Here is a 69,303-nt window from a genome sequence, read left to right as displayed (position 1 = left end):
TTCCTGAAGTCCCAGCCCTTTATCCCCCCTAGTCTAGGACAGCAAAGCCCTCAGGGCAGTTGAGGATGGGCGGTGGGGGCGGGACCCCCGGGTGAGGCCTTAGCTTCTCCCCTCGGCCCCTCAGCGCCCCCTCTGGTTTGGAGGGAAGATGACAACTGGGGCAGTTTTATTCCAGGGGAGGCTGACTTGATAGGAAACGCAGCAAATGTTTGTTGAAAGAGTGAATGATGGCTGGGGTTTGGACGAGAACGAGAAGCAGATCTGGGAGGGACAGGGGTTGAGGTATTTCTGGGAGAGACGGGGGAGGGGGGGGGGAGAAGGAGGAAGCGGGGAGTCGGTGGACTTGGGGCGGGATGGGGCTAGGAGCCATAAGACCCCTCAAAGACCCCTCAGTCAGGGATGGGGAGAGACCCAGGGGACAGGATAGGGGAAGAGCGAGTGGCTGAGCCCTCCCCACTACACGCACCCCCATCCCGACGTGCCCATTAACGCTGTTAATTGCAGCCGTTCAGTCTGACCTGGGCTGATCCTGTGAGAGGGAAAATGAAGGAATTAGCAAAAATGACAGGGGAAAATTGCGACAATTAGCAGCCAGCATTGTTCCCGCCTGTCACCCGGCTGGTTCCTGCTGCATCTCGGGGGAGGGGTCCCCATCATCACCACCACCCCTCAGTTATTGTCCCTGGAACTCCAGGCGGGGGGCGGGGAGGTGGGAAAAGGGTGTGAACAGCCGTGAGGGTGTCGGGGGTCGCTCCTTGAGGGAGGAGGCGTGGCCAAGCTGGGGTGGAGCTTGGGGGCTGCGTCCTGACTGGGGGGGGGGGTGGCGTTCCGCCGCCTGGTGTTTTGATGGTCTGGAAATCACAATAGTAATCAGGCTATTAATACTGATCCCAGGTTGTTTCGGGAGCACCTGCTGCGTGCCCGCCCCTGGTAGGCCCTCTCTGTTCCCTAGGCGAAATGAATGCTCAACATCCCCTAACGGATCAGCCAGTCCTCTTAGCAAACCCATTTGACAGAGGAAGAAACTGAGGCCCAGAGAAGTGAAGGCACTGGTCCCTGGGCACACAGACAGGGGGCAACAGTGACTGACCCCAGACCTGGATCCTCAGGCCAGCAGGAGCCGGGTGCTTGGGGACCCTTGAGGCCACTGACTCCCTGATCTGGGCACAGGCCCCTTGGGGAGTCGTTCTCTGCAAGGTCCAGCCTGGATGTCTGGAGCCCTCTGCTCTTCACTCTTGGGGGGATGGACGGCCTGTGTCTCTGCCTCCGTCTCCTTCACCACCTGTATCTTCCTGCCACTTTCCCCGTATGTCTCTCTGTGCATTTCTTTCCCTCCGTCTCTCCGTCTCTTTATTTTTATTTTTAAAATGTTCTGTACTGATGGTGGCCTGCGGGATCCTAGCTCCCCAACCAAGGATCGAACCCATGCTGCCTGCATTGGACATGGGAAGTCTTATCCGCCAGACCTCGGGGGAAGTCCCTGTCCTTCCATCTCATCACATCTCTCTGTCTTTGTCTATCTTTATCTCAATTTCTGTGTCTATATATCGCTCTCTCTCTCTCTTTTAAAAATTTTATTGGGGTAAAATGTATGTAACATGACATTCACCGTTGTACAGCATGCAGCCAGCGCGTCTATCTGGTTCATGCTCATCACTCTCCTAAAGCCCTGTGCGGTTCACAGTCTCTCCCAGCTTCTCCCGCCCCTCCCTCCAGCCCCTGGTGGCCACTAATCAGCTTCTTGTCCCTGGATATGCCTGTGCTGGGTGTTTCATATAAATGGAATCCTACACTATGTAGCCTCATGTGTTCGGTTGCTTTCACTCAGCATAATGGTTCTCAAAGTTGCTTTCTGTTACAGCGTGGATCGGGACTCCATTTGTTTTTATGGCGGAATGACATTCCACTGTATGAATTTAGCACGTTTTACTTATTCATTCAGCAGTTAGTAGACATTTGCACTGTTTCCACCTTTTGGCTATTAGGAATAATGCTGCTATGAACATTCATGTCCAAGTATTTGTTTGAGCACCTGTTTTCCGTTCTTTGGGATATGTACCTAGGAGTGCAATCTCTGGGTTATACGGTCATTCTTTGGGGAAGAAAAGGGCAACCCACTCCAATATTCTTGCCTGGGGAATCCCATGGACAGAGGAGCCTGGAGGGCTACAGTCCGGGGTCGCAAAAGACTGAAACGACTGAGCAACTAAACAACAAATAGTAATTCTATATTTAACTTATTGAGGAATCGCCAAACTATTTTTCCAGACTGGCAGTATCATTTCCCATCCCCACCAGCAACACACAGGGCTTCCGATTTCCCCACATCCTCGCCAACACTTCTTTTCTTTTTCTTTTTTTAAATTCTAGCCATCCTAGTGGGTGTGAAATGGTCTCTCATTGTGGTTTTCATTTGCATTTTGCTAATGACTAATGTGTTGAACATCTTTTCATGTGCTTATCGGCCGTTTGTGTATCATCTTTGGATTACCGTCTATTCAAATCCTTTGCCCGATTTTGATTTTGGCTGTGCTGTGCAGCTTGCGAGATCTTAGTTCCCTGACCAGGCATCAAACCCACACCCTCAGCAGTGAAAGCGCTGAGTCCAAACCACTGGACTACCAGGGAATTCCTCTTTGGCCCATTTTTTAAATTTTATTTTTATTATTAAAGGATAATTGCTTTACAGAATTTTGTTGTTTTCTGTCAAACCTCAACATGAATCAGCCATAGGTGTAGATATATCCCCTCCCTTTTGAACCTCCCTCCCATCTCCCTTCCCATCCCACCCCTCTAGGTTGATACAGAGCCCCTGTTTGCGTTTCCTGACTTGGCCCATTTTTTAACTGGACTCCTCATCCTTTTGTTGTTGAGTTGTAACGTCCTTATCTCTTTCTCTATTCCTTTGTATCTCTGTCCGTCTATTTGTATCTTTGTCTCTCAGTGTCTCTCTATGTCCCTATCTCTCTGTCTCTTTTTCTCTGGTTCCTTTCTGCTGCATTCTCATCCTTCAGGTCTGAGCTCAAAGGCCCCTCCTTCAACAGGCCCTACCCCATTTTTCTTTATTTCATGCCACCTATTCAATTCTCCCTAGCACTGGTCACAAATGATAGTTCTGTATTTGTTAGTTTCCTGCTCATTGATATCTGCCCTGACTGGGTACCCTGTGAGGGCAGGGATGGGTGTCCTGGTCACCACCCACTCTGTCTCTAGCACTGCCCAGTGAAGGGCAGATGCTCAGGGCATTTGCTGGAGGACTGAATGGATGAATGAATGAATCCCTTTCTGTATCTCCTGGTGTCTCTCTGTCTCTGTGTGTCTCAGTCTGTCCCTTCTCACACCCTGGGTCTCTCCCTGACAAGGCCCCCCAGTGCCTCATGACTGGGGACGAGAGAGGGAGATATGCAGCCTGCTTCCCTGGGGGTCTTCCCAGAGGTCAGGGGTCAAACCAGTAGGCTCTAGCCTTACCCCTCACTCTCCCCCCAGCCCCAGGCCGCAGGGGTCCCGTGGCGCTGGTCTCCGAAGTCTTTGAGCAGCACCTGGGCGGACACATCCTGCAGGTGAGGCCCCTCCCCCGCCTGCTGCTCCTTGCTGCCACCGGGTGGCAGACTTGGGAGAAAGGCACTCTTCTCTCCAGCCTCAGCCTGGGGGGAGCCCCAGAACTGGGAGGCAGGCTGCTGGGGCTCCCCTTTCTTCCTCCTCCTCCCTAGGGCCACTGAAACTCTTTACCCCGGATTAACCCATCGCAAGCAGAGATCCAGATTTCAGAACCTCTTATAGATGCCGTGTCCTCCTCTACCCACAAAACCCCCCCTCTCTCTCCCCACTCTAGTCCCTGGATGGCTTCGTATTTGCCTTGAACCAGGAAGGGAAGTTCCTCTACATCTCAGAGACAGTCTCCATTTATCTGGGTCTCTCACAGGTAAGGGGCCCGCAGCAGGCTGCCTGGCCCAGCTCAGCTGCCGTCTCCCTTGCCCGCCCTCCTCTCTCTTGGCCTCACCAAACCAGCATGAAAAAAAAGGATGGGCTCCTAGGGTCCCAAAGTGTGTTCCTTGGGACAAAACATGACACCAAATGCAGAGGAGGATTTTTAAAGTAATAGGTTGATTTGAAGAAAGCCAATCAGCAGAAAGGTAAGTTTGCCTGTGAGTGGTCACCAAATGTACTGATATTTACCAAAACGTGTTTCTTCTTAACACTTTTAACAAATAACTTTATTTACTTATTGTTTTTGGCCGTGCTGGCTCTTCATGTCTGGGCTCTCCCCTGGTTGTGGAGAGCGGGGCTTACTTACTCTAGCAGCGCTGCATGGGCTTCTCATGGCGATTGCTTCCCTTGTTGTGGAGCAGAGGGTCTAGGGTGTGTGGAGCTCAGTTGTTGTGATCCTCAGGCTGTAGAGCCTGGGCTCAATAGTTGTGGTGAACCTGTGGTTATTAGCACAGGTTGTGGTGCACAGGCTTACCTGTTTTGCAGCATGTGGGATCTTCTTGGACCAGGGATCGAACCTGAGTCTCCTGCATTGGCAGGCAGATTCTTTACCACTGAGCCACGAGGGAAGCCCTATTCTTGACACTTGTAAAGGATTTCAGCCATTCGTATTGGGAGGACTCAGGTTTTGCCAGCTTGGAGGATTTTGGGGGGCATCTGAGTTGACTGGTTTGCATTTTGCCTTGATTTCAACCCACTGTTTCTGCTCCAGCTCCTGAAGCTGGTGTCTGAGAGGGAAAGGAGGGCAAAGAGAAGCCCAAAGCCCCATCCCCGGAGTCCTGGCTCCTTGTGGCATCTTAGGTCTTGCCAATCCAATCAATGCAAATTGCTGCCAACTTTTAGCATTTTTACAGAGATTTTGACAAATGGCAAATTTAGAAAATTCAGTGCATTGGTTTTTGGCTTTTGTGAGCAGCTCTTCAGTGAGTTGTTGGAGGGAGGTTCCTGGAAGAGGAAGACCTTGAATGGGGAATATGGACAAGAGGAAGGGAAGGATAAGAGTAGAGGGAAGGCTGGAAGCTTGTGTGTGTGTGGCATGGGGGGTGCTTAATGAGAATAGAGGGAAGCATGCGACCCCCAAACCTAGGGGCAGTGGGAGCATGGGAGGTTTCTGAGCAGAGGAGGGCCATGGTCCGAGGAGTACCTTATGGAGGGGTATGTGTGTGAGGACTGAAGGGAAGAAAGCCAGGGAGGACTCTGGGGAGGAGCACACAGGGAGAAGATGGCTGCCGGCTCGGGGACCGCGTGGAGATGAGGGGACCGCTGCGAGAAATCTGCGGGTTGAACTGAATGTAAAAATCTAATTAAAAGGTTCTAACACTTTAAAGAGTTTGACAGCCATTCCACTGCTTGTGTCGATTTCCATTTCTGCTGGGACATCCTGTGAGTCATTTCAGGGCGCAGTTGTTTGCCGTATGGGGGTGAGAGTGAGTAAGCAGGAACTGGGTAAACAGAGGCTATGACACCCCCGTTCCAACCCCCTCCCCTCAGCTTCTTTTATTTTATTTGGTTGCACTGGGTCTTAGTCGTGGCACCTGGGCTCTAGTTCCCTGACCAGGGAACGAATCTGGGCCCCCGCATTGGGAGCGCAGTCTTAGCTACCGGACAACAGGGGAAGTCCCCTCCCCCCAGCTTCTTCATACTGGAGGTAGGGGCAGAAAATCCTTAGTAATCTCTGGGTTTGAAGTGAGAGGGTACGGGAAGAGCCTAAGTTTATATTCTCCTTTTACAAAGTTTAAGTAATTTTTATTTTTCTAATGAAAACACAAGACTGGCATGAGACACACCTGCTTATAAGGCGGGCTAGCGACGGCGCTCCCCTCACCGGTCCCCTGCACGCCCCCTCCTTCGCCGGCAGGTGGAGCTGACGGGCAGCAGCGTCTTCGACTACATCCATCCTGGGGACCACTCCGAGGTGCTGGAGCAACTGGGGCTGCGGGCCCCGACCCCCGGACCCCCAACCCCACCTTCCGTCCCCTCCTCTTCCTCCTCCTCCTCATCTTCCTCTTCGCTTGCGGATACGCCTGAGATCGGTAATTCCCAGGGCCCCCCAAAAAAGAGGCCTGAGGGACACTGGGTACAATGTCTCCAAATATGTCTTCTTTAAACAAAAACACTCTTGTTAAGAGTTGTGGCAAAGCAAGTTTTTGTAGAATGAGTCAGAATCTAAATTGAAGGAGTAAGACGTGGCTCCCTAAAATTACCTAAGCTCCCTAAAGATGCCTGAATCCCCAAGACTGGAGCTTTAGAAAGACCCCCTCTGACTGCAGAGTGGAGGCGGGTGCTTGTGGATTATTATTTACAACGCGTGCTTATTGGACATTTACACGTGCCCTGCTCTTAAGGACATAATTTTATTAAATCCCAACCACAAACTCACTAAGCAGAAACTGATGATCTCCATGTTACAAAGGAGGAACCTGGGGCACAGAGAGGTTAAGTGTCCCAGGTCACACAGATGTAAGTGGTCGAGCTGGACTCTGGCCCAGGTTTGTCTGACTTCAGGGTCTGCGCTTCTAACCCTTCTCTCCAGTGGAAAATTCCACTCCGTGTTGGGGAGGGAGGTTGTTGGAGACTACACTGCAAGTTCCTTTTAGCTCTAGGATATTGGGGGACTGAGGTTGTCTTTCTCATAAACAGGCTTTTCTTGTATGGGGTTTGCTTTAAAGGAAAATCCCAACTATCAGCAGTGTTTGCAAGCTTGGGAGATGTTTGTGACACGTGTGGGACTTGTTGGCAAGCGTGATTATATTTACACCTGAGTTTGAGGCCCAGACAGGGTTATTTGGGTGTAAGCCTATTTATAAGACTGCTTCACAGGGTTTATAGAATAATTTGTATTTGTGAGGCTTATTTGTTCCGATAGCCGGAGCCCCCAGTCTGTGCTCAGCCCTTTGTTGGGTAGGGTTGGAGACACAGCGGTGGCTAGAGCCCCAGCCCCACCCTCCCGAGGCTCACAGTCCAGTGGAGGAGACTGAACTGTCCCCAGGCAGTGATGGCCCAGAGTGGGCAGGGCTGGGGTAGGAGAGACCCCAGAGGGGCAGCTGACCCAGCCTGGGGGTCAGGGAGGACTTCCTGGAGGCGGAGATGTCTGAACTGAGACCTGGAGGTTGTGGCTAGAAATGATGTCATTAGAAGGTAGTGCTTGCCAGACTTAGGCCATGGTGAATAGCTGGGCTTTCTCCCAAGGGTACTAGGGAGCTATGGCAGGTTCAGAGCAGAGGTATAGGGTCAGATCTGAGCTTTAGAAAGAGGTGCCGGTGAGAAGGAGGGGAGCTTACTCTAAGGTGTCAGCAGGCTTGTAGAACCATCAGGTGTGTCAGGGTGATTGTGGTCATGACCCTCTGTCTGCAGAGGGCTGGGGAAGCCTGTGTGTGTCCGCTTCCGGACCCCATAACCTTCCTTCCGCCCCAGAGGCCAGTCCCACCGAGGTATCCCGGTCCTCCCGGGTCCAGGAGCGCTCCTTCTTCATCCGCATGAAATCCACCCTCACCAAGAGAGGGCTGCATGTCAAGGCCTCGGGGTACAAGGTGGGTGTGAGCTCTCCGCGCCCAGCGTCTGTCTCCCGTGTCCCCTCCCCAACCCTGTGTTCCTGCCAGCTATTTCCCGGGGGCCCCAGGGGCTGGGGACGACGGTCAGAGCCAGGCTCTGTGGCCAGGTTGTGGTCCCCGCGCCCAAGGGCCCCGCCTTGCCCCCGCCCCCGACACAGGTCATCCACGTGACCGGCCGCCTTCGGGCCCGTGCCCTGGGCCTCGTGGCCCTCGGCCACACGTTGCCGCCAGCTCCACTGGCTGAGCTGCCGCTGCACGGACACATGATCGTCTTCCGACTCAGCCTGGGTCTCACCATCCTTGCTTGTGAGAGCAGGTACCGGGGTTGGGGTCAGAGGTGGGCCGATGGGGGCGCACGGGAGAGGGGGCGGGGCGGGGAGTCAAAGAGGCCAGGGGTCAGGAGGCTGCGGCCCTGGGGAGACGCGGGAGGCGAGAAAGCGGCGGAGGACCGCCTATAAGAGGAGTGAAGGCGGGACCTGCGGGGATGGGGCGGGGCCTACAGGGATGGAGGTGGGGCCTATGAGGACGACACGGGGCCTTGGGGCGGGGCTTCTGGGATGGAGGCGGGGCCGTGTCCTGTTCCCAGGCCAGGTCCTCGGTTCGCGGAACTCTCCTGCAGAGCTCAGCTGTTCTTGATCCTCTTTCTTTCTGCGTCACTGGTCTCTCATCTCTTATCCACTTTGTTTCCCGCACAAGGCAGTGGGGGGGGAAATTATCAATAAATAGCGAAATCGTTTCCACAATTCAGGGGTCTCCGGAGTGCCCGGGGCCACCCCACACCCACGAATGCCATCTGCTCAAATGCCCATAGCCGCCCTAGAAGGGTACACTATTATTTTAAATATTTTCCCGCCCATTTTAAGGGGGAAAAACTGAAGCCCAGAGTACTCCAGAGCCAGGGTTTGGGCACTGAGTGACTCCAGAACCAACCCTGCCCCCTGCTCCCCATCCCATGGTCGCGGACCCCTTCTCCCCACCTCTCTGTTGGTCCCTGCCCTCAGGGTCAGTGACCACATGGACCTGGGGCCCTCGGAGCTAGTGGGCCGCAGCTGCTACCAGTTTGTCCATGGACAGGATGCAACCAGGATCCGCCAAAGCCACCTGGACCGTGAGAACCCCTCACCCTAGACCTGAGCACCCCACCACCCTGCTCCCTGGAAGTCCTTCTTTGAGGCTGACCATGGTCTCTCCTGCTGCCAGCTCATCACAGGACGAGCAGCAAGGGAGTCGTCCCTGAGCAAAGTCTCAGGAATTGGGCGGGGGGTGGGATTTATGGGGACTGGGGTCTCTCTGACCCAGCCTTCAAACTCCAGGGGCCTCGATGCCAGATTCCCTCTCAGTCTTTCTGACTTGGGTTCTCTCTGTCTCCCTCTCCATGCTCTGCCTTTCTCTTTTCCCCACCATCTCACCCTTCCTGTTTCCCTATCACCCGCCCCCTCTCTGCCCCTGTCTCCCTGTCCACCTGTCTCTCTCTGTCCATCCCACCCCACCCCATCCCTTCCGGTCTCTCCTGGTCCCTGGGCTGGGCCCAGTGCTGGACAAGGGCCAAGTGATGACCGGTTACTACCGTTGGCTGCAGCGTGCCGGGGGCTTCGTGTGGCTGCAGTCCGTGGCCACCGTGGCTGTGAGTGGGAAGAGCCCTGGAGAGCGCCATGTGCTCTGGGTCAGCTATGTGCTCAGGTGAGGGTTGCCCACCCCCTCTCCCCATGAGGAGCTCAGAACTCCTTCCAGAAGATTCTGCCAGCTCTTCCCACCTTTGGGTGGGAGCTCTCAGGGAGGGTTGCTAGACAAGTCTAGGGGGGTGAGGTGGTAAAAACATGAAGGGGAATGGAGTCCAGTGAGAGTGAAGGCCTGGAGGAGAAGAGACCTTCCTTGCAGGAGGCAGAGAGGAAGTGATGGTCTCTTCTAGGGAGAAACACAGATGCCAAGTGGCCTCAGGCCTAGGTGGATTCTGGGGCACTGGGGGGCCATGGCAGGCAATATCCAGGAGAGGGACAGAACAACTGATGGAAAGAAACTAGAGGTGGGGAGGACATTCTGGGCCGAGCACAGACAAAGCTCAGAGTCCCGGCTGACCCAGCTGAGGAACCAAAGGGAGCGAGCGCTCTGGGCTGGAGTAGAGTCCCCAGAAACGAAGCTGAGGATGGTGGTGGGGCACTGGGGAACTGTGAGAGGGTTTAGAGCTGGAGGCAGTCACAGTTAAATCGGCTTTGTGAAAGGACCCTCTGGCTGCCATGAAGATGGAGGTCTGTCTGTGGGACAAGACGGGCTGGAAGCCTAGGGACAGGGAGATGCCAGGCAGCACGGGTGGAGGGGGTGGCAGCCACCAGGCCATCTCTGGCTTTGCGGGGCCTGGGACTGGGTCTCTGGGAGGAGCAGCAGGTTTGGAAGGAGGATGCTGAGGTCAGATGAGCATGCGGTGCCCAAGGGGATACTTAGGGTGACATCCTGCAGAGGTTTGGCCTCAGGAGACAGAGCCAAGCTGGTCTAGACACCAACTTGGAGTCTGGGATCCAATGATGAGGCCTAAGTGCCTCCGGTGGCGGGGGCGGGGGGGTCCCCAGTCACTGCAGTGGGGGGAGGTGCCTGCTCTCAGAGGGGGAGGGGAAGTCTACTAAAAAGACTGGTGGGCAGGAGGAAGGCTCCCTTCCCCAGAGGCTGGGTGGCCTGGGCCCCTAGCTCCCAATTTCATGTTTTTTCCCAGCCAAGCTGAGGGGGAGCAGACACCTCTGGATGCCTTCCAGCTTCCAGCCAGTGTGGCCCGTGAGGATGCATCCAGCCCGGAGCCAGAGCCCACAGGTGAGCCCCACCTCCCAGCCCAGCCCCTGGGAGGCCCTGAGCAGCCTCTGGGACCTGTGCTGTCCAGTGTGGAGGCTATTTACAGTAAAAGTACAGTTCAAACTCAGGAGTTCCCTGGAGATCTAGGAGTTAGGACTCTCGGCTCTCACTGCCACGAGCCTGGGTTTAATACTCGCTTGGTGAACCCCACAGGCCGTACGGTGTGGCACAGAATAATCATAAGTAGTTTCAGTTCCATTTCCTTAGTCGTACTCCCTACATTTGAAGAGCTCAGTAGCCATAGGTGGCCAGTGCAGATATGGAACACGTTCATCCTCACAGGAAGTCCCGTTGGATGGCCTGGGTCCAGACCGGAGCCTCTGACCTCTGGGGCCTGGTCACACTTTGTGGTGGGGGCCAGCCTGCCACACTGTATGGTATTTAGCTGCATCCCTGACATCCACCCCCTCGGATCCAGGCGCATCCTTCTCCCCAGCTGTGACGACCAAAAATGCCTCCAGACTTGGCCAACTGTCCCTGAAGGGACAAAACCACCCCAGCGGAGGACCATGGAACGTGGCCCCATTCTACAGATGGGAAGGCTGAGGGCTGGGGATGAGTAGGACAGCACCCTTCCAAATCTTCCTCTTGCAGAGCCAGAGCCTCCAGTGGAAGGAAAGCAGGCCGCCCCCCCGGAGGAGGACGAGGCCCCCCAGCCCCGAGGCAAACCTATCAAAGTGGAGCCCGCCCCCGGGGAGAAAGAAGACCCAGAAGACAGTGAGGACGAGGAGCCGTCGGGCCATCTGGCCCCAACGAGGCCCGAGTTCACGTCCGTTATCCGGGCGGGGGCCCTGAAGCAGGATTTGGTGGGGCCGTGGGGCCTGGCGCCTCCTGGGGACCCCCCGCCTTCCCTCCTGCACACCGGCTTCCTGCCCCCAGTCCTGCGGGGCTTGTGCGCGCCAGGCACCATCCGCTACGGCCCTGCTGAGCTGGGCCTGACGTACCCACACCTGCAGAGGCTGGGCCCGGGCCCCGCCCTCCCAGAGGCCTTCTACCCCGCCCTGGGCCTGCCCTACCCGGGGGCCCTGGGCACCAGGGTGCAGCGGAAGGGGGACTGAGGACTCGGACAGCCCTCCATGTGGCCGGACAGGGAGGACGGGTGGGGACCCCAAGGGGACAGGGGGCAGGGCTCTCAGCCCCTGTGAATTAAACACCTGCTCCCGCTCTGTGGCCACGGAGCTCCTCTTCTCTCCTTCCTCCTTAATTATCTCCACGTGCCCCCCTTGCCCCTCCCCTCCCCTCTCCCTTGGCTCAGCATCCCCACCAAAGAAACCACCACTCGGAATCTGGAATGCGGGAAGGGTCAGGTTTTAATGTCCTGGTCCTCCGGGCCAGGCTGGCCAGCGCCCGGCCGATTCCCCGTGGCTCACTCAGGTGGAGGCCGGCCTGCCTCATCAGGCCCTTCGGCCGCGGTGGTTCCGTCATCCTCGGGTACCAGTTCTACATCCAGCTCCAGCTGGCCCATGTAGAGGCCAACAGCACAAGCCCAGAGCAGGCCGGCAGCCAGCACGGCCCCCACGCCCGCGGCCGCGCCCCCCACCGAGAGCTGCATGGGCCCCCGCAGTGCCGCCAGGCCCACCACGTAGGAGGTGCCGCCCCACACCACGCATAGGCCGCCCAGCAGGAAGAAGCCTGTGGGACAGAGAGGGGGACCGGGGTCAGGGAGCCTGATCCTGGGGACCCAGGGGGGTTGGGGCCCTGGTGGCATTAGAAAGGGGATGGGGCGCACTCAAGGGCAGGGTGAGGGGTAGTACAGAGCCAAGGTTGGGGACATGAGAGGGAATCAGAAGGGGTGGCTAGGGCTTGGAGCGGGGAGGCCTGTCTGAGAGCAAAGATAAGATGGGAGTCGGGGCAGCATGAGGGGCTGAGACAGGGACCCACATCTTTGCTGAGAAGTCAAATTGGAAAGGGCACGGACCCACAGCCCTGCCCTGAGCCACCCCATCTGGTGGGTCCGGTGCCAATGAGGTAGGGATGAGGTGGGGAGGAGGACACTCACAAATGAAGGAGGCACTTCTGGTGGGGGAAGCAGGAGGGGTTCATTTACTATGGGGGGATGACTGAGTGGGGCAGGACAGAGTCTAACTTTCAGGGTGCAGGGGGTCTACACTCACCATAGGCAGCCTCCCGGCCCATGTCGCTCTGCATGAAGGAGATGACCCCGATGCCCGATGCCAGGAGGCCATTGCGGAACCACGAGAGGAAGGCTGGGGGTGGCGGCAGGGCAGAAAAGTCAGCGTCAGCCCAAACCCTGCCCTCAACCCCCCAGTCCGGATAGTCCAACCGAGGGGTGCCTCTTCATCCTACCACCCTGTGCGGCCCTAAATCCCCACCTTGTCCAGGCGGCCCACCTACCAAAGTCTATCTGCCCCAAACCCTCTCACGTCTCCATCTCCGAGTCCCTCCCCACCCCAAACTTTGCAACACCAAAGATGCAAGACATGAGTTGAGGAGGATCTAGGATCAAAATTCAGAACCTGAATCTGAGGACCTGATGCTGGGAAACATTGAGGGCAGGAAGAGAAGGGGGTGACAGAGGACGAGACGGTTGGATGGTATCACCGACTCAATGGACATGAGTTTGAGCAAGCTTGGGGAGATGGTGGACAGGGAAGCCTGGCCTGCTGGCAGTCCCATGGGGTCGCAAAGAGTCAGACATGATTGAGCGACTGAACAACAAATCAAGACAGGAAGATCCCAAGAGGCCATGTGGGTCAACGTCGTTGCCACACGTGTATCCCCCATGGGCTCGCCCCGCCCCACTTCTTTCTCACATCCCAACAAATTGTTACCCACCCCCCCCCCTCTTTCCCAGGCCTCTCTCCAGCCTCCCCTTCAGCTTTCTGAAACCTCACTGCTGGTGGGTATGCTCCTCCTCGATGTCATTCACATCCATTCAAGTCCCTGGTATGCCACTAGCGGGACTGGTCGGGTTACAATCCCCCCAACCCCTGTCCCATCCTGTACCTTGACCTCCTCTCCAATCAGGACCTCCAAGGCCCACATGAAGCCCCGCCCCCTAAGCCAAGGGCACCACGCCCTCCAATCAGTCGAGAGGTTTTCTTCTATTGGTTGTTCCCTCTTCCAATCCGGAACTTCCCTCCTCTTCTGTGGGGCTCTACGCTCCCGCCTTATGCAGAGTGGTCCCCTAACCCTAACTGGCCCCTCCAACCAGGCCCCCTCTTGCATTCAACTCCCCCGCCCGTAGCCCTCTTTGGAAGCCTCTCCCATCTAGACAGCGCAGTTGGATAAGCCTCCCTGTCCTGGCCCGACCAACCTCTCCAATTTCTACTGCAACCCATAAACCAGACCCACCGTCCCATCCGCAAGCCCTTCTCCTGTGCGCACAGACTGCGCTCCTACGGCCAGCCGCTTCCCTGCGCTTACACGGAAGCCCTTCTCCCTTCTAAGCTCGAGCCCCGTTTCCAGCAGAAATCCCACCCCCATCCTCCACTCGTGCGCGCGGGCAGGTTGGCTAGGCGGAACCCCGTCTCCCATCCAGGCTGACCCCAGCTCCAGCCCCAGACCTGTCTCATGCGCCTTCCGGAGGAGCCAGGCGTCTGCGCGGTCCAGCTCGGACACGGGCGGCGGCGAAGCCCCAGCGCGGGGGCCATGGCCAGGGGCAAAGGACCCCCGAGCGCCCCCGCTCCGGGGCCGCGGAGGCGGCAGCAGCGCCCCCCGGAAGCGGAGTCGGGCAAGGCGGGCGGCTCGAGCCCACCACCAGCCGCCTCCCATGGTTCGCACTACGGCCGCCGAGCCCCGCCCCGCCCCATGGGCCGCCCGTAGGCTGAAGTACACGTCACTCAGGCTTAGCCGCCTATCTATTGGTTGTCCACGCGCCACTCAGGACCAGTACGCACTGTTCACTGGTCGAAATGGTGGTGATCCCTCCTCTGTCATCTGTGCCGGTATTGTGCGTCCCACCTTGCTTCGGGGATGGACTGCGAATCCCAGCGTTCATTGCATCGAGGGAAGGCCTGTCTTCAGAAGCTGGAGGCGCAATGTCTTTCGGGACTTGTAGTTTTTATTAATAACAATTCTAACGGCCAAAAAATCAAAACTCGTGGTACTTAATGTAGAACGTTTGCAAAATCTCGAAGACTCCAAAGGAGAAAGTAAAACTCATCACTGATCCCACCAATGAGCGGTTACTGGTAATATTTTGTTGTATTCCTATCCCGTCTTTTTTCTAGACGGGTGTAAAAGATTGCCGTTAGACAACTTAATTTTTTTCAGGTAACAGTCAATAATGAACACTGACCAGTGGCACTGAATATTTTCTCACGGCATAATTTTTTTAATTTAAAAATATTATTTATTTTGAACACAAGATGCAGGTTACAAAGTGCATCTAATGAAAAGAAACACACAGTACCCCCGTGGGGATCTAGTGGTTAAGAATCCGCGTTGCAATGCAGGGGACGCAGGTTCGATCCCTCAACGCAGGTTGAGATCCCACCTGCCACAATTAGGACCTCTTGCAGCCAAGTAAATTTAAAAGAATAGATGACCCCAATGATCTTCACATTTTGTATACAGTCACTCCCCACATCACATCAGGGCTGGTCTGTGTGACCAGTTGAATACTGTGGAAGTGACAGTGTGACTTCCAAGACTGGATCTTTTAGGTCCTTTATGACTTCCACCTTGTTCTCTCTAATCACCTTTTCTGTGGGAAACCAGCTACTGCATTTCGAGGATACTCAAGCAGCTTTGCGGAGAGGCTCACGTGGAGAGGAACTGAGGCTCCCTGCAAACATCCAGCAACAGCATGCCAGCCACACGATTGAACTTAATTGGAAGTGAACCCTCCAGCCCCCATCAAATCTTTGGGTGATCCTGGCCCCAGCCCAAGGTCATGGGAGACCCCAAGCCTGAACGACCCAGTTAACTCACTTCTGTAGGATTCCTTTTTTTCCCCTCATCACACATGTGGGATCTTAGTTCCCCAATCAGGGACTGAACTCATGCCTGCTGCATTGGAAGCAGGGAGTCTTAACCACTAGACCACCCGGGAATTCCCCAGATGTTTTAAATGAGCATCTAGTGATGTCTCTTCCAGCTTAAACCCTCCCATGAAGGGGAAGACCTTCCACAGCTTTCCATTGCCCCCCTACTAAAACCATGACTACACGACCTGCTGGGCCAGGCCCCTCTTGCCCTCTGCTCCTTCATCTCCCACTGGGAAGAGCTTGGATTTTATGGAGGGAGAGGCAGATTGGGGGTTAAACTTGGGGAGGGAGTTCAAATAGGCTGATAGTCTAAAAGATAGTCTGCCTGCTGGCAGTGAACAAGCATTAAATGGGCTTAAATGGGAACTGAAAATATTTGAAACACATTATTCACATTCTTGGCTGGTGAGATGGTTTAGGCAGATTGTGAGAGGGGGAGAAATTAAATACCAGAAAGGGTCAGAGAAGAGAAAACAAATCCTTTTTAAAGAGACAGAGCTGGCCAGTGGCCTCTGCACTTGTGATTAGATCAGTGGTTCTAATACGAATCGTCCAGGAACTTTGTTAAGACAAACATTAATGCTCCAGCCCCACTCTGGAGCCATGCCACCAGGACCTGTGGATTGGAGGGTGGGACCAGGCACTGGTGGCCTTTTACAGTGAATATATTAATATTTTTATTCACCACAAGAAAAGAAATGATAATTACATAATGCGATGGAGGTGCTCCAAGATAGTGGTAGTAATCACACTGCAATGTGTAATTGTATGTACAGATCACTGTGTGTCAAATTATCATAGTTACAATACAATCTCAGACAGTATTCTATGTCAATTATAGCTCCATTAAAAAAAAAAAATATATATATATATATTTTTTTTTTTTTTGCTGCATCACTTGGCTTATAGGAATTTAGTTCCTGGACCAGGGATTGAACCTGGACCCTCCTCGGCAGAGTCCTAACCACTGGACCACCGGGAATTCTCTTAAAATTTTTTAATAAAATAATTGTACTTATTTATTTTTGGCTGTGCCGGGTCTTTGCTGCTCCTCGGGCTTTTTCTTGAGTTGTGGTGCTCAAGCTTCTCATTGTGGTGGCTTCTCTTGTTACCGAGCACAAACTTAGGGCACGTGGGCTCAGCAGTTGCAGCTCCCAGGCTCTAGAGCACAGGCTCAGTAGTTGTGGCTCCTGGTTTTAGTTGCTCCGCAGCATGTGGGATCAAACCCATGTCCCCTGCATTGGCAGGTGGATTCTTTACCCCCAAGCTACCAGGGAAGCCCTAAGATTTGTTTTAAAAGAATATATTTGTATCAAGAACTGATTAGATGTCAGGGACTGTTCCAACATCTCTGGACACAATAGTGAATTCAATAAACCAAAGAGATAAACAAGAGGTAAAGAATAAGCTTTGGTGGCAGCCCATTTCAGAATGTGGAGGTGGATTACAACTGCATACTGTGAAGCCCATAGATCAGCCATTTATTCAGGTCGTCCTTGAACAAGATTTCAATATTTTGTCCAACGAGGTGTTCATGGCTCATTCCTCACCCTCTGTTTTGCTCTGAGCAAGCTTAAGTCTGGCTTCTCTTCTCCCCAGATCAGATCAGATCAGTCGCTCAGTCGTGTCCGACTCTGCGACCCCATGAATCGCAGCATGCCATGCCTCCCTGTCCATCACCAACTCCTGGAGTTCACTGAGACTCACGTCCATCGAGTCAGTGATGCCATCCAGCCATCTCATCCTCTGTCGTCCCCTTCTCCTCCTGCCCCCAATCCTTCCCAGCATCAGAGTCTTTTCCAATGAGTCAACTCTTTGCATGAGGTGGCCAAAGTACTGGAGTTTCAGCTTCAGCATCATTCCTTCCAAAGAAATCCCAGGGCTGATCTCCTTCAGAATGGACTGGTTGGATCTCCTTGCAGTCCAAGGGACTCTCAAGAGTCTTCTCCAACACCACAATTCAAAAGCATCAATTCTTCGGTGCTCAGCCTTCTTCACAGTCCAACTCTCACATCCATACATGACCACAGGAAAAACCATAGCCTTAACTAGACGAACCTTTGTTGGCAAAGTAATGTCTCTGCTTTTGAACATGCTATCTAGGTTGGTCATAACTTTCCTTCCAAGGAGTAAGCGTCTTTTAATTTCGTGGCTGCAGTCACCATCTGCAGTGATTTTGGAGCCCAGAAAAATAAAGTCTGACACTGTTTCCACTGTTTCCCCATTTATTTCCCATGAAGTGGTGGGACCGCATGCCATGATCTTCGTTTTCTGAATGTTGAGCTTTAAGCCAACTTTTCACTCTCCACTTTCACTTTCATCAAGAGGCTTTTTAGTTCCTCTTCACTTTCTGCCATAAGGGTGGTGTCATCTGCATATCTGAGGTTAGTGATATTTCTCCCGGCAATCTTGATTCCAGCTTGTGTTTCTTCCAGTCCAGCGTTTCTCATGATGTACTCTGCATAGAAGTTCAATAAACAGGGTGACAATATACAGCCTTGACGAACTCCTTTTCCTATTTGGAACCAGTCTGTTGTTCCATGTTGCTTCCTGACCTGCATACAAATTCTCAAGAGGCAGATCAGGTGGTCTGGTATTCCCATCTCTTTCAGAATTTTCCACAGTTTATTGTGATCCACACAGTCAAAGGCTTTGGCATAGTCAATAAAGCAGAAATAGATGCTTTTCTGGAACTCTCTTGCTTTTTCCATGATCCAGCGGATGTTGGCAATTTGATCTCTGGTTCCTCTGCCTTTTCTAAAACCAGCTTGAATATCAGGAAGTTCACAGTTCACATATTGCTGAAGCCTGGCTTGGAGAATTTTGAGCATCACTTTACTAGCGTGTGAGATGAGTGCAATTGTGCGGTAGTTTGAGCATTCTTTGGCATTGCCTTTCTTTGGGATTGGAATGAAAACTGACCTTTTTCAGTCCTGTGGCCACTGCTGAGTTTTCCAAATTTGCTGGCATATTGAGTGCAGCACTTTCACAGCATCATCTTTCAGGATTTGGAATAGCTCAACTGGAATTCCATCACCTCCACTAGCTTTGTTCGTAGTGATGCTTTCTAAGGCCCACTTGACTTCACATTCCAGAATGTCTGGCTCTGGGTCAGTGATCACACCATCGTGATTATCTGGGTCGTGAAGATCTTTTTTGTACAGTTCTTCTGTGTATTCTTGCCATCTCTTCTTAATATCTTCTGCTTCTGTTAGGTCCATACAATTTCTGTCCTTTATCGAGCTCATCTTTGCATGAAATGTTCCTTTGGTATCTCTGATTTTCTTGAAGAGATCCCTAGTCTTTCCCATTCTGTTGTTTTCCTCTATTTCTTTGCACTGATCGCTGAAGAAGGCTTTCTTATCTCTTCTTGCTATTCTTTGGAACTCTGCATTCATATGTTTATATCTTTCCTTTTCTCCTTTGCTTTTCGCTTCTCTTCTTTTCACAGCTATTTGTAAGGCCTTCCCAGACAGCCATTTTGCTTTTTTGCATTTCTTTTCTATGGGAATGGTCTTGATCCCTGTCTCCTGTACAATGTCACGAACCTCATTCCATAGTTCGTCAGGCACTCTATCTATCAGATCTAGGCCCTTAAATCTATTTCTCACTTCCACAGTATAATCATAAGGGATTTGATTTAGGTCATACCTGAATGGTCTAGTGGTTTTCCCTACTTTCTTCAATTTAAGTCTGAATTTGGCAGTAAGGAGTTCATGGTCTGAGCCACAGTCAGCTCCTGGTCTTGTTTTTGCTGACTGTATAGAGCTTCTCCATCTTTGGCTGCAAAGAATATAATCAATCTGATTTCGGTGTTGACCATCTGGTGATGTCCATGTATAGAGTCTTCTCTTGTGTTGTTGGAAGAGGGTGTTTGTTATGACCAGTGCATTTTCTTGGCAAAACTCTATTAGTCTTTGCCCTGCTTCAATCCGTATTCCAAGGCCAAATTTGCCTGTTACTCCAGGTGTTTCTTGACTTCCTACTTTTGCATTCCCACTCACCCTCAAATGTAGTTTCCCTCGCCTCCTGAGGACTGAAAAGTGGGACTGGCCCCCTTGTCAGCTTCTCCTGAGAACCGCTGACCCATAGAAGACACACTTCCTGAGTGTTTTGCTAACCACGGTGGTTACTTTTCCTCAACTCATCAACTTCCCCTTTATGGGGAACTCCTCTTACTCTAGACAAGTAAAGACTTTTTCTGTTCGATTCTGAGAAGCTTGCATATTTCTGAGCTCAGAGCATTCTCCTTACTGCAAGTGGGCTTTTTGAATAAAGTTCTCTCAGTCCAGATTTGTTTTTATTTGACATCTCCATAAAGTTCTCTGGCATTCTTCATTTGGCTACTTCCTGGTTTTTTAATTGCTCTTGGGAAGCTTATCTGATTTTTCTGTTAATTTCCTGATTGGTTACTGCTTGTATATAGTATTTTTCTTGACTGAATGCACCTCTCCACATTATATCCTCCCACACCTAGGTATTCTCTTCCTTGTAAAAATAACTTCAAGGATGTATTCCAGAAAGTGAAGAGATGAACCCAGAGAAGAGGAGGTGGTGGGTTGTGAGGGTTTTCTACATGAAGGATCAGGTCTCCCTGTGACAATCCGAATCCTTTTTTTTTTTCCCCCCTATCTTTTGGCCATGGAGGATCTTAGCTCCCTAACCAGGGATCAAACCCCATGCCCTCTGCAGTGGAAGTGCAGCGTCTTAGACACTGGACTGCCAGGAAAGCCCCTATGAGATTTTGGATAATACTTATTTCCTTCTTCCCATTTTGGGGGGATTTTTCAAAAGATTTTACCATGAAGATTGCTTTTGTAAGCTGGGGTGGCTGAGTGGAAGGGCAGAAGTGCCATTTGGTTTCTTTTCCCCAGCTTTATTGAGATATAATTAGTGTATACGTTTGTGTTTAAGATGCACAAAGTGATGATTCGATATGCAATATATATTGAGAAGTGAGTACCTCATTATAAGGTTAGCTAGAGTTGCCTCACTGGAAAAGACTCTGATGCTGGGAGGGATTGGGGGCAGGAGGAGAAGGGGACGACAGAGGATGAGATGGCTCGATGGCATCACCAACTCGATGGACGTGAGTCTGAGTGAACTCCCGGAGTTGGTGATGGAAAGGGAGGCCTGGCGTGCTGCGATTCATGGGGTCACAAAGAGTCGGACACGACTGAGCGACTCAACTGAACTGAACTGAACTGAACACCTCCTTCACTTCACATGGGTACCACTTTTTTTTTTTTTTAACGTATGGTGAGACCATTTAAGATCTACTGTCTTGGGACTCCCCTGGTGGTCCAGTGGCTAAGATTCCTCACTCCCAATGCAGAAGGGCCTGAGGTTCAATCTCTGGTCAGGGAACTAGATCCCACATGCCGAAACTAAAGATCCCGTGTGCCACAACAAAAATCAAAGATGCTGCGTGCCACAACTAAGACCTGGTGCAGCCAAATAAGTAGATATTAAAAGAAAAAATCTACCGTCCTAGCAATCTTCAGGTGTACGATACAGTGCTGTTACCCAGACTCACCACGCATTAGGTCCCCAGAATGCATTCATCTTCTAACTGGAAGTTTGTGCCTGTTGAGGACCTTCACCTGTTTCCCAAGAAACGTCATTCTGAAAGCAGAACTGTCAGGGCAGGCCAAGCCACAGGAGCAGCTGGGGCCCTTCCCAGTGTCCCCAGAGCTCTTCTGTTCCCTACAGCTTCAGTGTCCTATGCCTCTCCGAACCTGGATGCCCCTGGGTGGACACTGACCTTCCGTCCACTTCTGGAGAAGCAGCTGTTGGAGTAAGGGATGTGAGGAGACGAGATGGAGGGGTTTGAAGGCTCTGGATGGGACCTCTGTTCTCCCTGCCTCTCAGACCCCGCTGAGTTGTACATCCATCTTTCTGCTGAAAGCAACTCCCCTTTCTGACCTCATGTCTATGCCAGCAAACTGCCCCTCCCTCCACCTTGGTGTCTTCCTCTGGGATTCTTGGGGGTTCCCTCACACAGTCCCTTCCTTTCCCTCCCACTTCCTTGGCCTCCAACCTACCAAGGATCAAGACTCTCCTTTACTGTGTCCATGCTCACGCTCAGTTGATCGGTCATGTCCGACTCCTTGCAACCCCTTGGACTGTAGCCCACCAGGGTCCTCTGTCCATGGGATTCTCCAGGCGAGAATACTGGAGTGGGTTGCCATTTCCTTCTCCAGGGATATTCCCAACTCAGGGATTGAACTCAAGTCACCTGTGTCTCTTGCATTGGACGGGGGATTCTTTACCACTGAGCCACTGGGGGAATCTCCACTCACCTGATAAATTGCCTGCTACATTAATTTGGTTAGAACAAGAGACCTTTTCTGCCACTTGCTAGAAAATGGTCATTAGTTTACAAACCTATGATTTCCATGTAAGTGAGCCCCCTTTACTTGTGATGTCCTTGTTCAGTGAGAAACCTGCATGACCGTACAAGGCAATCCTATGTCCTGTACACCTGCCGGGAGATCAGAGAGCTGTGTCCTTCCGGGACACCCATGCATCCACTCACTCCCTCTCCAGGCTTTCCTTTGGGGCTCACCTCCCACAAGATACGGTCTGTGCTTTTGGCACTTAGATGCCCACTGGCATGGAGCACTGGCTATTTGTCTTAAGGCCCTTCATGAAGACACATCAGGTCTCCATGAGGTGTATGAGAAACACAGACAGAAGACTGGATAAAGTGAGCTGTGTCAGGAAGAGTGAAGTAGAGTTCCTTCCAGGGAAGACGCAGAGCCCACTCTGATAATTCCTGGGACATGCCGGGAAGAAAGGGAGGGTTAAGCAGGGCTTAGGCGTAAGGAGTCATCTCCCCGTCTCCTCTACCAGCTTGTCCCATCTCCTCTTCACTGCTGAGCCTCCTCAATAGTTGGTTGCGACTCTGAGGACACAACAAAGTGAGGGCTGGGTCCCCTGCAAGAGTGGCAGCCCACACAGCAGAAGTCTTCACAGCACCCCTCAAAGACAGCCCCAGGACATGAGGAAGACAGTCGGTGTATCTTAGACCCACGCTCGCTCCTATGCCTTCCTCTCTGCATGTGGGGCTAGAAGCCTGCAAACGATTTCTCTGTCTCTTTGCCAGCTGATTTCCTATTGGTTTCTGGCAGTTGGAAGGCAGTAAAAAATAAAAACTGGAGGAGGTAATGGGACAATCCATTCCAGTATTCTTGCCTGGAGAATTCTATGGACAGAGGAGACTGGTGGGCTATAGTCCGTGGGGTCACATGGAGACGGACGTGACTGAAGTGACTTGGCACACACACACACACACACACACACACACACACACACACACAGAAGTCTTTTCCCCCCTTGCTTTTGGCAGTGCCCTGAAAGAGAGCTGCCAAGCTGAGAGTTCAGGGGTCCAGCCTGGTTCCTACTTCGGCAACAGAGCAGTCGCAGTCTCTAGGTGACACCACAGTACAGGATCTTAGTTCCTTGATCAGGGATTGAACCCAGGCCCTCTGCAGTGAGAGCATGGAGTCCCAACCACTTGACCGCCAGGGAACTCCCTACCCCATCATTTTCTTGTCAAGCCGACTCTAGGAATTCTAGCAGCTTCCTGCAGCTACTAATCAGTGGTAACCCGATTATGCCTCTTTTACCCTCCAGCCTTTCCAGCCTCTTGGTGTCCAATTCCCTAACTATATTTCCTCTAGCTTAAATGCCTGGAGTGGTTTCAGTTTTCCTGATCAGATACTGATGAAGAGGAAAGGAAGAACATTGCTCTGGATTTCTCTGATGACCCTGGCATCTCTTCCTTGGAGCTGCTCTCTCCCCAAGATGACTCTGAAGCCAGACTGTCTGTATTTGGAGCCTGACTTTGCCACTCAGTAGCTATCGATCTCCCACTCCAGTACTCTTGCCTGGAAAATCCCATGGATGGAGGAGCCTGGTAGGCTGCAGTCCATGGGGTCGCTGAGTCGGACAAGACTGAGTGACTTCACTTTCACTTTTCACTTTCATGCATTGGAGAAGGAAATGACAACCCACTCCAGTGTTCTTGCCTGGAGAATCCCAGGGACGGGGCTGCTGTCTATGGGGTTGCACAGAGTCGGACATGACTGAAGTGACTTAGCAGTAGCAGCAGCAGCAGCTATCCATCTAGGACAAGTTGCTTAGTCTTCCTGGGTCTCAGTTTCCTTATCTGTGAAATGAGAACATAATAAGACCGACTTCATGGAGCTGTGAAAATTTTTCAATGCATGCAAAGCCACCCAGCACAGAGCCAACACTGACTCACGTGCTGTGTGTGTGTGTGTGTGTGTGTGTGTGTGTGTGTTAGCGGTTATTGTTTTAGTACAGGTGAATGTGAGGCCTTAAAATGATTTTGGCTGTCTGTTCTAAGACTGATGGTGGCCCTAGGTGAGTTAGTTTCCTGTCTGGTTTTCTTTCCATGTAAAGTGAGGGTTTAGCGTGGAATGTGTGTGTGTGTGTGTGTTAGTCACTCAGTCGTGTCTGACTTTTTGTGACCCCACAGACTGCAGCCTGCCAGGCTCCTCTGTCCATGGAATTCTCCAGGCAAGAATACTGGAGTCTCCTGCATTGCAGGTGGATTCTTTACCACTGAGCCACCAGGGAAGCCCCAAACTTAACTTATATTAACCAAAAAAGAAAATTTAGTGCCCCAGTTTCACTGGCCACAGTTCCAGTGCTCGGTGGCCACATGTGCCCAGTGGCTGCCATTTTGGACGACATGGAGAGAGAGCATTTTCATCACTGTGGAACATTCTAGGGGGCAGTGCTGGTTGACAGAATAAGACTCGGCTAATGAGATGTCATGGTATTTGAAATTCGAAGAGCAGCCTGAAAGTAAGGGGGAGGGAAGGGAGCAGGAAGTTGACAAGAAGTACCTAAAGTTGACGTATCTTGAGAGGAACAGAGTAACCACCAGAAGAAATAATGAGAAACTTTTTGCCTTTCACTGAGCTACTGGAGATATGCTAGAAGGGATACAATGGGTACTATGAACTGAATTGTCTTCCAAAAATTGATATGCTGAAGCCCTAACTTTTAAGTAATTAAGGTTCAATAAAGCCATAAAGTGGGGTCCTGATCCAATAGGATTATGGTCTTTAGAGGAGATGCCAGTTTTCTCCCTCTCTCCGCCCAACCAACCCTCATTCCCTGGGTCCCACCCTCCGCCCCTGTCAGCTCACTCATTGGCTGGAGCAGGCAGTAGAGGCGTGGCCTCCACGCAAACCGGCGGCCTATTTCCAGACGCAGCAACTCTCATTTTAAGATAACGACGCTCCCTGCAGCGAGGGATCCAGGCCACCACACCTCAGCAGTTGGCGATGTAGCCCGTGGCACGGCACCTGCAAACAATGAGGGACGCCCGGGAGCACTGGGGCTGGAGGGCTGGGGCTGACGTGGAAAACAGGAATGCTGGGTCTCCAAGGATTTCCAACTCGCCGCCTACTGGACACACAGTGGAAATGCACCTCCTGATGCCCTTGAAAAAGCGGGCTTAAAACTCAACATTCAGAAAACTAAGATTATGGCCCCATCACTTCATGGCAAATAGATGGGGAAACTGGGAACAGTGTCAGACTTTATTTTCTTGGGCTCCAAAAATCACTGCAGATGGTGACTGCAGTCATGGAATTAAAAGACGCTTGCTCCTTGGCAGAAAAGCTATGACCAACCTAGACAGCATATTAAAAAGCAGAGACATTACTTTGCTGACAAAGGTCTGTCTAGTCAAAGCTATGGTTTTTTCAGTAGTCATGTATGGATGTGAGAGTTGGACCATAAAGAAAGCTGAGCACCAAAGAATTGATGCTTTTGAACTGTGGTGTTGGAAAAGACTCCTGAGTGTCCCTTGGACAGCAAGGGGATCAAACCAGTCAATCCTAAAGGAAATCAGTCCTGAATATTCATTGGAAGGACTGATGCTGAAGCTGAAACTCCAATACTTTGGCCGCTTGATGCGAAGAACTGACTCATTGGAAAAGACCCTGATGCTGGGAAAGATTGAAAACAGGAGGAGAAGGGGAAGGCAGAGGATGAGATGGTTAGATGGCCTCACCAACAGGATGGATATGAGTTGCAGCAAGCTCCGGGAGTTGGTGATGTACAGGGAAGCCTGGTGTGCTGCAGTCCATGGGGTCGCAAAGAGTCGGACACGACAGAGCAACTGAACTGAACTGAACTGACTGATGCCCTTGAAGTGAGGCTGGCTTCCGGACTTGCTTAGCTAAGGAAACAGCAGAACTGAAGTCCTTGACTGTGGGGAAGAAGCACTTAAGAGCTGGTGGGTTCTTCTCCACTTCCCCCACCATTGCCAAGTTTTCCCAAGGGTGGTGCTTCAGCCAATGTGGGTCCCTGGGTGACTGTGACGAGCAGAGCCCCCTGCTGACCCGTGGATGAGCCACTGAGACCTGGGAGTCACCTGGGAGGCCTGGGTGGCTCAGCAGTGAAGAATCTGCCTGCAATGCAGGGGACCTGGGTTCGATCTCTGGGTTGGAAAGATCTCCTGGAGAAGGGAACAGCTACCCACTCCAGTATTCTTGCTTGGGAAGTCCCATGGGCAGAGGAGCCTGGTGGGCTGCAGTCCATGGGGTTGCAAAAAGTTGGACACGATGGAGCAACTAAACAGAAACTTGAATACAAGCTCTTCTCTGCCCGTATCTGGAACACAGCCTTCAAGGCTCTCCAGGGCCTGCCAACCTTCCAAGCCCCAGGTGCCATCTGCCTTCTCTTTGCAGACTTCACTCCAGCCAACAGGTCATCCCTGTTAGAGCCTGGTGCCGACCACAGGATCTGGTCTGGAGAAGGTCCATGCCCTAAAGACTTGAATGATGCCTGTATCACCACTGCGGCTTCCAACTCCTGCACCGTCTTCCCCCTGCATGAGCCCCATGAGCATGTTCACCTTCCAAGTAGCCATGTGCTTGGCCAAGGATGCTGGATCTTTGACGTATAAGAACCAGACGTGAGACCTCTGTTGCCCTCTTGCTGTGGACCAAGGTAGGGAGGAGCACACAATCTGAGCCTGCCAAAGTGATTGAGAGGAAGCCTGAGGGGCTTCTGGGAAGCAGTTCCTTGCCCCTTGTTGCTCACTCGGTAAGTCCTGTCCAACTCTTTGCGACCCCATGGACTGCAGCACATCACACTTCCCGCTCCTTCACTGTCTCCTGGAGTTTGCTCAAAGTCATGTCCAGTGGTTCGATGATGCCATCCAACTATCTCATCCTCTGTCGCCCCCCTCGCCTCCTGCCCTCAACCCTTCCCAGCATCAGGGTCTTTTCCAGTGAGTCAACTCTTCGAATTAGGTGGCCAAAATATTGTAACTTCAGCTTCAGCATCAGTCCTTCCATTGAATACTCCGGGTTGATTTCCTTTAGGATTGACTGGTTTGATTACCATGCAGTCCAAGGGACACTCAAGAGTCTCCTTTAGCATCACAATTTGAAAGCATCAATTCTTCAGCGCACAGCCTTCTTTATAGTCCAACTCTCACAGCCACACACGACTACTGGAAAAACCATAGGTTTGACTAGATGGACCTTTGTCAGCAAAGTGATGTCTCTGCTTTTTAATACACTGTCTAGGTTGGTCATAGCTTTCCTTCCAAGGAGTAAGTGTCTTTTAATTTCATGGCTGCAGTCACCATCTGTAGTGATTTTTGAGCCCAAGAAAATAACATCTGTCACTGTTTCCACTTTTTCCCCATCTATTAGTCATGAAGTGATGGGACTGGATGCCATCATCTTTGCTTTTAGTTGAGTTTTAAGCCAGCTTTTTCACTTCTCCTCTTTCACCCTCATCAGGAGGCTCTTTAGTTCCTTTGCTGTCTGCCATGAGAGTGGTAAAATCTGCCTTCTGAGGTTGTAGATACATCTCCTGGAAATCTTGAGTCCAGCTTGTGATTCATCCTGCCCTGCATTTCGCATGATGTGCTCTGCATGTAACTTAAATAAGCGAGGTGACAATCAGTATACAGCTTTGTCATACTCCTTTCTCAGTTGTGAACCTGGCTCATAGATACACGGGAAGGTTCTTTTCTGCTGCTTTGCTTGGCTGCATGAGGAGGTAAAGGCTGGAAGCCCCTCTAGCTGTCTTGCCATCACAAGGGGTGCTGCCGTCCCAGACCAGCAGTGTGGAAGAGGGGCTGAACCTGGGTGAATTCAGAGTTCACCTGGACTTTACCAAGCCTGGACCCGCCCTACCAACCCTCTTACCTGGGATGATGGGTTCCTGCCTGTCGAAGGTAGCTGAGGGGGAGTCCTGAGTTACAGGTGAAATCGGCCGTACTCAATGTGGATGAATTAGAAATACTCCAAATATCGGACCCCAGATTTATTTATTTTTGGCTGTGCTGGTTCTTCACTGCTGCATAGGCTCTTCTCTAGTTGCAGCAAGCAGGGCCTCCTCTCTAGCTTCGGTGCATGGCTTCTCATTGCAGTGGCCTTTCTCGTGGTGGAGCACACGTTCTGGGGCTCTAGGGCACTTGGACTTCAGTAGTTGCAACTCCTGGGCTCTAGAGCACAGTCTTCATAATTTGTGGTGCATGGGCTGAGCTGCTCTTTGGCATGTGGGATTTTCCTGGATTGGGGATGGAACCGGTATCTCCTGGGTTGACAAGCAGAGTCTTTACCACTGAGCCTCCGGGAAGCCCCGCAACAGTTTGATTTTAGCTGAGTGAGACTTATGTCACACTTCTGACTCCCAGCACTGTAAGGTATCAAGTTCCTGTTTTTTGTTTTTTTTTTATTTCACTGTTTCTGATTTAAACCACTTGGCTTGTATAATTTATATGGCAGTCATGAAAACTGAGAGAGGCCCATCAAAACACAGAAACCAAATTAAGTCCCGAGAAGACGTGGCTACCCTCCAGGCCAAGACCTGCTCCCGTCTCTCCCTCGCAGAGCATGACCCCAGGTTAGCAAGAGGGGAATCTCTGGGTCCACTAAAACCCACAGCTGTGCAGGCTGGAAGTCCAAGGTCAAGCGGCAGCAGACTCAGTGTTGGGCGAACACCCTCTTGCCGGATGGCTGTCTTCACGCCACACCTTCACACAACGGAAGGGGTGAGGATACTCTGTGGGTTTTTTTTTAAATGGCACTAATAACTTTCACAAAGGCTTCATCCTCCTGACCTCCCAAAGGCCCCACCTCCAAACCCCATTGTCTTGGGCAAACAGATTTCCACAGGGGAATTTTGAGGCGACACAAATGTTCAATCTACAGCAGTCAGGACCCCTGTTTAAGCCAGCCCCATGGTCCTGAGGTCAGCCCTGGCCTCTTCTGTGATCCGCGTGGGTCGCCAGTGTCCAGAGCTGGAGCCGGGGGAAGCGGAGGCGGTCTGGAGGTGCCATCCCCACAGCGTCACTGCGACCGCCACCCAGGGACTGACTGGCCACTGAGGACAGACCCTGGTTGCAAGGCTGCGCCCCCCACCCCCTTGTCATCTCTGGGGCAAAGGGTGCTGGGGGCAGCAGAGAGACAAGATCCGTAGATTAGTTGTTTTTTTTTAAAATAACTGCATCCTTTAATGGCAGTAATACAATTATTGGATTAAGAGACCACAGGAGAAAGGACAGGTGTGGTGTTTCTGGAAGACAGATATGGAGTACAAAAAGGGGGCGGAATAGAGTCATGCGACGATCATTGTAAAAATACAGTACGTTATATACATATTTGCACCGTCAACTTTCAACTCTGAAATAGTATTTACACTTTTGTTACAATCCTGGTTAGAGAACAATTTATTTTTTTTCTTTAAAAGCTCGGCCTGATGGCAAATGAAAATTTTGGGTGAATTCATAGTCCCATGAGGTTCTTAGGCTGAATGTTCCAAGAGGAGGGTTCCAGCTTCTATTTCATCCACAGATTTCAGTTTTAAAAAAGTATTTCATTTTGCTTCTACAAAAGAAAATTCTCAAAGGAGGGGAAAAAAAAAACAAACAACCCAACACCCAACCACAGCCACACTGCGTATTCTTTCTTATATTACGAACACCAGGGGCTGCAGCCCTCTGCTTCGAAGCCAACACTGGTGGCTGAAGAAAAATCTCATTAATGATTGTTAAAAAAAAAAAACAAAACAGAAAAAGACACAAAGACAAACCAAATCCCCCTGATCATGGTGCTCTGACCCTGTGGGGGTGCCTCCCCAGCCCTTGCTTCCGGCACCAGACTCTATGACTGTTCCTTTTCTGGGGAGGGGGTGTGGGACCTTCTTTAACCTCCCACCCCAGGGAGGTGGGAGGGGCAACCCTCTGGCTGGCTGGGACACCAGGCTTCCTCATTATTAGCAGGAAGTCAGCGCCCTTAAGCGAGGTGGCCGAGATGGCAGGATGAGGAGCGAGGCAGGAGAGAGTGGGCATGTGTGGGAACACAGGCCGTGTCCAGCTCCTGAGGTCACGGCGTGGGCCTCTTCTGGGCTCTGTGGACAGGACAGGAGCTCAGCCAGGGTCCTGGGGGTGGTGGGGAGCCCAGGGCAGCCCTTTCGGCTCCCTTCCCGGCTCAGCCGGATGGATGAGAAGAGCAGGTCGCGGGCTGTGGGGTCCTTGCCCCGCTCACAGCAGGGGACCGGTCACCCTCCTGGCCCTGGCCAGCTTCCCACCGTGTCCTCAGGCCCACTTCCTGGACGTGGCCATAAAGCCAACACTGCACATGCCTCTGAACCCATGCCCCCTTTGGCTTGAAAGAAAACCAAACACACCAAAACCACGGGCCCTGAAGGTACACTATGAGGGGGTATGGAGAGAGGGCGATGCTTTGCCGACCACCACCCCGGCTCCCTCCGTCGGGAGCATGGTGGCACGGCCACGCACGGATCCTTGAGCTGTCCCCAGAGGGGCTGGGGCCGGCACACTGGGCACGTGGCTCTGCCTTCCAGGGCCCAGGACAGAGCCTGGCATGCGGGGAGAAAGGAATGTCCACAAGACAGGGGCTAATACTGACGGAGAGCACACGGTCTGCGGGGCCACCGCCCCGCACCAGCCCTGCCGACTCCAGGTCCATCTCTCACCCCGGAGTCTTCTGCCGCAGGCTGGCGGGCTTGGGTTCACGGGTGAACTCTGGACAGAGGGGGGCGGGGGCAGGGGGGCCCTGCGGGTGAATCCAGACGAGACAGCAGTGGGAAAGGACTTTTTCTCCTGGCCCAGGCAGCTTCCAAAGGCTCTTCTTTCTTGATACTTCCTTGCTTCCACTGGCCCCTGAAGCGGGTCATCATGGCCTGCACGCTGCAGAGGAGACGCAGAAATGCCTAGACCTGCTTCCCCGCGGGGCCTGCCCGCCATCTCGGCTCCAGCTCTTCTTGCTCATGCAACACTTCGTGCCTTCTTGACGCCTGCTGCTCCCTTCGTCCTGGGGGTGGGGTGGGGGGGGTGGGGGTGGCAGCAGGAGGAGGGGCCCAGCTTTGCCCAGAAAACCCACCAGACCCCCAGCCGCCAGACTGGAGCCCCAGCCTTTAAGGGAGTCCCTGAAAATTGGGCCTGGCCAGGCCAGGCGGAGTGCCAGCTGGGCTGAGGCCCAGGGGACTCACGACTGCTCACATGCACGTGGAGGTTTTGTTGGCGGGCACCTAGCAGCCCCGCAGCACTGACCAGAAGTTAAAGATGGTTATATACAATTCATATGTTTTAAAGAAGATACTACTTAAAAAAAAAAAAAAGATAGAGAGAGGAAAAAAGAAAACAGAATAGGAAGAAAGAAAAGAAAGAACACCCAAACCCCTCCCCCCTCCCCCCAAGCCCCAACTCTGGTCACTGCCCTTAAATATTGCCCTGGGAAGGGTGGGGTGTGGGGAGCGCTGGACTCCGGCTTAACACTACTGGCAGAAAGGGGAGGCGGTGGGGTCGAAGCCTTTAAACACATCTTTCAGGGACCCAGCGTCCTGCTCACCCTCTTGGGCTGGGCTGTTGCCAGCAAATGGGCTTCCGGAGCCCGTCTTGGGTGCCGGTTTCACGGTCCCGAAGAGGGTGGGCACGGGCAGGTTGTGCACGCCGGGCTGGGGCAGGCTGCCCTCTGCTGATGGGGCACCCACAGCGGCAGCGGGGGCCGCGGCGGCCTTGGGCCGGGGCCGGTTGTAACTGTTGTATCTGTCCGTGGCTGTGGCCCCGTCGGCCCCAGGCTTCCCGGACTCGGGCTGTTCCAGGGCGGACTTGCGGACAAACGGGGGCTCCTTGGCCTTGGCGGCAGCAGAGCTCCTGCCGTTGCCCTCAGGGCCCTTGGGTTGGGCGCCCGTGTCGGCGGCTGGCTCCGCGGCTTTGCCCCCCACGTTGGGAGTCCTGGGGTCGTAGAGGCTGATGCCGCTCAGCACGCTGCTCTGGCCGCCCCCGCCGCCCTGGCCCAGGCCGCCGGCTGCCAGCACACGGGGGTCGTAGGGGGCGGTGGCTGGCGGGGAGGACTCCCCGCTGGGGCTGGCAGCTGGAGAGGGCACCTCGGCGGGGCCAGGTTTGGCTGCCCGGGAGGAGGCAGTGGCGGAGTCTGTGGGTTTCTGCAGCCGGGGGTCGGTAGGCGTCTTCCGCACTCGGGGGTCACTGGGCTTGTCGCCGGAGCCAGGGGTGGCCAAGGGGCCGGTGACGTTGACAGTTTTGAGGATGCGCGAGAGGAGCTCAAAGTCAGGCAGGCTGGAGCCGGCCGCACCAGCATCTGCAGAGTTGCCCGCGCGCTGCCGGGAGTTGGGGGGCCCCGAGGCGGCGGCGCGGTGTAGCCTGGGATCCAGCGCCGGCAGGGACTGCAGGGCGGCGGGCACGGGGGGCGCCGCCTCCTGCTTGGGCAGGGGCAGCGGGATCAGGTCCTCAGGGCTCCAGAGCACAGTGCGGGCGAAGCTGGGCCGGCTCAGGGTGACGTCCTTCTTGATGTGGCTGAACTGCTGCAGCTGTGACCGTGGGTCCCGCAGCGGGTGCCCAGGGAGCGGCTCCAGGGGAATGTTGACGGCCTTCTCCCGCAGGGCTCGCTCCCCTTCCTCTTCTTCCGCCGGGGGTGGCCCAGACCCCTTGGAGCCCCCGGGACCGGCAGGGCTGGAATGCAAGCCACCGTCGGGCTTGGAGCTGGGTAGGGAGCGAGCCAGTCGCGGGTCAGAGGGTCCGGTGTCACCTGGGCCTGACCCACTGGAAGCCTCGGCATGGCGAGAAAGCCTGGGGTCCCGGCTGAGGCGGGGGTCGGCCAGTCGGCCTCCTGTGGGGTGTCCCTTCTGGAGGCGGGGATCCCCCAGCCCACTGCCGCTCAGCTCTCCAACAGAAGCCTGGGGCCGGCTGGACGTCTGCTGCCTCAGCGTCTTCAGGATGGAGGTGACACTGCTCCCACCTTCATCCTCATCGCTTGAGTACCAGTTTCCAGTGTCACCTGCGAGCGAGCAGACAGGCGCAGGGAGATGGTGAGTGGTCACCATACTCGCCACCAGCCCTCTTGGATCCCACAGTAGCCTGCTCCCCACCTCTTATCTCTCAGAACCTCTATTTCTCTCGCTTAAAACACCTGCTGCTCACCCTCCCCACCACCACAGAATGGCACGAAGAGCCAGGGAGCTCAGGCCAAGCACGGAGCCTGGCAGGTCTCTGCCTATTGTGGACGGAACCTTCCCTGTGTATCAGCACCGAGCTAAGGACTTTGCCTTATTTGCCACAACCACCCAGGATACAGCGTTGTCACCACGCCCATTTGACAGATGAGAAAACAGAGGCACCGACACAGCACCCCGAGAACGGGGACAAAGCCAGGCCTGAGCTCAGACTCCCGAGCCCCAGGCTCCGGCACTGCCTTCTCACCTGGGCAGACTCAGACCCTGCCACGGCAGACCCTGCTCTGGGTGCCCGTGAGCAGCAGCCGCTGCCTGGGCTCTCAGTGAGCTTGGGCTCCCAGACCCCTCACAGTGCTCCCGCACCCCAGGGCAGGCAGTCACCAGCTGTTAAGAGGCGGGGCCAGGTGAGCAGACGCAGAAGCTGGCCCGTGTCCAGCCTCCTCGGCAGGTGCAGTCGGAGACCCCGGGGAGGGGACTGTCCCGTTCTCACTGCCCTACTTGCTCCCCGGCTCCTGGCTGCACGCTCCAGATGCCTTTTCTGTCTGCCCCATTCCCTCCAGGGCGGATGCCACCAGGGCACCACTCAGCCCCACAAGACTCGGCAGCTGAGGTGGGGACTGTTACTGGTTTGGTCAGTGACTGGCTTTCATCTCTGGGCTTCCCAAGGACACAGTCTGGGGAGCAGGGGCTGAGCGTCTCCCTCCAGCCTCCTCCGCGAGGGTGCGGTCTCCTCCAGGGACCAGCCCACTGCCCTCCTCCACGGGACCAGGGTCTCGCCCTTGTCCGCAGGGGTCCTCCCGGCCACAGGCTCCTGTCCGACGCAGACCCCAGACCTAGGCACGCCCCACCACTCCCCACAGGGTGGCCACGGCCCGCGCCCATCGGGGAGAGCCCTGCCCCGGGGGAGGACACGTGCCTTCCTCATTCTCCCGGTCCTGCTTGCTGCTCTCAGCCAGCCTCCTCGCTCTCTCCTCCTCCTGCTGCTTCTGCTGGATCCTCAGGTACAGGGCCCTCTGGGCCGAGGGCAGGAAGTCGGGGACACCGGCGCCCGGCTTCGGCCGGCCTGGGGGCCCTCCCTCAGAGAAGCTGTCTGGCTCCAGAGGGTGCTCGGGGAAGAGGTGCTCCCCAGGCTCCCCCGGCAGCTCTTCGTAGTGCCCGTAGTCCTCTGTGGCAGGGAAGAACCGAGCGTTCACGTCGGGAAGGGCCGTGCGGCACCAACTCCGGCCCACCCGTGCCCTCAGCTGGAAAACCACCCCTGATGGCGATGGGTGAGAATGCACAGCCCACACACTCCTACCCTTCCCGGGAGGGGCCCTAGCAGTAGGGGACGGAGCAGCCAAAGGGGGAGGCGGAGGTCCCAACTAGGACGCAGCCACTGAGAATGGGATTCACGGTGAGGTTTAGTGACATGGGCAAATGCTCATGAGGTGAGAACAGGACGGAACGGCGTACGAATGTTTATAAAACGCAAAGAAAAGGCTTTGAAAAGACAGACGGAGAACAGGCCCTCTGGGAATGAGAGCGGGGGGAATGAGATTGGGGGAGGGGGTTGAGGCATCGTTCACTTTTTTACTCCACTCATTTCCCATCTGTTTTAAATACTTTTGATGAGCATTAATCTTATAGTCTCTTTAAATAAAGAAAGAAAGAAAAACACTCAATCTCACAGTAAGCTCATAATATGAGTTCAATCACAGTAAACAAAGACCCATAAAGAAAAGAAGAAAATACACCAAAACGTTGCTATGGCTACAAGTCCACCCAGAGGCTGCCGGGCGATTCCTTCTCCTTCCACAAATGTTTCTGGGCAGCTGCTACGTTTAAGGGAACGGGATGGGTGGGGGTGTTTCTCCAGCACAGCATCTAGGAAGCACCAGGTGGAAGGGCTTGCCATTTCTCCTGAAGGGTGGGCAGCGTCCGGCACTAGCCGCCTCCCTTCGCAAATGCTAAAGACAGAGCCAAGGATGAGGGGAACAGCATGTGGAGGTCTGTGACGAAGCGCCTAGAGACTGTGTGTGTGTGTGCGTGTGTGTGTTGGAGACAGAGTCCAGTGAGCACTGCCCACAGGCCATTCTGCAATGATGAAATAGCCCCGAACTGCACCTACTGAGTGCAGCGCCCCTACTGAGCAGCTGAAATGCGGCCAGCTCTACCAAGAAAGGGAGTCCGTAATTTAAGCTAAAGTTCCAGGAGTCAAACGCTTAAATCTTTTTAGAAAGATAAACACTTCCTGCTGCTGCTGCTGCTAAGTCGCTTCATTCGAGTCTGACTCTGTGTGACCCCAAAGACGGCAGCCCACCAGGCTCCCCCGTCCCTGGGATTCTCCAGGAAAGAACACTGGAGTGGGTTGCCATTGCCTTCTCCAATGCAGGAAAGTGAAGTCGCTCAGTCGTGTCCGACTCTTCACGACCCCATGGACTGCAGCCTACCAGGCTCCTCTGCCCATGGGAGTTTGCAGGCAAGAGTACTGGAGTCGGTTGCCATTGCCTTCTCCGAAATACTTCCTATGTAATCATATAAAGCAAAATGTGAAAAGCCACTTTCTTCCAGCCTCTGAACTTCAGAACATGGGAACTCAGTGTGCCGGGCTGCTCTGGGCCACAGCCTCACTCCTTAAACAACAGTCCCACCCAGGCCCCCTTGCAGCTGATGGTTTTACAACGCTGAATACTATTAAAGGCAACTGAACGGCACAAAAAGGGTAGATTTCACAATATGGGCATTTGAGTCAATTGCTCCAGAGATATCATCACCAGCTGGACAGACTTTTTGCTTCCCCACCTGGACCTTCATGCATCTCACATCCATTGTTTAAAGGGGGAGGAGACCCTTTCGGTCAGGGTCACCTGCTTTTCTCATGTGAGAGTGTGTCACTGTCCTGGCGCCCTGCCCACACACCTGTTTTTATGTCTCCACATACTAGACGCCAGCGTAAACTCTACCCCGACCTCCAGCCTGGTCAGCTCCCTGATGCCCGTCGTCGACTCCACGTGGTGTTAAATGGGCACCTTGTGCTTTCGGCAGCCAAAGCGCAAGTGCTGCCCTCCTTCCTCCCAACCTGGCTCTCTGCAGCATCTCCAGCCCCAGGGACAGCGTGGGCACCTGCCCAAAGACTCTGCCCCCCACAGGCATCCCCACCCGACCCTGCCGCCTTGGCCCCTTGACCCCATGGTGCTTCCACACCCAGCCCTGCTGACTCCCAGTCACCCTGGGTGCCCCTTGCCTCACGTCTGCCCAGGGTGACTCCAGGGCAGCCTGCAAGCTTCCCAGACTCCCCTCCATGCTATGAGCACCCATGGCCCCCATGCTCCTCTGCTATCCCCATCCTTCCACCGAGCACACCTCACCATGGCCCACAGAGTCTCGTGTGCTTCTTTCCCCTGTCCTCCTGTCCCAAGCCACACGAACACCTGGGGAGTCCACCAACAAGGTGACTGGCTGGAACCTCTACCTGCTGCGGCTCCCCCCAAGCCAAGCCTTCCTCCCACTTCACATCCCTCTCCCATTTGCTTCTCACTTACACCTCGGACAGGCGGTGTCACACCAGAGGACAGCCGCCCCCAGCCCGCCTCCACCCGTCACCCGTCGCCCCACTTTACTTCCATCAATGACCGACGCCAATGTGAGTGGCATGCTTATTGACAAGTTTCCTGTCTGCTTCTCACCACTGAAACGCCGTCCAGGCCTGCTCTGACCCCAGGCCTGGAAGCACGCCTGGCCCCCTGGACACCTCCCATCCTCCTAGAGGCTACACACCGTCTCCTGTCAAGCAGCACTGTCATCCAAGCACCCTGACAGCCGGACCTTTAGGTTGTTAACAACACATGTTCTCATTTTACCAAGAAAGGAAGGAAAAGAGGAAGGAAGATGGTCAGTGTGGCAACAGAACGAGCACAGTCGAAAGGGAGCTCCAAGCCAAGAACCACCAGAAGCAGGCCACTGGCAGAGGGCACCTCAGCCATCAAGTTTACACCATTTGGCATCCACCCCCTAACTTCCCACACTCCCAGTCCACACACACCCAGCAAACTTACAAGAAACTAAGTTATAGTGATGATAACATCCCGCCCAGACTCAACAGGGTGGTGAATCCTACATCACTGAAAAGGTTCAGCCACTTATGGAACAGAGATGGAGTTGGATTTATGTTTTCAAAGACTCAGACCAAGGAAGGAAACCCCAATATTCCTGACTACATTCCACTGTGCAGGCCCCAGTCGGCCCCCACCCTGAGCCCCGCATACCTGCGTCCCCAATGAGTCCCGGCTCCATCTCCATGCCCTCCTGCTGCTGGTAGAAGTTTTCATAGAAGTTCTGGGCTGGTGGGATGGGGGGCATCATTCCAGAATGCGGGGAGTCTCCGGGACCGTAGGGCATCATAGGAGGGCCGCCGGGGCCCATGGGTGGGCCAGGGTTCATGCCGGGGCCCATCGGCATATCTGGGTGCATGTCGGGGTGCATGTCAGGGTGCATATCTGGGTGCATGTCGGGGTGCATGTCAGGATGCATCGGGCCCCCCATCGGCCCTGGGGGTCCCATGTTGGGCCCAGGGCCCATTGGCCCAGGGGGTCCTCCGGGTCCAGGGAACCTGGAAGGAGACAATGGTGCCTGTGAGAGAGGCTACAGAGAAAGGCGGGAGCTGCAGCCTGAGGAGGGCTCTGACCAGGCTCTGAAGGCTCCAGAGATACCGCATGCTGGCCAGCTGGGCACTCACCTTACGCCCAGCTTCTCAGCCAGCTGCCCTGTGGGCCGTACCACGATCTCAAACAAGGAGGGGATCTTCTTATTGTACATGTCCTGCTGCTGCTGCAGCTGCTGTGGGGACAGCGGCTCGTGCGCTGGCAGGGGCATCTGAGGGGGTCCGGGGGGCGGGGGTGGGGGAGGGGGTGGGGGCGGGGGGCCACCCTGCATGGGCCGGCCATTCGGAGATGTGGGGGCCGGGGGGCCGGGCGGGCGGGGCGGGGTGGGCAGGAGGCCCACGCCGGGGGGCGGCTTGGGCAGGGGGTTGATGCCCTGCTTCTTCAGCTCCTCCACCTCCTTCTCATCCTCGGCGCCCGCCTCCGCATCGTCCGCCAGCATCTGCAAGCAAGAAGGACAAAGGCGTCTGCGAGTCATGATGGGGAGGGGCAGGTGGTAATGTACCCCTCCAGGGCTGAGACCTGAATTCTCCAAGCAAAGTGCTTCTGCCCCCCGAGACCCTTATAGCATAAGGCCACCGACCACGAAACCTCTCGGGAACAGAAATCATCGCCCCCGTACCACCTACGCATCCACTCCTGGTGACCGGTTGATAGGGCAGCCATTCTTATTCTGCCGCAAAATATATGCAACATACCATGCACTATTTCACCATTTCCAGGTCGACAATTCAGACATCAAGTACATTCTCAATGTTGTACAATTGCCACGATTATCAAGATCTGTCACCTCAGAGAAAACGCCACGCCCTCAAGCAAGCGGCCACCCCCAACTCCCTGCCTCAGAAGACACCACGCCCACCAAGCGGCCACTCCCCCAGAAGATGCCACACCCATCAAAAGGCCACTCCCACAGAAGACGCCACGCCCGTCAAGCGGCCACTCACCACTATCCCCCAGAAGACGCCATGCCCATCAAGAAACCACGCCCACAAAAGACGCCATGTTGTCAAGCAGCCACTCACCACTCTCCCCTCAGAAGATGCCACGCCAACCAACTGGCCACTCCCCCAGAAGACGCCATGTTGTCAAGCGGCCACTCACCTCTCTCCCCTCAGAAGATGCCACGCCAACCAACCAGCCACGCCCCCAGAAGACGCCACGCCTGTCAAGCGGCCACTCCCCACTCCCTTCTCAGAAGACGCCACGCCCATCAAGAGGCCACTCCCCCATGAAGTCATCGCTCCCATGGAAAGGCCACGCCCCACTTCCCCTCCCCCAGCCCCTGGCAACCACCCACCTCCTGTCTACGTATTTGCCTATTCTGGACATTTCCTATAGACGAAGCCCTATAATATGTGGCCTTTTGTGGCTGGCTTCTTCCACTGAGCATCGTGACGTTTTCCAGGTTCACCCATGGTGCAGCTGTGTCATCTATTTCACAGCCAATAGCTCATGGTTCTGTTTGGATTTTAAGCGCCTCACCGCACTTGCAATCAAACCGCCAGCACTTATGAGGACCCGCAGGGCCAGATAGCAGGGCTGGTGTCTATGGAGGGCTTCGCGGTGCGCGTACTCCTCCAGCCTAAGTACCCAACCCTGTGTTTCAGCCCCGCGGACAGCTAAGCATTTCCCCCCTCAACAGGGCCCTCACTGGACCGGGCCTCTGTCTGGGCATTCATTTTTCCCTCCACATATGGCTCCATGCCCCCCAGTTGCTGAGGTCTCTTATTAAAAGGTCAGTTCAGAGTGACAGGCCTGGTCTCCTGTATTCACTATGGGAACACCATCAGATCCCTCCAAAGCACTACCCAAGCTTTGTTAAGATTAAAAAAAAAAAAAAGATTTTACATTTAGTTGTATCTCTTGATATTCCTGGCCCGATGACTACCAATTCCACAAGGGCAAGACCCCCAGGTTCCACCTAAGGCCTATTACAGGGCAGAGGGACAGTTTGAAAGTCTGGATTCAAGTGGAACATCCCACGGATTGGGATCCTATGCCGAAGTTGATACTGCGGATCTGCCTGCGTCTCTTGGAAGGCCAATGTGCAAATGGGGCCTCAAGCCTGGGCCCCGGCACCTACCTCTAAACAGGACCCTGCCCCAGCCTCCTCCCCACTCAGGCAGGGCGGCCTGTGGTTACAGAGCCGCTGGGCCCTGCACTGCTAGATCCTCACAGGGGCAACTCGGTGCCCTCAGGTGTGGGCAAAACCTAACAAGGTTACGCTTCATTTAACAGATACAAACTTGATGAGCTTCCTCTCGACCCGGGGAGGGGTACCACCGCCAGCCACTGAATGTGCCACACTCCCCTCACCCCCAAGACTAGGGTTGTGTGTCTCCTCACCACTCAGCAGGAACACTCTGCTGGGGACAGAGGCCATGGAGATCTTTTCACTGCTGCCCCCGGCCTGAAGCGCGGTACTCAGCACACAGGGCCACACAGTGGACTCAACAACTAAATGAACCGCAGTGCTGGCCCCCAGGACAGCCTCCTGAAGGTACTGCTGATCCCCAGCGCGGTGGGCCCCCTTTCCCATGCTCACCTCCTGGGGCCCCGTGCCTTTAGCTTCCCCACTGCGCTCTGCAGTTGGGGCTTCTGTGCCCATCCTGTGCTGGGGATGGAGTCTTACCTCGCCGTGGCTTCCACTACAGGACTTCCCCCCCTACCCCTCGTGCAGACCCCACAACACCCTGCTGGACTCCACCTGGGGACACAGACAGCCCCTTGCGCTTACCCCTGTCCCCACCACCCGCCCTGGGTCCCGAGTGCAGCCTGAGGGCAGGCACTGAACCACATTGGAGCCCCGGACACTGACACATAAGAGATGCTGTCCCAGCAAAAGAGACACTGACGTATAGAACAGTCTTATGGACTCTGTGGGAGAGGGAGAGGGTGGGAAGATTTGGGAGAATGGCATTGAAACATGTAAAATATCATGTATGAAACGAGATGCCAGTCCAGGTTCAATGCATGATACTGGATGCTTGGGGCTGGTGCACTGGGACGACCCAGAGGGATGGTATGGGGAGGGAGGAGGGAGGAGGGTTCAGGATGGGGAACACATGTATACCTGTGGTGGATTCATTTTGATATTTGGCAAAACTAATACAATTATGTAAAGTTTAAAAATAAAATAAAATTAATTAAAAAAAAAAAAAGAGATGCTGTCCCTCCCTGTGAAACCCTGAACCCAAACCATGCAGGCTGTCCCTCGGTACGTCTAGACTCCTGGGCCTCTGTGCAGCAAAGAGGCGCTCACACCAGACCACCAGGCCCTGCCTGGGCACCACAACCCACTCCCACCACCAGAACTGATTCTGAACGATCCTCGGGTTCCCCAAGTTCAGAGGCGTGCTGTCAGTGGAAAAGGACTGCCACACCGGCAGACACACACAGACGTGTGGGGCAAGAAATGTGGCCATTTCATCAGGCCAAAGAAATAAGCTCGTGTCTGTCAAAAATTCTAAGCTTCTGCCCAAACTAGAAACAAATCAAACGTTCAACTGGTGACTAGATAAACAGTGTCTCCCATCATCCATAAAGTGGGGTAGTACTCAGGAACTAACAGTGATGAACCACCAATACTTGCAACAACGTGGATGAGAAGCCAGATTCAAAACCACGCACACACTTAGAAGCTACATCCCATATAAATCTATTCATATGACTTCCTTGGAAAGCCAAAACTACAGGGACAGTAAACGGATCAGCGGTTACCAGGGGCTGGAGATGGGAGAGGTGCTGACTACAAAAGGGTGAGTCCTGAGGGTGCAAGTGACTTTTCTCTAGCTAGACTGTGAGGTAGTTACATGACTCTGTATCTGTCAAAACTCAAAGAAAAGGTGTTTTTTTTTTTTTAAGCTGGATACAAACTATACCTTGACAAACCTGACTATGAAAGTGTGTGTATAGATCAATAACAGAAAGATTTAATGGTAAGAACCATAGTGTGTGCCACTTACTTTCAAGCGGCTCAAGGAACAAAGGAGAGCAACTGATAAAACAAATGGGGCAAAATAATGCCAATCAAGGGATCTCAGGTGGAAGAATTCTTGCCACTCGCTCTCACAGAACCATTACCAACAGTCCCAAAGGCAGGCGTGTCTCAAACCTGGAGTGGACAGCTGGACGCTGATGTATCTGGACAGACAGAAATGTCACTGAGATGTAAGAAAACAAGGCTGCAGAGAAGGGAGGGAGAGAGAACACAGAGGAGAGGGTGGTGAAGGCCCCAGCCTCAGTGGCACCACAGCCTGGCCCCAGGGCTGGCCCAGGAGCCTCAGGTCGCACCCCTGGGGGTCGGGCTACAACTCTGTCCAGGAGAGGAGGAGACGGCTGACCTCCCGCCTTTATCAGGGTTATTACCCTGGGCCCGTCGTAAAGGTTGAAGTTTTACTTTCTGACCACCAAAATTCGATTCTGGAATGGTTTTTCCAGGTTCAACACTCATTAAAAAAAAAAAAAATTATCCATTTTGGCTGCACTGGGTTGTCACTGCTGCATGGGGCTTTCTCCAATTGTGGTGAGCGGGGACTATGCTCCAGCTGTGGTGTCGACACTATTAACCTACTGAGATTTGACTTGAGGCAGGGCACGATACTGATGCTCTCAGAATGTTTATGGCCAGAAATGGAAATGTGCCACCCTGATTTGCTTTGGGTTTTCATTAGAGTGTCTCGAGCTGTGCTGTCCAATATGGTGGTCACTGGTCACATGTGGCTACCAGGTGCTTGAAATGGGGTTATAAGTAGAAAGTAAGCACCAGATTCCTTAGACTTAGTATATATATTAAAAAAAAATAATACAAAATATCGCAATTTTTTTCATATGTTTATTACTTGCTGAAATGGTACTCTGGACATGGATATACTGGATTAAATAAAATACACTGGTAACATTAATATCATCTGTTACTTTTTACTTTTTTCTAACATGGCTACTAGAAAAATTTGTATGTAGCTCTGCTGTGTTCTTGGACAGCATTGGTCTAGAGTGCAAACTCTGAATCTCCAGGAGGGGGCAGCCCTCAGTCATAGATGACTCAGTTCTTCAAATGAGAAATGAAGCCAGCATTACTTTTTCCACTCCTTCCCCTGAGAAGGACTCACAGATTCTAGACAGCTAGCAGTTACAAAACCCTATTCCTAGGCTCACAGGCCAAAAGGTGCACCAAAGACAAGGACCTTCTCCCTGACGCTCTCCCAGGGAGGAGTGGATGTCCTCTTGCTCTGCTTGCTCAGGGCTTCCCCTGAGGCCCTCAGGCAGCCCTTGGCCCCATCTCAACAGTGAAGTCACCAATGGATGGATTCTTGGAAGCTGGCTAAGGCACTGATTCTTCCCAGTATCAAAAAATAGCCCATCTCCTCAAACCTCCTGGGAACCAGAAAGAAGGTGGGAAAGCCTTCACCTGGGAGGACACATTTTCTCACACCCAATCACCCTGCTCACACCCATTCACCCGATGACAGAGTGAAGTGAAAGTCGATTCTACTCTTTGCAACCTACGGTCCAAGGGATTCTCCCGGCCAGAATACTGGAGTGGGTAGCTGTTTCCTTCTCCAGGGGATCTTCCCAACCCAGAGACTGAACCCAGGTCTCCCGCATTGCAGGTGGATTCTTTACCAGCTGAGCACCAGGGAAGCCCATCACCCTATAATAGATGTCAGGAAACCAAGGACAGGAACCGGGGCCTCCAAAGTCCTCAGTCTTGACTCCCCAGGGAGACAAAGGACATGAGAATGAGTTTCAGGCGTCCTCTGGCTGATAAGGAAGCCCTGATACCTCACTGGAGGGGGTCCCCCGCCCTCAGAGCTCCCAATGCCCTGTACTTTTTCTACTACATAAAAGACTTGGAAAAAAACATTTGACTTTTCCATCGAAACAGAAGCCATCCGAAGCCTCACTTCTTCTCCGTGCTCCCTGGGCTCTTGGAAGGCCAGCTAGGAAATCACAAGGTACGTTTGGAGACACACCAGGCCACATTCCTTTCAGGGAGCTGCTCCCCAGTGAACACCGCCCCAGGCAGAGAGAAGACACACACGTGACCACCCCCATCCTCCCTGCAGAGCATACGGTCCCCACTCCCTCCTGAACTCGTCCCAGCTCCAGATCAACGCAGCTGGCATCCTGGTCCCGCACGGAGGCCAAGCCCCTGGCTGTCCCAGTCCCCGTCAGCCCAGGCATTACCTTGTCCAAGAGCTCTCGGGTCTCCTCGGTCAGGGGGTCGTGAGAGAACATGCAGTCATCGCCGTTGATACAGTTCCCAGTCGTGTGGTACAGCTTACACGGGAAATCACGTACATGGCAAGTTAAGGCGAATGCCTCACCTCATGAAACCCACCCCAGGACAGAAACCAAGCCCCTCTGTTTCAGAGAGGAGGAAACTGAAGCCCCGAGAGGTGCAGTGACTGGTTCAGCTGTGCACAGCAGGTTGGCAACTGAGCCAAGATGAGATGCCCATCTGGAGTGCAGCCCGCTCCACCACGCAGGCCTTGAGGCCCTGTCCTCAGATCTTCATTCAACAGGAAGAGGGTGAAAGTTCAATAATCTTCCCACGGATACACAGCCACTTGGAAAAGTCTCAGAAAGACAGCGGGCAATGGCATGGTCTCGAGAATATACTTGACCCTTGAATGACATGGGGGTTAGGGCACCAACCTTCTGCCCAGTCAAATATAGGAGTATGATTTATAATCCGTCCTCCACACCCTCGGTTTTCCATCTGTACCAAGAGTATGGAGGATAGATTATATATAAACTATACTCAGATTTTTGTGTCTTAAGATCCAACCAGCTGCAGATCCTACCAAAAACAATCCACGTATGAATGCACCTGCAGAGTTCAAACCCACGCCGCTCAAGGGTCAACTGTATATGTATGGGAACACATAACACGCGCGCCTCAGTTTACTCATCTGCAGAATGGCAAGAGCAGACCTGTTGCAGGGCAAAGGTGAGGGCTGAAAGAGATGGAGACGAGTAGAGGGCTCTTGGCACCTCGTCGGTGCACAAAGCGGGAGTGCGATGAAGGCCAGCTGTTAACACCAGTAAGGAGAAAAGGTCTACACCCTCCATGCACTCAAAGGTGGGCACCAAAGGATATCATGCATGTAGGGGCAGTTCTCGGCTCTGGCACAAAACCCAGTGATGTAAAACTTGCACAGTTCTCGCTTCTTTGGTAGCTCGATGTCGTGGCTAAAATTACAGTGGTCTCCCTGGAAGAGAACCAGTCAAAGGTAAGCTGTCCGCCAAGGAAGAACTGCTCTGTCACTGGGGAAGCACAGAGGGACCGATGACAAAAATGAACAGGCCCCTCCACACAGCCCCGGGCATTTATTCCGACCCATAAATGCAGTTTCCCACCAGCTTGAAACTTCTGCCAAAGTGTGTGCCCCTTTCTCCTGCCCCTGCCCCCTCCCCCTTGTCCTCAGCTACCCCCACCTCCTCCCTTCTGCTGCCTTCACTGCTTCTAAACCCTCCTCCTGCCTTCCCCTGTCTTACCCACTTACTGCTTTCTGCTTGCTGCATAACAGCCAGTATTCAGTTTCACTCTTCTTTCTTCCTAACAGAACCCCAAGCTGGTTTGTGCTCAGTTAAAAATACTCTATTTCCCAGCTTCCTATGCAGTTCTGCCCAATGAGATGTACATAAAAGTCCCAGGGAAGACAATACTGCCAAGGTATTTTTTTTCCCAACAATTCCTTCACACAGTTTTCTTCCTCCCAGCCCTTAGATGTGGTGATGGCACAGCAACCACTAAGCAACCACGAGGACGAAAGCCACATGCTTGAAGACTCCAGCGTAAAAGCCAGGAAGGAACCTGGGTCTCCCATGGTGCCACTGATCACTGTACCTGCCCTGTAGTGCCCACTCCCAGACTCTTTGATCTTTTTATTTTTGGTCACATGACATGGCACACAGGATCTCAGTTCCCCAACCAGGCATCAAACCCGTGCCTGCTGCAGTGGAAGCACAGAGTCCTGTTAGGACTGGACGGCCCGGGAATTCCCACACTCTGTTCTGAGAGACAAAATGTCTGTGGGTTTCAGCCAGTGGAGTTGAGCTTTCGGCTATTTGCAAACCATACAATCCAAACAAAACATCCAGGTGAACAGAAGAAAGAAACTGTTGAATACCTGCTTCCTCTTTCTCTTCCTAATAGCTATTCATTTTTGTTTGTATGTATTTCAAGTTTCTAAAAATAGTATGAACTGCAACTCTTAACAAGGAAAACTTTATGCACGTACACAGGCACACACGCAAACCTTTGCTTAAAACATAGTAACATTTTTTCCTGACACAGATACATAGGTACAGTATTCCCTGGGAACATGTTGGCCAATTATCTGCCCACTCACTGAATTTGAATAAAAAGTTGGCTGGCTGAACTGACACTGGATTATACTTGTTTCCTTCAGGACCCTGAGGTCACTGGCACATCTCTTGGCGTAACATTCTGCTGTGAAGGTCAAGGAGGGCCTGATCCCTTCCCACTCCCACCTCTTCTGCCTTGATGACTCCCTCTCCAACATTAAAGTTCACTAACTCAACCAGGCTATGTTACACCTTTGCATTAGCAACAGGTCCAACAGGTCCAACATTTGAGGTTCCATGGACTGGGTGAAAATTTTGGCCAAAAAATCCCCCCAACCAAAACAACACAGATGTGTCACCAATCTCGTCCTGGCTCTTCAATCATTTCCAGGCCCCCGACGCATCTCTCAACTACTCCAAGCCCCCCCAAACACTGCCCCAGAGAGTGTGGCCTCCAGAATGAAAGGAGACCAGGAGGCCCCTGGTCCCAGCTCCAGGAACCCTGGCCCTGGGACTGCCCTTACCCACGTGCACCGCCCTTCCACGAAGTATTTGCAGATGACTTTGCCTTTCTTGTCAGACTGCTGGTGGGGCTTGTCGTGGTCACTCCTCCGGTAGCTCCCACCACCATCCTGTTGGGAACACAGAGTGGGAATGGAAAGGAGAATTAAAAGGAAGGGCGGGGAGGGGCCTGTGCAGGCCAGGTGGAGTGGACTGCGAGGGTGAGAGGGGCTGACTGGCAGGGCTGACAGGGGCACCGGCCAGCCAGTTCCATCCAGGGTGCAGGTGGGTGGGTTAGAGCCCCACTGCTCGGAGCTGAGGATGTGCGTGCCACACACCAGCAGGAACGCATCCGCTCCGAGGCGGCGCCTTCCTGGAGAACTCAGAGAGCAGGTGACTGCAGGTGCTACAAAGATGTGGCTTTAAAAACAAGAGGGTCTCCCCCGAAGAGCATCACCCAGGAGAGCTGATTAGTGCTGAGAGGCTCACCCATGGGAACGGCTGATGGGAGCAAGGGGTTGGGATCAGCCTCAGAAGACAACTCATTTAAAGAAGAAAAAAATTTCAAGAAGGAGCCTTGAGTAAGAGCATCACAAGGGGACGGAGGGCCGACTTACGCCCATGTCGTCGTCATAGAAGTCTTCATCGTCGTTCATCCCGCCCTTGTTCATCCCACCTCGGCTGCCTCCTCGACCGCGGCCCCGGCCCATCCCTTTCCCTCGACCTCGGGAACCCCGGCCGCGGCCTCGACTTAACCCTGCAGAGGAGAGAGACGGCGTCCGTCCGCAGCCTCTGCCCAGGACCTGAGTCCCACAGCTGCCGCGGGAGCCCCTGCCCTCCCTGCCACCTCGCCCCTCGGGGCGCCTGCCTACCTCGCCCTCGGCCGTCCTTGGACCGGCGGTACTGGCTCAGCTCCTTGGAGTAGTCGTCGTAGTCCTCATCTCCCATCGGCTCCTCACTCTCTCCATACTGGAGCCCGAGAGGAGGAAAGCAGGAATGCATCATTCGGGGAACAGGGAACCATGTCCTGAACTATATATGCCACCTCCTTCTGCCTTTTTGTACACTCGGGACACCACCAGGCTGGGGAAGAGCCAGTGAGCGGCCCCGGGACTCCCACCTGCACCCCTCTTCACCCACCCCAGCCTGGGCAGCATCTGGGTCCTAGTCCTTTCCCTGAGGTCTGTACGCTCAGGACTCCCAGCCCGTCACTCCCAGCTCCCAGGGGGCAGCGGTGCAGCTGGAACAAGCAGCAGCGTGGCCAGACCTCGGGCAGGGACAGAACGTGAGTATGGCAGCTCTCCTGTGTGTGCAGGGGGTGAGTAAACAGATGACTACAAAGGCTTCGAAAGCACCCTGGGGAACCCTTTCTTCAGGGATGGGGAACGGAGGCGCCAAGAGAAAGGAGCGGCTGAGGATGTTCTGACAGCTCAGCCCTGGGAACCCTTTCAGTTCTGAACCTCAGGAAGGTTCTCTCTATTCAAACAACAAAGGAACATTTGGAAACACAGAAAGAAACCTGCCATCTAATGCCTTCTTCCCAGCAGTCTCAGGGACCGCCTCCAACAGAGGCTGCACCCACCAGCCACGCTCCCCCCGCCCCCGAGTTGGAGAAAGCCTTACGTCCATCTCCTCCTCGTAGAAGTCCTCTTCGTCCTCCGGGTGGTCTCCTCCCACAGAGCCTCTGCCCCTGCCTCGGCCGCCCCTGCCCATGCCTCGGCCTCGAGACCCTCCGCGGCTGCCTCGGCCTCGGTAGCCCCTGCCTCGGCCCCGGCTGCCTGCATGATGATGAGACAGTGAACAAGGGAGACCTCAACCTCCGTCCACCCGAGGTCAATCACTTCCTCCTCCTCCTCCAAGAAGCCTTGCAAGCTGCTCTGGGCTGACACAGTCCCTGGGCCTCTGGACAGGGCTGGCTCAGCGCCATGGACACACAGCTGCTGCACGCTCCCCACACAACCCTGACTGCTGCACTTTCCCACACGAGGGCACCAGGCACATGGGGCCACCGAGCACCCAACACGGGGCTGACCAAACTAAGAGGCTGTGACACACAACACCTACTGCCCTCTCCTGCATGCACTGATTTTCAGTAAACGTTTACGGTTTTTGTTTTTTTTTCCAGATCCATGCATCCTTTATTCCATGACCAACCACTGTGTTGCAACCAGGCAACACTACACAGACGGGCAGTCACCCGCAACCCAGCTGTACAACAATCGGAGGCTTACAGTACATTTAAGGCTTTTAAATTTGGGAAAAAAAAAAAGCTTTTTAATAAAACCAAAGAACTCTCAAACCCAACCCCCAATCAACAGAAGTAGTGTAACAATTTTAAGCATCTTACATTTCTGATGCTGTTGGTGCAACCCCAGTGTCAAAATCCAAATAACTCCTAAACTAAAAAGATTAGTTTCATGAAATTTTAATTACGTAAATTTTTCAAAGCATAAACTTGTCTTTTTTTTGTCTTGGAAATGTTATAAAAATTTTTAATAGCAAAACATAGGAATAAAAACATATTAACAAAATGTATTCAATCATTTACATTACAAACAAGGAATCTGCAGTTCATTGTTGTGGCCTGACAGGAGAAAATTACTCAATAGGAATCTATGCACAATGTGATTGCAAATATGTACAGTACTTTAAAAAAAGCCTACAAGGAGGAAAGTTGGCTAGGTTCTTTGTTAAACCAACCAGACGATCAAAATATTAAAACTCTGTGGACTAGTAGTAATAACTTTACACTTAAAAGTTTACGTTTTTAAATGCTTAAAAGTTCACGTTTACGGTTTTAAATGAAAGAAAAAAAGAAAATGCTGGGAGTATAAAGTGCACAGTGAATTTCAAAGACTTAGTTAAAAGAGAGCAAGAGAGAGGTAATATATATTTATAAAAAAATCACATCTATTTTGATTACATGTTAAAATAAGATTTAGAATATATAAGCCTCATAAAATGTGTTCTTAAAATTATTTCATATGCTTTCTTTTATGTTTTTAGTGTGACCACTAGAAAATTTGTAATTCGACAGTGGCTTGCATTGTATTTCTGTTGGACAGGCCAGTCTAGCGTCTCCCCAAAGAACGGGGCCTATCTACAAAGAAGTGCAAGAAAGACTGCTGAATGACTAGCCACTTAAACAAGCAGCACTAAGAACCGCTGAGCTTGAAAGTTCTGGAAGCCCTCTGGGGCTGAGAAATATGACTGGCAGATGGTTCTGAGAGGTCAGGCTGTGTCTCTGGTGCACGGCCCCCCCGCATCCTCCTAACTGCCACAGTTCAAGGTTCAGAGGTGTGGCAGTCCCGTGGGCTGCAGTCACACCTTGTCAGGTGACAGGAGACAGGCGTCAGCCCGTGACCCTCCCAAGCTGTGTGAAAAGTTGTCTATCTCTTCAGAACTGACCAGGAAATGAATTTAAAGAACAACGCTTCAGAGGATTCCCCAGGGGTCCAGTAGTTGGTTAGCACTCAGCACTTTCACTGCCGGGCCTGGGTTCGATCCCTAGGAGGGGAGGCCCCCCTCCAAAAGCAACCTGAGTCACAAGAGCCCTCTCCTTGCCTCATGCCGGCCTGGCTCCCTCCCAGCCACAGCCTCAGCACAGACCCTCTACTCTGGGGGCAGAGCCCATCTCTGGTGCTCAAGGGCAGCTCCCCGCCCAGCCCCCGCTATGCTCATCTCAGCCCTGAACAACAGTCCTCCTCTGGTCCCGGACCTGAGGCTGCGAGGGACGGGGCCCAGCCCAGCAGGCCAGGGGAAGTGGCGGGTCTCACCTCGGCCCCGGCTGCTGCCCTCCTTGGCGCGCCGGTACTGGTTCAGCTCTTTGGTGAAGTCGTCGTAGTCGTCCTTGCCCATGTCCTCCTCCTCGTCCCCCTCATACTCCCCATACTGCTCGTTCTCGTAGTCGTCATACATGCCGTAGCCTTTGCTGTCCATCTTGGAGTAGGACTTCTTGGGCAGGGGCGTGGTGTGAGACGGAGGGTACTGCTGGTGGGACTGACGGGGAGAGGACATGAGTCCCGGGGCCTCCGGTTCGGACCGCCAAGACCCCCGCTGTCCCCCAAACTGGCACGTCTGTGTGGGCGTCCCTGCTGGCCCTGGGGTGAGAGGCCAGCCCCGAGCCACGCTGGTTCCTGGCTTCCACCTGAATGAGAGCTGGGCTGTGGACCCAGGTGCCTCTGCTCTTCAGAAGAGCCATAGTTGTAAAGACAGCTGAGAAACAGAGGCCCCATGACCCGTGAAGAACGATTGGGAAAAGAAGGGCGTATTTCCCAGGGATCTAGAATAATCTCATTTGGGGAGGGGGCTTGCTAGGCAAGAGGGACGCTCTCTAGTCAGAAATCTCCTGGGACCTTGGAATTCAATTAATGACTGCTTGGGACCCAAACTAGTGACTTCCTTGGTAGTTCAGTTGGTAAAGAATCTGCCAGCAATACAGGAGACCTGGATTCGATCCCTGGGTTGGGAAGATCCCCTGGAGAAGGGAATGGCTACCCACTCCAGTATTCTTGCCTGGAGAATTCCATGGACAGAGGAGCCTGGCAGGGTATAGTCCATGTGGTCACAAAGAGTCAAAGACAGCTGAGTGACTTTCACTTTGACTTTTGGGGCCCAGGTAGAAACCATTTAAAATGATGCTTTCCGACTGTGCTAGTTCCAACAGATACTGGATGAAGTTTAAAAACATAGCACAAATGGAGGCCACCAAGGTGTCCTTAAGTAGGTAAAACAGGTAAGCAAACTGTGGTACATTCAGATGGAGTATCCAACTCCAGTGGAGTATCCAACAATGAAAAGACACGGAAGGACCATAAAGGCATCCTGTGAAGTGAAAGAAGTCAATCTGGAAAAGCTGCATACAAGTCCAATTACATGACCTTCTGGAACTGGCAAAACTACAGCAACAGTAAAAAGACTGGTGAGTGTGAGGGGCCTGCAGAGAGGGACTTAAGGGCATTCAAACTACTTTATATGACAGTCTTTGGTGACTACACAACAGGACACACCAATGGTGCCTAAACAATTACAACGAATGGACCACGCTGATCTAAGACATGGAAACAGGGGGGTGGGGTGGGGTGGGGTGGGGAGGGGACTGGCCTAGCTCCTCAGTTTTCTCTAAACCTAAAACCGCTCTAAGAACAACAAGGTCCTACTGTATAACACAGGAAACTCTATTCAACATCCTGTGACAAACCATAATGGAAAAGAATATGAAAAGAATATAATTTGTGTGTAACTGAGTCACTCTGCTGCACAGCAGAAATTAACACACTGTAAATCAACTATATTCAGCAAAATTTTAAAAACTGAAACGGCTCTAAAAGTGGATCTTAAAAATGCCTTAACCCCTAGTTCCCCATCAAAGCTTGTGGTGTTCCTGGATTCCCTGCAGCCCTCAAGTTTAAAGTCTGAACCTACGTGAGCAGATTAACATCAGTTCGAATATCTACAGTATCTGCTATGACGGGTAATGCTGAACACCGGATACTTTTAAGAACTTAAATTTTTTTTTTCTCCCAATAAAAACCTTAAATATCTATGCTGATTCATCTCTTACTGGTTTTGCCAGGGGAAAACAATACACAAACTGGGCAAATCATTTAAATTTATGCTTAAGCTCAGTGCTATATAACTTCAGACCCTACAACATCTGAGGTGATTTATTCCCATAACCATTTCACTTTCTTGCCCATTTTCTACAAAAGGTCATTTCAGAATAGTTAAAGTCAGCTCTGACAGGGACAAATCAACATCTTTCTCAGAGACAGGGGAGAGACACGATGAGTCCTGCCAAGGCCACTGCGGAGGTGGCCTAGAGAAGCACCGACTGGGCTCAACCTGGCTCCTGCTCCGGGAGCCTCAGCCTGGCTGAAGTGCTCGAAGTCTCAGTGTCCTCACCTAGAAAGCGGGGGATAAAACCAACACCTAATCCTGCAGAATTAAAACCCGTGTACAGGGCCACGCATGAGTGCCCAGCACAGCGCCGGTGCTCAGGAAACGTGGGTGATCTAATGACCCCAGCTCGGGCCCCGGGGCAGCAGGCACTCACCGGCGCGTAGGGGGGGCTGTACTCTCGGTATTTGCGGTGCCCCTTCTCGCTGGGGCTGAAGTCCGAGTCATCGGAGAAGTCCGAGAAGTCATCGCTGGAAGAAGCGTGGCGCTGCAGGGACAGGGCAGAAGGTCAGGGCTCTGGCGGCGGGCAAGCCACGTGCCTGGCTGCTGTAGGGTGCCAGCCAGGCTGCGCGCGGAAGGCCTCACCTAGGGGCATCTAGCGGCAATGGAGCATGAGCTACCACTCTTCAGAAAAGGTCTTTAAACAGTTTGGGGAAAGGAAAACCAGCCTGATTAAGAGTGCCCTGTGGCCTGACAAGCTGAGCTTGGGCCCCGGGGCACTAGGCCGGGCTGGGCGCCAGCAGGCCCAGGGCACCCTCTGGGACCTACTTTATGCTTGGATTTCCTCCTCTTCTTGGACCTCCTCTTCTCCTTCTCCCGCTCTTTCTTGCGCTTCCGCTTCAGCCTCCGGTGAGACTTCTCCTCGTCCGAGTCACTGTGGTGCTTCTCCCCCTTCTCCTTCCGGCTCCTCTCGGGGCCCCCAGAGGTGTCCTGCGTCTCCTCGGCTCCGTCATCTTCCAGCTCGCCTTCTTCCAACTCACCATCTTCCCTGCGAACCAACCCCATGGCTGAGTGAGCACAGGGTCTGAGGGGGGCCCGGGGTCCGTGGGCCAGCAGGGCCCAGGACTGAGGGCACGAGGCCTGCCTCCTGCCCCACCCCGTAGCCCCCGGCACCGACGCCATTCTCTACTGTCTCTTGAGGCGGAGGACGGGGGCCCGTGGAGAACAGGCTCGGGTCCCCGGGTCTCAGGCCGGCCCTGCTCCGTCGGCTCCTCGGCTCTGGGCCAGAGGTGAAGAGCTGGGCGGCAGGGGGGAGGGTCCCAGACCCCTCCCTGGGGTCCCCGCATGACAGGAGCAGCAGTGCCCACAGAAGGGCCCCCCAGCCTGCGCTGGCCCCTTGTTTCCCACCTGGCTCGCCTTACCCACAGCAGCCCCCGGCTCCCTGTCCTACGACTTTCTGTTGAATCCCCTACATGTCACCCTGATCTCCAGCACTTTAAGAAACAACCCTCCGCGTGGGACAGATGCTGCCGACAGGACATTCTGAACATCTAAATATCTATGGGGTGGGGTTGGGGGTGAAGGGATAAATCAGGTTAAGAAAAGGAGCAGCTGGAAAAAGAATCCAGTTTTTGGAGCCAAACCCACAGACACAGTTCTCACAAATGCAGAAGTTGGTTTAAAAAAAATAAACAAGTGTAAAAAAAAAGTCCAAATCTCTCGAAGTTCATCATGCATGATGATTGCCAAGTATGTGTGAGAGCACAAAATACTCCATTAACTAAGACCCACAGAGAGAATGAAAAGATAAAAAAGAATAACATGAAGGGCCCAGGACCTAAAAGGCTAACCCCAAAAGGAACTAATCTCGGCAGAAAAGGCCCCTGGTGTTCAGAAGGGACCAGCTCAGTGTGGGAACAAGCTCATCAAGGGGGCTCAGCCCCTGGAACCTCAAAGGTTCTAAGAGGCTTTGTGGAGAAACGACGGCTGACCTCTCAGGATCCTCCAGGGCCTTTACACACGCAAGGCTCCCTTTGGGCACCTCTGTGCTGTCCGCCTCACCACCCATCAAGGGGACCCTCCCATTAATTCTCACTCTCAATTCAAAGGAGTCGGGGCGGCTTAAAACCCAAGTGGTCCAGGCCGACAGTTACTCCGTCGGCAGAGATCAAAGGTAGTTCTCAAACACAGAACGCAGAACCAAAAAACTCCTACTGACGTTTCAACAATAGAGTGAGGTGACCCCGGAACCCGCCCGGCGGTCCTGGGCCAGCCACGCAGGAAGAGTCAAGGCTGGAGAAGGCCACATTCCTGACAAGTGAGCCACCTCCTGGCTTGGGTGTGGCCCACATGAGAGTTGCTCCATGGGAGCAAAGCTCTCCTGGGAAGAGGCGACTCTGCTGGAACGGCCTCACCCACAGTAAAGGTGCCACCTGACTGGGGAAACTGGTTCTGGCGAGTTCTGAGCTGAGGGGGAAGCTGTTATTCAGGGGCATGGCAAACTTCCCGCAGAGACCTGGAGTCCTGCAGGACACGGAGAGAGCAAACCCATCCCTGCTGAGAATCTGGCTGGACGGGCCAGGTCACCAAACCTCAGCAGAAAAAAACAGGGACAGACAGGACTAGACAGACAGACGCTACGGGACTAGGGAAGGCCCACAGACAGACTGGAGAGGAAGGGGTTGGTACTCTGTGAAGAAAAGCTAAAAGGAAAGCAAAAGCACCACTCTCCACGCTTTAGTCCGGAAAGGGAAAAGTTAAATAAGCACCCAGAACCACAGGGCAGGAGGGAGGGAACCTGGGAAGACAGGAACTGTCTGGGGGCCCAGAAGCCTGGATGAGAAGTCAAAGGTCGCAGAGAGCAAAAGGCCCCCCTGGAGCCAGCAAAGGCCTGTCAGAGTGCAAGGGACAGTGGGACATCGTCAACCCTCTCGTTTTCAAACTGAAGGAACAAACCGAAGGGACGGCAGGTGAAAGGGCGTGTTGAGGCCAGACAGACAAGTGACATGGAAAAAGTCAGAAACTGGTTCTTAGCTCCCCACTCTTCCCTTGCTTGGTGAGGATCGAAAGCGAAGCAGGAGCAGCTCACTGACCGCCTCCTCCGACGCCACGCATACCGAGCATCTTCTCTGTGCTGGGTCTCAGCAAGCCCAGTTCTACGCTGCCCTTGCAGGGAAAGGTACAAATGACAAGAAGCTGAGTCCATAGGGCAGGGGAGCTGAGCCCTCTGGGATACAGGGCCAGCAGCTGAGCCAGAGGGGCTGGCCCCTGCAGATACTCCTCCACCCCTACACTCGTGGACAAGGACGCCCAGGCACAGCAGGCGCCAAGTCCTGCCCGGGGTCAGCTGAGACCTCCACCTGCATCCCGCTGTCACACACACCTCACACTCGCTGGGGGGCAAAGACCATCCCAGCAACTCCAAGAGCTTCAACCACCTTTAAGAGAGATTCCACAATAATGCCTTTTCATTCCACAGGCTTTATCCAAGGCCGGGAATTCCAGCATTCAAATCCACTCTACAAAGACTTCTTTTAGTCAAAGACAGCTTTTCCGTATCATCTCATTAACAGCCCCAGGCAGATCTACAACTTTTTACAAACTGGGGAGTAAATACTTGAAACTCTGTTCCCTGGGAGCTGATGCAAAACAAATAACATTAAAAAAAAAATTTCCTGGTCATTTCTGAAGGGGGAACAGGATACTAGAGGAGGTGTGGAAATGAATGCAGACACCTGACTGCCCACTGCTCTTTCTCCCCACTCTCTGGCCATGCTGTGCTCTCCAGCTTTTCCAAGGACTGGGCTCATCTCTGGTCACCTGAGGGGGTGCCCTGGATAACACTGAGATTCCCAGCTAAATGTCCTGCATGAATACAGGGCCTATTTTCTTCTATACCAGAAGGAAAAAAAAAGGGGGGGGGGGTCAACCAACTGGGATGGAGGCAGAAATTCTGACACGCACAAGGGCTGCCTCCACAAAACAGCAACGTGGTTTAAGTGGTGCCACTTAACAGACTGCCAGCAAAATCCGTGTCAGAGTGGCATTAAATACCGAGGGAGCATGCTTAATAGACTGTGACATAATCCCCCAAGCAGAGTGGGGGAAGCCCCACTGCGCTAATCATTTCAATCTAGACGTGCCAAACCCTCTTGAGACAAGCATGCAGGAGAAAGCCTAAAGCATCAGCCTGGGCAGTGGCTGCTTGATTTCCAGGGCCTGGGCTGGCAACACGCTGGGACGGCTGCACAACAGCCAGCCCGCCAGAGCCATTGGGGACCAGCAATCAACCACGCTGGGAGACCAACCTCGGATGGGCACCGGTGGGGAAAACAGGCCAAATCCCTGCGTAGGGTCAGTTCTGCCTGGTGCCTCTTGGACTGAGCATCCAGGACATTTAGGTTTCCCCTTGCAGAGCTGGTGATGGCCAATTCCTCTTTTTGGGTCAAAGAAGAGATCTGGGTGCCCATTCTAAGGAATGCCTACCAGGCCAACTCCACAGGTTCACCACACATCATGGGCTTGGCAAAAACAGTAAAGAAACCTCACGCTTCAAAGGAGGCTGGCCTCACCACCCTCCACCCCCCTACCCCCGCCAGTCTAGAGAGTGGGCATCCTGCTTCCTTCTGCAGATCAAGTAACTTGGCCAGCTCTGAGTCTTCCCTAGAGTGTGCTCTGGTATGGAATCTGAGCCTTGGTTTTCTCACCTGCAGAATGGAGTAAGTGTAGCACCCCCCTCAGGGGGTTGTGAGGATTAAATGAGATAACATGTATAAAACCCCTGATGTCCCTCCCGGGAAGGCAAAGAGTAAGTACTAGACACATAGTAACGAGTGGTATTAAGAACCACAGCAGGAGCACCTCCATGGGGAGGGACTAACCTAAACAGTTGCCAATCCTTATATGAAAGCACTTTCTCTGTGCAGAAGCTACAGCCAACTCCCCTCAGGGACAGCACTGGCCAGCAAGCTCCTGCTTTCTTTGGTCTGTCTACGCATACGCCATCCTCTGACAATGACACTGACAGGTCGACACCTCCCCTTCCTCAGCTCTCATCTAGGGGGTCCAACAAAGTAACCAAGTGGAGGACTAGGAGGAAGAGGCCCAGGGAGCACTGAGTCCCGGGAAAAGGGAACAAAGGTCCCCGACAGAAATGAGGTTTGGCAACATGGACATCCTCTAGATGAGAGAGCTAGATGGAAGCTTAGAGGGGCCTGGGTTTATGCATTGACCTGATTTATGAGAGAGAGGGGCGGGGGGAGAGACTGGCACAGAACAACAAAGATGAAAACCCATGGGAGCAGTGGCTATTACCTGAACATCATGAGGGCCCTTGACAAGAGGCGGCTAGGTTAATGTGAAGGTCAGGGTCATGATCATTAACTGCCCCAACTCTCAACAAAGTGCCTGGGTAGGCTCTGAATGACCCATTAACTAGGGACAAAATTACAAAATTACGAGGAGGCTCCGCCTCTTCAAATGTTTAACGACAGGCCTAAATGCAGACGTCCGGGATCCCCAAGTCTGACCCGGGGGGACAGTAGGTTACTAAGAGCAAAGGCATGGAGCCTTTTTCCTTTACAAAACTGACTCAGGGCGCCTGCCTGAGGAAGGCCCCCGGAGACCTTCCCTCGATTTAGGCCACAGGGAAGGGAGCCTCACTGAGGGATTTTCAGAGGCTAGAAATTCTGGAAATAAACCTCTGGGTCTTGCACGTGTTTTTCAGTGTCCTTACTACCTAGGTTCATCAACCACAAATCAGGAGCAAATAAGCACTGGGTTTGCCTGGCCCTCAACATTCTCAGGAGTGGTCATAACTGGCTCTGTGATGTCACAGCATTTCCATGGCAACAGGGCCACATCACAGACCCCACCCAAGCAGCAAGCACCAACCAGCCCTGGGAGATGAGAAACCCGAGCCACACCCTGAACCCCTCACTTCTCAAAAGAAGTGAGATAGCCTGCCCAGTGCAAGGACCCTGCGAGAAACACACCAACAAGTCAGCGTGGGGGAAACTGGAGAACTCTGAGTCCAGATTGGGTATCTGAGATACTACGTAATTACTGTTAATTTTGTTAAGCATGGTTAAAGTTTTGTAGTTATCTTAAAAAAAAAATTAAGTTAAAGATTCATACTGAAGAATGTATGGGTGAAATGAGATGAAACCTGGGATGTGCTTCAAACTACTCAAGGGGGACGGGGGAGGTAGTGAGATGAACCAAAACTGGCAAAATGATGTTTAGAATTGTTGAAACTGGTGACGGGTACATGGCAGTCTATGATATTATTTCCTTGTCTCTTAAATACTGATTTGTTAGAAAATGTCCCTAAGAAAACATGAACAGATTAAAAAAGATGCCCTGGGTGAGGACAACCTCTCAGTCAAGTGAACAGAGCTCATCAAGGTCCTCAAGACGTTCTTTCCCCCCAGCAAAGAGCTGGAGTTCAAGGGAGGGCCTCCGCCAGCCCTCACCTCTGGACGGTGGTTTCCCCAACTACAAAACCTCCCTGGGCACCCCAGGGCCTCATAAAGTCCAAGAGCCATAGGAACTATTCATGACTAACATCCTGCAGCAGTGATTTCCATGCCAAGTACCACACTGCTGAGCTCTACAACCTGTCACCGAAACCCATGAACAAACATGCAGTAGTGACTCAGTATCCCCATTTTACAGACAAGTAAACTGAGGCTCAGAGATGGGAAGAAATATGCCCACAGGGTCACAGCAGGAAGAAGCAGAACGGGAATCCAAGTTCAGGACTTTCTGACTCCATGGCCAGCTCTTAACCTCAACCCTTAAGACAATTAGAAATTATCCAAAAGAGAGTAATTTACTATACAGACCAACTAACCAAACAACTGCCACCCTGAAGTTTAAACTTGAGTTGGAAAAAAAAAAAACACATAGGTGCAGAAAATAGATCAAATCAAACAGTACTGCAAAAAATGCCAAAGGGAGGCCCTAAGACACCAAACAAGCTCCTTCAACACTCTGCCCTGTTCCAACTGCAAAGCGAAGGCAGTAAAGGAACCTCTGAGATGGACGTATTAATACATCTTCCTGGGAAGAATCCCCCGAAACCATGTAAATCAAGGATTTGGCGTCAACCTGGCCCAAAATACAGGCTCAGGAGTAAATCTATCAACATGAAAAGACACTATAAGCCCATCCCCCCAGGCCATCCCACGTCAAACGAACGGAACTGGGACATTCAAAAATATGACCCAAAGAATCTGGATAGTTTAGGGAATAAGAGGTACTCAGAAAGGTCCAAGAAATCTTAGCAAAAAAAAAAAAAAAAAAAACAGGATTTATCCCAACAGGGACAGAAAGCAACATTAATCCAAGGAAAGAAAACTCCAAAGTCCTCTAGAAGGACTGCTTCATCCCCAAGTGTGTGGCATCCACAAACCTCTGAAGCAGAACATTGCTGTAGAGCTGAAAACAAGCTGAGCAAGCAAAAACCCAGCCTCCTGGAAGGATCTGAGTCAAAAGTATCCTTTTCTTGGCTTGAATAGCTATTCTCCTACTCCCACGTGCTCTGAAAACAGTCTTCTTGATAAAAGCATCTCTCTGATTCAAGTTTTTCCTGTCAGATGAACCTCTGAAATATGCTTCTCTTTCTAGCCACCTTCTCAGGCCAACCACGCTTTGGACTGCTTAAAGCTGGAAAGATGCTGGCTCTCATCCAAAGAGAGCCGATTCCTGTTATTCCAGAAAGGAAAGCTGAATCACAATACCTGTGAACTAAGACTTGTTGTTGATAATTTTTTTCAGAGGAATCAATTTGATTCCATTTAGCCAAGACAACATATTAATATTTTCCTCTTACAAGAGATCTGGCTTAGGATGCCCAGATTTCTTGTTCATATACACAATTCTCTGTTTACAATTATTTGTTAACTTCTGGTCAACTCTGGGCTCTGGGAGGGCAGAGAAGAGACTGATAGTCATCCCTGGGTTTCCACAGGCTCAGAACAGGGCCAGGTATAGATGGGGTGGGTGCTTGGGATTCTGTCCACACAAACAGGCATCCATCTCAGCCATCCACACCCTTTGTCAATTTCATCAGCACAGTCATTGGACTATTTCCAAGGGAGCAACCTGGATCACTTAAAACTCTGTAATCAACAGGTCACTGAGGGGTGACCTCTGATTACAAACTCATTCATCAAGGTGTTTGGTGAGGGCTTCCAGAGAGGCCAGAGGGTAAAGGACAGGAGCCCCTAGGTGACTGCTACATCAACCCAGCAGATAAAAGCAGCTGCCAGTCAGTCGCCTCAGGGCTGCAGCCAGGGCCCCGCCTCGGCTGCGGAAAGGCTGCGCTTCCGGGGACTGCTCTGGTGTCCTGAGCGACGGCAGGGCCTGGAATCCCAAGGAAACCTAAGCCCTAGTGTCTGTTAGGAAAATGCAGAAGGCAATAATCCAAGCCACCTGCAGCGGACGTTCAGCCAAATGACACTTGCGCCTGGGCCCAGGCTCCCTTGGGTCGGGCCACGGCAGGGATGGGTTAGCTGCCATCCGAGTTCACGCTGGATTTCAAGAGGGCTCCAGTTACTCCTAATGAATGAAAATCCCTTTGCTTCAAAAGGTTCAAAAGCCGGGGTATGGAACACAGCAATGATGGAACCCTCAGCAAGTCATAGAGGGGCAGGAGTACAGAGGACTCCCTCAACAACTTTAAAGTTCCCTCCCACTCCCCACCCCCACACAAAAATAAGCAACGGTGGCTGATGTGCAAGCCCTCCAGGCACTAGGCCCACAACCAGTGCAGAGGCCAGCAAACTTTTTCTTACAGAGCAAAGGAATAAACACTTCAGGCTTTGCAAGTCATACAGTCTATGTCCCAATTACTCCGCTGTTTAGTGCAAAAGCAGCCACCATGGAGATAAAGGAACGCTTCAACAAAACTCAACAAACAAACTTCCACAAAACCACGTTTAACCTTCGCAGTACTCTGCTTTTTCTATCCTCTTTATTTTTTTTCCCTCAAATACAGGAGGCAAATCAATAAATGAACTTCATATTCCACTAAAGCCTGCCTGCTGCAGTTTAAAAAATACTGTACCAGGTCCAGGTTGGCCTCTGGGCACAGGGCCAGCCTGGTGTGGAGGGAGCAGGCAGCATCCAGGCTCCACGGAGCTTCATGGCTCCAGAGTCGGGTTTCTGGGACCCCTTGACAGGGACAAAGGATCCAGCTTGAAATTCAGCTAGCTGCCGAGCCAAGGTTTCTCTAATGGCTCTGCCTGGGATCTAGCCATTTAGCCTAACCTTACAATTCATTTCCAAGGCATCTACTCTGCAGCCGGTACCAGGAGCTGCAGTCGCAGCAACCATGGTTCACCGTGGCCAGAAGCCACAGAAGGCAGGGCAGACACGAGAAGGTAACATGAGGCCTGCTAAAAAGGCAGTGTCAACCTTTGCCCAACTCTAAATAAAGTCCTGAGGAGAGACGGACTCCTTAAACACTGCGAGTGAACACTGTTCTGCTCCAAGAAAAGCACGGGACAAGCCTGGCTGATAAATGAATAGAACCTGAACTGGCTCGGCCAAATCTCCCACCAGGGGTGGGAGAACCTTGGAGCTGGGGCAGGCCTTGCCTATTTTTCTGAGAGACTCTGGTGAGGGTGAAGGACTTGCTCAGGGGGATGTGACTAGTTAGCAGTGGGTGAGCTGCCATAGCCCTCTCGATCCCTTGTTCTCAGGAGGCTGGCCAAAGTTGTAGCCTTAACTCAGACCTGAACTGCAAAAGATGAATAGGGGAAGTAGCCAGTATGAGCTCAATTCAAGAATACTGGGGTGAGCAGCCATTCCCTTCTCCAGGAGATCTTCCTGACCCAGGGATCGAACCCAGATCTCTTGCGTAGCAGGCAGATTCCTTACTGTCTAAGCCACCAGAGAAGCCCATGTCTGTTTTAGCATCTTATAATAATGACACTGAGCAAGTAAGAAATGCTTTTTAAGATTGCTCCCACCCGGGTGCAACCCTAATGGGCTCCTTGCAATTTTAATGAGTTGACCATAAAGAAACCTAAGAGGTAAGAAACTGACTTCCTTCAAAGACACAGACGTTACTCTACTTCTGTTTACACACCAGAGTGTATATTCTATTTAGAGTTCTTCTCTAGCAGGGACAGCAGGAAGATAAAGAAGCCAAGATTCTCTGAATGCCAGGCATTGTGTGGGTGTCCTACATATGCCCATCTGACCACAATGCCCCTGAGGGGAGGGCATTATCCTCAGTGCCCACTGCACACTGAACACAAGCTTATCCGTCTCCAAACCCACGCTGTTCCTTCACATCCTGTCGCCACCTCCAATGTTCAGAAGATGTCACCACTTGCCTTACAAATAGCGAGCTGAGTCACCAGTTCACACAGATGAGAAGTAACAAAAACGAGAAAGATCCTCAACCTACAGCAATTTGGACAGCAGACGCAAACTACGCTCTGAGCAGAGAGCCGACATACTACTGAAAACGATTCCAATACGGGACCTAACTACATCTACACCAATCCAAAAGCGGTGTCTTCCTCTTGCTCATCAACTGATTCAACTTCAGAAATGTATTAAAAGAAACTGCCCTTGTAACCTCATACCGTTACTAAAGCAAGGTAAAAGCTTTGCACGATGTCTTCAACACTGCATCTTCGTGAACTAACAAAAGTAAACAGCCTGCAGCAAAGACCTGGCCCATAAATCTGGAAGGTCAAATCCATGATACCCAACTTCCAGTTTCACCTTAACTTACCCAAATTAACCTTATATGCCACCCAAACAGCCAAGCCTTTTCCACTCTTTTCACTGGGTTTTGACTCTGAAACGGACCTCAAGCCGTGTAACAGGATTCCCTCCACCAGTGAGCAGACTGCTCCTACAGTTCTTTCAATCAGCTTATTAAATATCAACTGCCAGAAATCTCAGAAATCATCCTTTTTTTTCTTTTCCCTTCCTACTGTGTCAGTAGTTACGTTACCAAGGTACAGGTGAGCACTGTGCTCAGACACAGCCACTTCACTGTTTGTGCTGAATTATTTTCTTCTAACCCCTTAAGCTGGGTTACAATCAGCTGCTCTGGTCCTAGAAGATATGGTCCACAGGGACCAAAATTAGGTTCTCTGGAATATGGTTTGGCCTGAAGCTACCCACAGAGGCTTGGTAATAGTTTCATTAGCAATTTTCACCACAGAGGCTATTTACTGTAACTGGATCTGGCCTACACGATGGGATGTTCTAGGGACCTGACAACCACAAGAACGTAACATAAGTGAACAAGTAAGGCAACCCTGAGACACCCAATTTTCTCCCATCAGGGAAGGGAAAAGATCAAAGAGAAAAGAGTGGAGGTGGAGGCCTTATTCAACAAGCCCCGATAGGAAACTCTCCACATTCACCCGGACGGGAACATCCAAAGTCAATCAACATCCATCTCTAACCTGCCAGTCAACAGCTGGGAAAGCCTTCACTTCTGCAGGTGCAGAACAAGGTCCCCTTGGGATCAGCCTTCCTGGCTGAGGATAAGTCAGAGTGGTGGTTTTCTAAAACAGCTAGCTCTACTTTCAAAAAATTCTGGCTTGTCTGAGACTCAAAAATGTAAACCTTCAGAGCAAATTGAAACCTTATCTGGGAGACAGTTGTAGAAGGTGAATTAGAAAGCCCTTTTGGGGAATCACATTTTTTTTTTCTTTTGAAGAGCAAATTTGAGAGGAGTTAAAAAAAAAATAAAGGAGTTTATGACCAGAATAACCATGTTTCCATGGTCACAGATGATTTTTGTTTCTACTGGGAGATTTTTTATTTGCTTTCAGATTAAACCTCTCCCCCAGAGAATATAAAAATTTTAAAGATTACAAGTGTGTAAGACCTGCTGTTAAATCAGAGATTCTAAGTGACACCCTTTTTTTTTTTCTTTTTTGCAACATCCATTAATTTGAATTTTAACACTGGTACATCAGTTTGGGGGGAAAAGGTAGTACTGTGACATTTCAAAAAGGAAGACTACTGAGATACAGTTTGACATAATGACTGGGGCTTCTTGGATTTGATAGGATTTCTTTGAGAAGGAAAAAACAACAAACCTTTGTGTTGATGTGCCTGAGCGTTTCACACTGTTTGAGGAGATTTTAACATTAATGACCGCTAAAAAAGTTCACTTAAAAAAGAAATCCAATTTCCTTCACATTTCATTTTAAAAGTAAAATTTTAAAAAAGCATCCTTCTACACTTGAGTAGCCCTTGACACTTGGTAGGGTCATCTATTAGCATCCAGTTTCTGCTCTTGACTCCTGGAGGAGGAATTTCACAAATGGGAAACTTCAAATAAATGCTCATTTTCAGCTGACCCTATGCACTAGAAAGTGTGTTCAGTTTGTGCTTCAGACATTTTTTTGCAGGAATACTGGACCGTGTGGACATTTCTTCCTCCCACAAAGGCTTTTACATACCTAAGATTGTCACGGCACTTTAGTTGTGAACATATGGAGAGAAAGAACAAAATAAGTGGCCCACTGAATTGCAGTTTACGTGTTTCCTCATCTAAACGTCAGTGAACTTTTTTCCCCTGAGAACGGAAAAAAGGAAACAGGATCTTTGGGAGGGGAAGAGGGCTGTGTGTTAAAAAGTTTTCTCTAACAGAGTAGTATGTCAGGGACCAAAAGTGGGCAAGAGGGAAAATGGAACTTCACCGTGTTTTGTCTTTTAACAGAACTTATGCTTGTAAAACATATCAGAAGGAGTGTTTGGTTATGCAAGTCATTTCTGTTGCTTTTTCTTTGTACATGTAGGAGAGAGGGGACTGGGGGCTGGAGGAAGTGTTCTCTCCACCATGGCTGGGCGTGTAACACGTTTGCATCAACTTTTCACCGTCAGGCATGTGCTTTCGAACAAAGAACAGTGCAGATGGGGAGAGGAGACTGAAGCTTGACACACTTTACAGATTTGGTGCTTAAACAGTACTTTACAAATGACTTGCTTAATTTAAACGTCCATCACCATAAGAGATATGAGAAACTAGGATCTACTTGAACCACCATCTTTTGGGTTGGTTGGGAAAAGGGGAGGGAGAACATTAACTTGAACACAAGTATCATAAACCAAATTCAGTAACTTTGTCTCCTACAAACGGATGTGAAGTATCCACTTTCTTCAAACATGAAGCCTGGAGACAAAGCAATGGACTGAAATGGCAAGAGGGAGAGCAAGGGCTTGGAAACACATGGGCCTCTTAGGCAGGTTTTTGACATGTTACAGTAATGCACCTTTTTTTTTTTTTTTTTTTGAGAAAACTGTGTACATCAAATTTAAAAAACTAAACATCGAAAGGATGTGCAAGTCTAAAAGGGCTCAACAGGGTTAGAATCCCGATTTGAACATATAAATTCACTCACTCAAGCATCACTTTGGTCTAAAGGCGAGGAGGAAGGCAGGCAGGAAAGGGACAAAAAGAGGGAGATAATTGAATTACTCAATAAAAGAGGCTACTTACCAGCCCAACCCATTGTAAGACATACACTTCTGACATAAGAGAACTCCTTAGAGGTCGAATAAAGCGTGTAAGCACCTTTGAGTAAAGCACCTGCCCCAAGAGGGGGCCCGGAAGCCCAACGTGGGCTTAGCGAACAGACCTTTGCTAATCTGTTTATTTCCTTGAACTGGAGTCAGGCTGCGATGGGCTGCGATTCCCAGGACGATACATTTAATTAGAACAAAACAGAATAAAACAAAAAAAAATTTGTAAAAAGCTCACCAAACTGCTGCACTTGTGTCTCTGAATGTGGGTGGCATTTCTTTTAAAAGGCAAAGTATGGTCTGTGAAGGAGAAAGGGAAAAGGGGAGGTGGGAGTGGGGAGAAGGGGCCGTGGTGCCTGGCGGGGGAAAGCCCTAGCTAAGACCCCAGTCTAAGGGAGGGTCCTCTGCGACTCCCCAGCCACGGGCTGCGACCAGGCAGCCATCTGTCCAGCGCCCTCTTCCTCTCCCCACCCCCACTCCCTCCGAGACTCTCCAGCCGGCTGAAACCCTGCTACCATTTCCAAATCCACTCTCTAGCCACCTCTTCCTCTGCCCTACCAGGGAAGAGTGGGCGAACCCCGCACCCCAACCTTCTGCTGGCGCAGGGGAAATGGGGCCCCAACCTCGCGCTGAAACGCGCCGGGCTGGCCCCTTTATCACCCTCCAGAGAAGGGCATGGGGCGAGCCCATTTCGCACTTAATACAGGGGAGGGGGGCGCTCCCTTTCACCACTTGGCAAAGCACAAGGAAACCTCGTTTTTTTTTTTCCTCCCGGAAGGGATGGCGCCCCATGATAGCCCGAAAAGGGAGGGAACCCCATGAGAAAGAGGGGACCAACTTCCTCTCCTCTACCAGGCAGGGAAACCAAACCTCAACAGCTTACCCCCCCACCCCGCGCGCCAATAAACGCCATCACCTACCTACGAAAAGCAGAAGGACCCCTCCCTTTAAAAATAGCTTGGGGAAGGGTCTTCGCCCCCAAAAGAGGCAAGGGCTTCCAAAGGGGCAAGGGATCACACCCCCCCGCAATTTTTGCCCCCCTAGGGAATAGCTAGGCAACAACTCCCGCCAAAAAGTGTAAAAGAGCCCCAACCAAAAGGACCCCCCCATTAGGATGGAGAAAGAAATGAACGAACCCCCACTTTCTGTCTCCCACGAAAGCTAGGGTACCTCTCCAAGTAGGGCAGGGCACACCTCCCCCAGGAGAAAGGATACTACCGGGGGCTGGGAGACCCCGCCAACTCCCTAAGAGCGGGGCTGTTGCTCCAGATGCCCTCAAAGGGTCCGGGAGCCCCTCCCCCATTCCCTTCCCCGAAGCCAGGCGACAGGCAGGCGGGCCCGTGGCTGCCAGCTCCGGGCGCAGGGGCAGCCAGGACCCCCGTGGGCTTCCGAAGCACCCCCCCCGGCGCCCCCTCCCCAGGGCGGGCGCAGGGGGTCCGGGGGGCGCCTCCTCACCTTCCCCTCAGCATGGCGCCCAAAAAAGACAGAGCGAGAGCGAGGGAGAGCGGGCGAGCGCCGCGAGGGGGGGGAAACGCATGAGGCCAGGAGAGAAAGCAAGCGAGAAAGAGCGAGCGAGCGAGAGACACCCACCGACCCCGCCCTTCCTTCTTCTCCTCCTCCTCCTCCTCCGCGGCCCGGCCCAACATGGCCGCCGCCCCCCTTCCTCCTCCTCCTCTACCTCCCCCCGGGGACGCCGCCCCAGCCGGGCCGGGGGCCTGACCTGTCGTCAGGGAGCGGGAGGCGGTGGAGGAGGTGCGGGGTAGCCAGGCAGGCGTCGGGGGAACACAGAGGAGGCGAAGGCGTTGATGGCGGTGGTGGCGATGGCGGCGGCGGCGACTCTGATGGCGGCGGCGGGGGGGTCCCGGGCGCGGCCTCCATAGTTCCTTTGGGGGGGGGGGGGAGGGGATGTTAATGCACGAAAAAGGACTGCTTGGGCGTAGCGGGAGGGGCACACTTCAGCTCTTGAGGGCTCCTGATCGGAATGGGTATATATTTTTTCAATTTCGGAATCACCTCTGCGCCGACCTCCGCGTAGGCCGTGCGGCCTAGGCCTCCGCGGGCCGCTCGCCGCCTGCTTACTCCGCAGCCCGCCGCGGGGTCACTCGCTCACGGGCGCGGGGCCCTCATCGGGGCGAGAGGCGCCCCCGACACACACACACACACGCACCCCCGCGGGCCCAGGGGTGGGAGACCCGGGGGACACGGACACTGGTGGGTGGTTCGGTGTAATTAGCGCGGGCCGCGCGCGATGGAGCAAGCGAGGGGAAAGGGGAGAAGAGGAGAGCGAGCGAGGGCGGTTAAAAAAAAAAAAAAAAGGTTTTAAGGAGAGGAAACGGGCCGCAGAGACGGGCGGACTGTCTGTCTGTCAGCCCGCCTAGGTGCCCCAGCTACCCGGCCCCCGCCGCTGTCAGAAATTCACACAAAATGGCGGCCCGGCCTGGACGAGCCAGGAGGCTGAGGCGGGAGGAAATGCGAGGTGGGAGGGGGAAACTGGGAGGCGGAGGCCATGTCACGTGGAGGAGAGAGGCAGAGACAGCTCTTCCGATGAGCGGCGGAAAGAGCCGAAGGGAGAGAGTAAGGCCGAGGCAAGGCGGAAAAAGCCGGAAGGACCTGAGCTGAAATTCGCGAGAGGCGGGAAGAGCCGAAGTTGTCGATGGGGGTGGGGCTAGGGAAAGAATGGGAAGACGCTCGGTGCCGGAAATAGCCGAAGCGAATCGGGACTGGGAAATAACAAGAATCTGAGGTGATCCGGAAAGAACCGAAGGCAGTGTCGAGGGTGAGTGGCAGGAGGCGGAAAGAGCCGAGTGATGCCCGGCGGCGGTAATAAGGTTTATAGACCGAAAGCGCTGAAGTGTGGGGCTGGTGAAGCGATTAATGACGAGAGTAAAGACTTTGAGGAATTCGCCCGAGAGCAAGCGAGAAGAACCTAAAATTGCTAGGTTTAAGGGAGGCGGGAAGAGTCGAAAGCCTTAGGTGGGAGAATGGGAGAGAAGGAATTCGGGATACGGAGAGAAAATAATAACCGAAAGCTGGAGATCGGGTGCCTGGAGTTGTAGGTTTCCGGAGGATGAAGCTGAACAGGCCCGGAGATGACGTCATTAGAGACCTCTGTCGCTAATGTTATTCTTGGGCGGTGCGGGAGGGCGGGTCTTAGTCATTCTTTGGGAGAATATAAGAACCTTGAGCTTAGTAGGTAGAAGATCTCAAAAGCTAGACTTGGGAACGCTGAGCGGGTTCCAACAGTATAAAAACGTAAAATCTTTTGACCCTCACAACTCTTATAAGGGGAGCTACCATTATGCCCCTTTGATGGATGTAGACTGAACCTCAGTATCTAGCTAATTGGCTCATGGTTATAGGATTAGCCGTAGGGAACATACCAAAGTTTTAATCACAGCTGTCATTCCATTGCTCCCCTGCAAAAATTCTGTTCAGTGCTATTTACAAGAGAGGAGCTTCGTTGGATGCTTTTATGAGCACCTTGTACAGGTCGAAGTCCTGTGATGGGCGAATGGAACATAGTTTCTTCTTAATAGAGCTTAGAAACCGATAATGCCACAGGGGAAAGAAACTGGAAGTTAAAGAGTAAATGAAGACTCTTATTGTATTGGCGGACAAGGTTGTTTGAGCTGAGACAAGAAGAGATAATTCTAGGCAGAGGAAATAGATTCTTTCAGAATCCGACAAAGCAAGGACCAGTTAGATTCCAAGAACAAGAAAAGCCTTGTGGCATTAAGAGAGAATCTGGAGGCAGAGGCTGCCAGATCGCCTGCTATATTTATCTTACTATAAAATTTTAAAATATTGCAAACCAGGTCTGGGCCACAAGATCTTCAGGAGGGTAATTTGCGGTCTCTAGTGGCTCAGAGGGTAAAGCGTTTGCCTGCA

At 52.6% G+C, this 69,303-nt stretch overlaps 3 protein-coding genes across 10 annotated transcripts in view; 1 reads left to right on the top strand and 2 right to left on the bottom strand.

The window, feature by feature from the left end:
• The window catches only part of NPAS1 (neuronal PAS domain protein 1), a 15,922-nt gene extending 4,467 nt beyond the window's left edge, over positions 1-11,455 (top strand). Inside the window, exons 3-11 of the mRNA XM_070386814.1 lie at positions 3,487-3,560; positions 3,833-3,922; positions 5,846-6,020; positions 7,402-7,517; positions 7,697-7,854; positions 8,540-8,646; positions 9,071-9,218; positions 10,243-10,337; positions 10,971-11,455. Of these exons, the coding sequence (XP_070242915.1) occupies positions 3,487-3,560; positions 3,833-3,922; positions 5,846-6,020; positions 7,402-7,517; positions 7,697-7,854; positions 8,540-8,646; positions 9,071-9,218; positions 10,243-10,337; positions 10,971-11,434 (1,427 nt within the window). The 3' untranslated portion in view covers positions 11,435-11,455. The remainder of the gene's footprint in view (positions 1-3,486; positions 3,561-3,832; positions 3,923-5,845; positions 6,021-7,401; positions 7,518-7,696; positions 7,855-8,539; positions 8,647-9,070; positions 9,219-10,242; positions 10,338-10,970) is intronic.
• A 213-nt stretch (positions 11,456-11,668) lies between these two features.
• On the bottom strand, positions 11,669-14,146 carry TMEM160 (transmembrane protein 160). The gene is made up of 3 exons (XM_005900933.3): positions 13,904-14,146; positions 12,491-12,583; positions 11,669-12,008 (listed from the first exon to the last, which is right to left on the bottom strand). Exons 1-3 carry the CDS (start codon positions 14,109-14,111, stop codon positions 11,743-11,745), a joined length of 567 nt encoding a protein of 188 aa, XP_005900995.3. The 5' UTR covers positions 14,112-14,146; the 3' UTR covers positions 11,669-11,742.
• A 14,675-nt stretch (positions 14,147-28,821) lies between these two features.
• Positions 28,822-68,529, bottom strand: ZC3H4 (zinc finger CCCH-type containing 4). Of its 8 annotated transcripts, XM_070387451.1 has the most exons (16): positions 68,439-68,529; positions 67,136-67,298; positions 52,735-52,954; positions 52,343-52,453; positions 50,064-50,286; positions 47,911-48,065; positions 47,160-47,256; positions 46,905-47,044; positions 46,311-46,418; positions 44,576-44,687; positions 43,660-43,769; positions 37,545-37,909; positions 37,075-37,418; positions 33,747-33,995; positions 31,210-32,655; positions 28,822-30,548 (listed from the first exon to the last, which is right to left on the bottom strand). In XM_070387451.1, exons 1-16 carry the CDS (start codon positions 68,512-68,514, stop codon positions 30,535-30,537), a joined length of 3,933 nt encoding a protein of 1,310 aa, XP_070243552.1. In that variant the 5' UTR covers positions 68,515-68,529; the 3' UTR covers positions 28,822-30,534. The 8 variants fall into 8 exon arrangements, with proteins under 8 accessions (XP_070243552.1, XP_070243551.1, XP_070243553.1 ...); XM_070387450.1 differs by having other exon boundaries at positions 28,822-32,655; XM_070387452.1 differs by lacking the exon at positions 68,439-68,529 and adding an exon at positions 67,429-67,678 and having other exon boundaries at positions 28,822-32,655.
• Positions 68,530-69,303: the final 774 nt, after the last annotated feature.

The sequence above is a fragment of the Bos mutus genome, chromosome 18 (assembly GCF_027580195.1).
Source record: "Bos mutus isolate GX-2022 chromosome 18, NWIPB_WYAK_1.1, whole genome shotgun sequence".
In the NCBI taxonomy this organism is placed as follows: Eukaryota; Metazoa; Chordata; class Mammalia; order Artiodactyla; family Bovidae; genus Bos; species Bos mutus.
This window is presented reverse-complemented; position numbering and strand designations above follow the sequence as displayed.

What these genes read in the sequence shown, in the direction of transcription:
- TMEM160 (XM_005900933.3), bottom strand. Translation starts at nt 14,111, where the DNA reads ATGGGAGGCGGCTGGTGGTGGGCTCGAGCCGCCCGCCTTGCCCGACTC. An exon ending in CCGGAAGGCGCATGAGACAG is followed by an intron (nt 12,584 to 13,903) that starts GTCTGGGGCTGG and finishes CGCCACCCCCAG; the next exon opens with CCTTCCTCTCGTGGTTCCGC. An exon ending in GGGCCGGGAGGCTGCCTATG is followed by an intron (nt 12,009 to 12,490) that starts GTGAGTGTAGAC and finishes TCTGTCCCACAG; the next exon opens with GCTTCTTCCTGCTGGGCGGC.
- ZC3H4 (XM_070387450.1), bottom strand. Translation starts at nt 68,514, where the DNA reads ATGACGTCATCTCCGGGCCTGTTCAGCTTCATCCTCCGGAAACCTACA. An exon ending in GGGACTCATTGGGGACGCAG is followed by an intron (nt 33,996 to 37,074) that starts GTATGCGGGGCT and finishes TCCCTGCCACAG; the next exon opens with AGGACTACGGGCACTACGAA. An exon ending in GGACCGGGAGAATGAGGAAG is followed by an intron (nt 32,656 to 33,746) that starts GCACGTGTCCTC and finishes GCTCGCTCGCAG; the next exon opens with GTGACACTGGAAACTGGTAC.